The following is a 71,929-nucleotide window of genomic DNA, read 5'->3' on the forward strand; positions in this document are numbered from 1 at the left end:
ACATAAAAGCGCTGGAAAAATATAATTATCAAAAGTAGTAAAACATTACAGTTTAAGAACACAGAGAGATGCTCTGGTAATGAAAGGAAGATAAAACTTGGCAATAAACCATCCCATTGAGACCACGAGGCAAAAGCATTACGTGCGAGTACATTAAACACAGGCACGGTTAAAAACTAAAATACTTCATTACAGGCAAGCAGATTTTAGCAAGTTAATTAAAAGGTGTAAATGTAATAATATGTACATTACAGCCAGGCGAGTCAATTAGTAATCATGATCGCGAGGGATATTTCCGTATCATTTTTAAGCACAGGAGATAACATTTATAACCAAGAAACATATCGAGGGACATCGAGGCGATGTATAAAGTGCAACCCTTCTTGGTGCCTGTTAAAATTAATTTGACGTAAAATAGGGCATAAAAACGAGATCTTAAAGTGCAGCACAGGTTGCAATCCCCAGGTTGAGTCTAATGCACTTTCATAATAGTGTTCCAATATAGACGATCCTGTAGGGGAGGGGCAATTCCCACCTCTTCCATCAGCTCCCAAAGTTTCCTCCTCTCTGTTAGGTCAAAGGCAGAGGAGAGGTCCATAAAGTCCATATGAAGGGCCCCCACCCCCCAGCCTTGACGTATTTTCCTAAGATCAGAGACAGGTTCAGTGCTTGTTCGACAGCGCCGAGGCCAGGCCGGACCCAAACTGGACCTCAGGAAGAAGAGAACATGTCATTCAACCCGCCATGAGTGTTTTTATATGTGAGGTCACGAGCAGAGCATGCTGGGAGCGGATCTACACTATACAAATGTTGAAGTGTTAGAGAACTAAAGAATACATGATTATATTTCCACAACACTGTCCCAGATTGCAATGTGTTTTCCTCCATTATATATATATATATATATGTTTGAACCTCGCCGCCTGCACCAGCTTGTGGCCGCTCCTCTCATATTGGGACGTTTGCTGCAAAAATATATATGTAGGTATGTATGTATGTATGTATGTATGTATGTATGTATGTATGTATGTACACACACATATATATATATATATGTATTTCTTGATAAACCTTCTCTATAGTATCAGCAATATACTTTAAAGGAACAGATTATTTCAGAGTGCATTAAAAATGACCTTACAATACGCTTAACATTTAAAATGTGATTTATAATGACACACAATGTTGCATAAAACACATTTTAAATATAAAGCATACTGTGCCCAACAAAAACCCACAACTCATGCAAACCATGAATACTAACCAGATCCCACTCAGGAGGTCTACATTTTTCTGAAGAGTATTAATAGCAATTAATGGATCAAGTAATATAAAAATACATAGCGAGTTACAACTGCTCTATGATCCCTGATTGCCACATGGGTTGGTATACTTGAAATAATGAGATTGACTGGATTTGCCAATGTTATTGATTTGTGGCCAGACTCCGATAACCCTGTCCCTTCGTTGTCTGCTGTCTCTCTGCTTCACACCCCTCTTCTATGCGCGGCTGTCACTCTTTCTGCCTCAGAACCTGAGGGATTTTAAACATCCCCAGAACAGGGCGTCCAGTGACCCCCCTCCTCCCCCTCCCTTCCCCTTCCCTCCCCCCCTCCCTTGCCCTCCCCCCCCTCCCCTCCCCTCCCCTCCCCCCTCCCCTCCCCCCTCCCCTCCCCTCCCCCTCCCCTCTCCCTTCCCCTCCCCCTCCCCTCTCCCTTCCCCTCCCCTCCCCGTGTTACCTTTCTTGTTCTCCCCACCCCTGCAGCTCTCCAGAGAGGGGTGTTATCAATAAATACAAGTGAGGCTCTCTGCCTGTCACTCTATGTACATCAGCAGTGACCAGGACGGTAGCATGGCCGAGCGGTCTAAGGCGCTGGATTAAGGCTCCAGTCTCCCCGGAGGCGTGGGTTCGAATCCCACCGCTGCCAGATGTGCTTTTCTTTCAGTGACGGATCGCACCCCCCCCCCTTAACAAACAGAAAGCAGAAGCGGTCCCGCCACTGCTCATTCCAGGGCTCCACACAGGGTATTTGCTGTTCGTGACTATATCCGAATTATATTGATACACTTTGTGGAGCAGCTAGTATTCTATATATATTCCATATATTTCACATATTTAGCAAAGCTGCCGATCAGCCAGCAAGAACAAGCTTGGAGGCTTTATACAGCCAGTTGGAAAACAGGACACCGATCAACGAGTTTATAATAGCAATTATAACAAAAGGAAATTCTCTTTAAAGGTCTCACTACATTTTTTGCCACATAAGTATGGTTTTGTAGCATCTGACACATCATCTGCTGCCTAATCTGCAGATTAAGCCAAACTAATTTGTTTCTAACTCACATGGATCAAAAGTTATGAAAAAATGCGGTGACACAAGTTCATGTGCAGAGAAAGGTCCTTCCAAAGGTTAAATGGTCATCTTTTGATTTCTGATTACTGCACTTGGGTGATAAACTGATACTAATACGAGGAAATCTTTGCCAGACAGTGTGCTATCTGTACAAATGAAAAAATGATGTCGTTAAATTACAACAAATGCTATGCATTATACTGCATTATTTAACTTTCATTGCTGCATAATTTAGTCAACCTGGCCGCATAAATGTGTCCTCCCCTGCCGCATAATTCCAGTGGCACTGAGTTTATTTCTGAAATTGTTGCTTCCAAACCGGGAACGAAGCAAAGATCTTTAGATCTTGAGTTTAACTCTTTCCCAATGACAGCCCCTGGGGGAAGTAGGGTCGCAGACCGGTCTTACCCCGGGGTGTTCGCACGAGAGGTAAAGGACAGGCTTTGGGGGTTAGAGGAGGGGTTAAGGGGTGGGATTGGGGTGGGGATATAAGGTGCGGGGAGGAGGGCTCTTCCTCTTCCTGCACCTAGCACCATTGGGGAGGGTTAAGTTAATTTTAGAGGAGCGTTGGTAGTTTTTTAGGCCCAAGGGTTTTTTTTTCAAAACTATTTTTTATTTTGGCATCAGATAAAGTAATCACATATATTACAAAGAAGTAAAAGTATAAGTCGATCAGAATATCAGTTTCTGAGCATTTATAGAGCAAGAAAAGAAGCCACTCAGGTCTGTAAATGGCAGCCCCTAACATTATTAACATCTGTGTCCTATACCGCATAGAAAACCTCTAATCATGCCCAACAAGCCCCTCCATGTACGTCACATCTGATGTAACAACATTCCTGTCCTGTGATATATCTCTATATGGTTTCAACATCTGCAGGTGGAGGTGGTTCTAATAGGAGACCCCTAAAATCCACCCATCGTTTCCATATTTTAAAGTGCTTCTGCGGGTACCCCCGCACTTTAAAAATAGGCTGTTCCTGGCCCGTACACCAGTCGAGGCCAGCCCTCCAAGCGCCTAACTTAAGTGAGGCCGGATCTTTCCATGTCCCTGCTATATCCCTTTTTGCTAGGGTAAACCCCAAGAATAGCAGGTGTCTTTTGTAGACGTTTCCCCCAATGTCGTCTGTGATATGCAATAGAGGCCCGAAGGAGCAGTGAGACTTAGCGGGGGCCCACTTCCCAGGCAAAGCCAGAGCAATGGCTTCCATCGTGTGTTCATCAAGGCGGGCGGATGTCTCTGTCTGTGACACGAGTAAAAAATATTTATGTGTCTGAAATTACAGCCAAATTTAATAGTTTGGTTAGTTCAGAACAATCACTATATCAGTCATGACTGATTTAGTGATTGTTCTGAATATTTTTTACTCGTGTCATAGGGATCTACTATTACATTTTTTTTTATAGATACTCTGAAGCCACTTTTATCTTTAATTTCACTGCACGCCTACTCACACAACCCGCTCTGCAGTCTTCTGGCGTCGCAGCACACCAAAGAGGCACTCTGCCTCTTTGGTGGGGCCCGATGATGAAGCATGACACTGACCAGGTCGGTGTGTGAGGGCTTTCTTACCTACCTAAGTTGGGCCAGGTAACCTCCTGTTTTTGTGTTGCTCCTTCTCTGTTGTTGTTGAGACAACTGACCTCTCTTCTTTTGTTTATACATGATAACCGGGGACTAAGAGGGTGTCCTTGAATCTCCCTGCCTCTCCTTTTGTTGTTTTGATTATATCTTCACATCAGCTACCCGAATAACCTAACCAGATGATGAAGAAAGGTGAGGGACTATACTTACCTTACCTACCTGCATACCCAGCCTCCTGAAATCAGAGACGGCCTGGCAACACTTTTAGGGTCCTGATGAAAACCGCCTGACCCACATGGGCAACGCAGGCTGAAACATGTCGACCGACCGTTCACCAGGTGCTTTAGACAAATAAAGAATCTAAATGAGCATTGATCACCTCTTCTTTTTAACTATATCCCTATCCTGTAACATGAAAGAAAACCAACACAGGAGAAGAAATATTTGAAATGTTCTATTCTCTCACCAGAACGCACCTTCCCTACACACGACTGGTGCACTAGACAGTCGCCCTCCTGGTGGAGGGTAATGGAACACTTGGAGAACGGGATTCTCAGTTGCTAAGACCCAATGATGGAGCTTCTTGAGTGCCTAGATGAAGAGTATTTCCATAATTAATCTTAGAATTTACTACCACATTTACTACCAAGCATATTATATCGTTTTACTCCCTGGCTGTTATTCTTGGGGCAGCCCCCACCTCTGTGCTCCAGTTATATCCTATCTTTCACTGTTCGCCTAAGTTTCCACAATCGCACCCTTCTGTACCCAGACCCCCCTACTCCCCCCCTCAGCATTTGCCCCTGACCCAGTTGGCTTCTTCTGCTCCCTGAATGAGCCCATGTGTCTAAAGATGCCCCATGTTCTGTCAATGGCCCATGCTCTCCATGCCACTGGAATCAAGCTATCCTGGCTGATGAGGGCGGCAAGCCCGAAACCGGTCCTAGCATGCTTGTTTCCAGTCCTGGGAGGACCTGGCTTGGCAGTTCGGGCTGGACTGTTTCCATGTGGCACAGGGTCAAGACTGATTTCCATATGGCTGTGTTCAAACTGGAATGGCATGGTGAGCAAAAAATCAATGGATTTAGGCCCAGACCGGGGTGAATGTATGACATTTGCTAGACCTGGCATCATTGGCATGAGGCTTCCTTCCATTTTTACTGATTGCCTCCTCTGTTTTTTCATATCTTTTGCCGGTTATATGCTTTGGGCACTGTGCCACTGCTATTCAGTGCCACAGTGCAAGGGCTCCCTCTGTTAAATTGATGTACTAATTAATGATTCCATGATTGGGTTATCTGATTTACTTGTCAGACCTTAGTACAGTGCACCATGTGTGCCCATGTGTGCCCATGTGTGCCCAGGGCTTGTAAATCAAATGCTGCTGGTGGGCTTGAGGCACTGGTTGTGCCACCCACAGAAGCAGCCTGTAAAGTGTGTCTCAGGCATGCCATTGCAAGGCCTGTGCGCAGTCTCTGTTGGAAACACATGTTAGAACACAGCCAGATCAATTGATATGTGTCACCACGTATAACTCCTCGTCTAATGACGTCAAGAAAATAATCAACAAAAAATGGCCCATCCTGGCATCAAACAAACTCACTTATGAGAAACTGATGTTCTCGTTTAAGAAAAACACAAGCTTGAGGGATTCTCTGGTGCATACTGAGACACAGACACCCACAACCACGAATCAACTGACACTTTAGAACACTCCATCAGTCAAGAGACATTACCCCTGCAGGTCTTGTGTAGTTTGCCCCTTTAAAGAACACTCAAAAAATCTGTATCTAGGCTTAAACTCGCCTTGGGAACAAAGATCACACACTACCTGCAATTCCGAAGCAGTGATTGATTGATAACAACGTTTATTTAGACAATATTCTATAAACCATGCATAGAACAATGGATCACAAATAGTGGTAAAATATTTAAAATCACAATTCATTTTACACATTTACAACACTTGTAAAACCATAAAACATAAAATTGGGATACTCTATAATTTTAAACTCTCCCACTCTCCTTTGTTTTCTCCATTACATATTCTCTAGTCGCTTTCAGAAATTTCCCCAACGCAATTGTAATATCCAAAAATGACAATTCTGTAGGGAGGTCGAAGGCGTCGGCACGAGAGGTCACCTCATATTTTAAAAAAATTGGACGTAAGAAAACTTTCCGAATTGCTAAAATCCATGTACAGTCAAACAGTATATGTAAAATATCATTTCTTACTCCTAGACCACATTTACAAGTACCGTCCGGTTGGATCGGAGCCACTCTTGTTTTTCTTTCAATGTTCCATGGATTTAGGCCCACCCGAACCTTCAAGATTTCATGTCTTAACCATCTACTGGGCAGTAAGTCCAGGTATGGGAACCGGACCTCCTTTTCCCATTCATTCTTTACCCAATTCACCGATTTTTTTAGCCTCATATAGTCCATGTCTTGTGATCTGGAGTATTCAAGCCCTTGGTCTCTAAGCATTTTTTTTAGTACTGACTATATTCAACAAAGGTGGGGAGAGGCTCAATTTCAAGTGCGCGGCTACCTTCTGGAGGGTTTTTTTCCCGTCTCGCGCCCAGCGCAAGCTGCTTACTCGAATTTTCTCTCTACACCAAATTGAAAACTTCTCATCACCACCAGGCTCCTGTCGGTTCCAAAATCTTATTAAGGACGTTTGAGGCTTTACATCCCATGATGTCAATCCCACCTCCATTCTAATAGCTTGAATCATGGAGCTATTTGGTAAGGACAACAACATTTTCAGAATTTTACCTTCTTCCCGGTCCCACCCTCTTTTACCACTCAGGTAAAGCACCTCCGCTCCATAGAGCACTTGTGGGGGGGATCATAACTTCAAAAGCCTTAAAAGCGGTCTGTGTGACATATCACCATAATCTTTATTACATTTTTTCAGACCACAGACCGATGAATAAGCCTTTGCCGTTTGTGCCTCCAAGTGGGTATTCCACTTTAATGAGCTATTAAACCAAAGGCCTAAGTATTTATATTCACCTACTACGTCTAATTTATCCTGTCCTAAAAACCAATTAAAATTGTTTACCCTCTTTCCAAAACATAGGATCTTTGTTTTCTCCATATTCACGGTTTTAGAGCTTTTTATCACAGTACTTTTTTAACACATTTAGTTTCCTTTGGAGGCCTATTTCAGTTTGATCCAAGATCACAAGGTCATCAGCGTATAAGAGACATGACACTTTATTGCTATTCATTCAGGGCTCGCACTTTTTTCAACTTCTAAGGCCGCTGGGAGGTCTGCCAAGAAGATTGAAAAAAAGCAAGTGTGCCAAAACGCACCCTTGTCTCAAACCGTTCTTTACTGGAATTTTATGGGTTATCGAGCCCCCTATGTCTCTAATGACCTGGGCCCAATTGCCACTATGTAATTCTTTTAAGAGGTTTAATATACCCTGTGGCATTCCATAGTTTTCTGGTACTTCCCAAAGGCTATTTCGGTCCACTGTGTCAAACGCCGCCCGGAAATCGACGAAACAGCAAAATAATTTGTCGTTTTGTTCCATCGATTTCCTGGCCAATGCCCACAGTGCAAAACAATGATCTATTGTGGAGTGGCCTTCTTTGAAGCCACCTTGTTCGACCGGAATGATAGATCTGTGTTCCACCCAAGCTTTTAGCTTACTAAGGATGATTTTAGAGAAAAAAAATTCTCCTATATCCAATAGGTTGATTAGCCTATAATTCTTCGGGGCATGTACATCCCCTTTCTTATGTAGCGGTCTTATTATGGCTCCCTTCCAGTTTGGGGGCATAATCCCTTGGTCTAAAATTAAAGCAAACATTTTCGCGTAGAATTCCGCCCACCAAGTCTGGTTTGAATTTAATATCAGGGCTGGTAAATTATCTGGGCCTGCAGCTCTGGTTAGATTCAGTGTCCTTATTCTCCTAAGGACATTTGTTGTTGAACATTCTTGTTTTAGATCCTCTACTAGGCCTCGCCAGTCCCCAGGTGCCTCATTTCCAGTCCCGCTCCCAGGGGCGTATAATTGCTGTATATACTCTGCCCACGCCCCCTCTTCCACTACGCAAATCATCGGAGCAACCGAAGGTCCCGTTGCTGGCTGGATTAGCTTCCAGAACTGCCGTGTATTCTTGGCTTCGATTGCTTCCAATAATTTGCCCCAACACTTTTCTTTATAGGTCCTTTTAGCATTGCGGATTATGGCGATATATTCCCTCTTTATTTTTGCTAGGTTTTCTGCCCTAGCTTGCACAAATCTTTTCTGTAGGCTACGTTCTTCTCGCCTAACTTCTCTTTTCTTTAGTAAGCAATCCTGGTTAAACGAAGTTCCTCGCTTTGCTTGTGACCTTCCATTGTTCTTGTTGGCGCTTACATCATACCTTAATTCTACACTTATGCTTTTCACTACTTGACTTATTTTCTCAACATACCAAGGTAAATTTTGGCCGCACAAGTGACCTACTTGCACCTTTTGTTGCAGACTAGTTAACCTCTCGATATATTTTTCAGATAACCGAGTGGTTATCCGCTTTGAATAGTCCATCTCTTGAGGAATAACTATATCACATGCTAAATGTTGGGCGATTACAAGCTCTAATTTTAACATTTTATGGTCACTACATTCCGCGGGGGTCAATCCTAAAATCTTTTATCAACTCAAAATTCCAAACCAACATAAAAATATAATCTATCGGGCAATTTTGAGTCCCATATTTAAAAGTTTTCTTTGCGGGACAATCCTGCGTTGTCCTCCCATTTAAACAAAATTACTTTTTGTCGCTAAGAAGTTGCCCAAATTGGCCGCATCAGTCGGTATTTTAATTTCCAGAAATTCAGCTTTTTTTACTTCACAAGCCTCTAGAATTTCTGTATACCACTGATCAGACAATTTTGGGTTTAATTTGTGATTAAAATCTCCCAATAACAACATCAAATCATTTCCATACTTATGACACAGTGTATCCATATCATTCCTAAATTATAGCAATTCGTCCCCATATACCTTCCGTGAACTCCACTGCATATACACATTTAGGATCAGCATATTTTCATATTTTTTATCAGCAAATGATGTTTGTATTCTACAAGCCAGGAGCCACTTAGACGTCACGGTTATCTGTAAAACCGTAGTTAATAAACATGTTGAAATCAAAGTCAGCAGGCCACCGGCTGGACGGCCAGAGGTAGAGTTTTCTGCTGGACGGTACATTTGTTTAATCCCTTCCACTACCGGGGGTTCTCCACAGAGCCAGGTCTCTTGTTTACAAATGATTTCACACTTTTTTGTAAGTTCTTTCAGAGCTTCCTGTTTTACTTGGGTACCCATCCCATTTATATTCCAAGATACCATATATGTGCTCCGTGGCTGCCCTCTTACCTATTCTACATCGCTTAGGGGATCATTTATTACAGATTCCTCACTATAGCTTTGTGAGGGGCCTGCCGGGCTTTCGATATTATTCCAATTTTTCCAAGACTCCACTAGGTCTGAATTATTTATCACTATGTTGAAGTTTTCCCGCCCTTGTTTCATTTCTCTTCCTGGTAGCTTCACTTGTCTCTTACCTAGCCCTGCATGGTACTTTAAGAAAGATCTCTGCTGAGGCACCATCAGGCCTTGTACTAACTCTTCTTTAGGCACTAATCTAATCCCCTCTTTTTGGATCTCCTGCTCTGCATTTATTATTGCAGTTAAGGCCAGAGCAGAATAGAACTGTACCTTAGTAACCTCCTTACCATCACCATTTACGTGGAATCCCACCTGTTTCATGTCTTCTGTGCCTATGCTTTTTAGATTTGGGCAGTGCGCAAATATGTTAAGAAGGTGGGACCTATTTAGATAAGTGCTGTTTTTTGCTTTTTTCCCACCCCTTCCCAATTTTACGTGTTCAAAGTAGAGTGAATTGTTCCCTTTATCCATCTCTTCTCCAGACTTGGCCTCCCCCTGATGTGGTTCTATGTTAATTCTGCGGCCCTCCTCCAGGCTGCTTTCCCAGTATACCTTCTTTTTAGCTGGGACCTTCCGGGCGGGTGCACTCGCTTGCTATGGGGCCACCTGTCTTATATTTTTTATCACCTTTTCCTGGTGGGTTTGTTTCTTACAACTGCTTTCCTCTTTTGCAAGCCTCGCGCCCCAATTCTCTGATCTTGTTCTTATTAATCTGGAATCTCTCACCATTTTATGAGGCTGGGACTTAGGATCTTGTACTACTGCTTCTGTTAACTCATACCTTTCTTCATAATTTTTTGTCGCTCTTTTGCTCATCTTTCCTTTCACACCCATTCTTACCACTCTTACTCTTTTTGATAGGCCATAGTTCCTAAGTTCGCCTCTTCTTTTAACCAGCATTGGCCATATTTATACATAGACTTGCTTTTCCCCCGAAAGGGCTATATCAACTTGACTTGCTGATGGGGGGTTAGTCATTCCACCTTCCTCTTCCCCTTCCCTCCCTTGACCCGTAACCACCGGATCTACAACGGGTCTTAACATTGAGGGCATTTGATCCCTAATACCATGTAATTCTCCCTCAATTTTAGACACGTGTATTTTTGGGCTTTTCAGAATATCATGTTTTAGCATTGTTACTTCTAACAGTCCTTGTAACGATTTTTGCACCATTAACATCAGTTCCAAGATTGAAGATGCTGGAGTTTCTGACGACTCCAAGTTTATCTCAGAGTGCTGGTTTTCGCCAGTTATGTCGCCATTTTTGTCCAGACCTACAAGGTCATTGCTTCTTGTTAATACCAGCTTTTCTGATCCATCAAGACTTCCGTCTGGGTTTGGGGTTCTCTCATCACTGTGCCTCGAGCCCAGGCTAACTACCTCCTCCGGCGTCTGTCGTAATAATCGCAGAGAAGAAGAAAGTCGGGTTGACATTATTGTCCCCTTTTGGCCTAGCAGAGACTGTACCGATCGGTCGACCAGGTTTATTGAATCTACCAAACAGTCATCAAAGATCAAAGACGTGCCCCCATTCCATGAAACCTCCTCTTCTTCTGTAGCCATAGCTTTAGCCGGTGAAAAAAACATTTTAAAGTGCTTTCCCACGAATTCTTTGATTGTATGGGATGCTACACTCCCCTTACTTCCTCCCTGTTGGGCTTCTTTGGGAGTTTTCTCTTTATTCTTTTGAGAACGTTTAGTTTTTTCCTTGACCCCCAATGATGTCAAGCTCTCTTGGGCATCTTGTCTATTTTCGCTGTTGGGCTTTGCTTTCCTTATTGTTCCTAAAGTGCTTTTATTTTTCCGTGGGGCCATTTTAGTCCTTAAGCACTTTCCCTCAAGTGCTTCAAATTAAAAACAATTTAGTTTAATTAAACTTAAATATTAATACAAAAATTGCTTCCACTTACCTCTGTTGTGCCTTGTACTTGCGCTCGTGCCCCATGCCCTTCTCAATTTCTCCTTGGAAGTTGTTTATCCTGGCTTGAGTGGATTGTTTTGCCAATTAGTCCAAGTTTCCTACCTCCACACCCTCAGCTTTAACTCACATGAGGGTTCATAGGGATTAACGAGGGTATAACCAAAAGGGATTACTCCTTTTACTGCTTTGGTCCAGAAGTCTACTCACTTAACCTCCTCTTATCCCGCCACAGCTTCCACCAGCTTCCTCTATCCCCACTCTACCTCCGCAATACAGTTAGAACTTAGGCGGGGGAGGGAGGGAGGTTTTCCAACTTACACGCTCGCTGGACTGTGGCCGGTTTTATGGCTGTTTATTCAGTTTATTTGGCTTTTCAGGTCCCGGTTCTGCCACACATAGCAACTCAACTTTAGCCCAGGTCGCCAGGGCTCTATGCTCCGCGAGGGCGAGGACGCTGCCTGGACACACGACTCCCACAGGTGCCGGTCACCTCGCTCCTCTCGATAGGAATACTTTAAAGATTTTGTTCACTCGGCGTTTGGCACACGCTGAAATTCGCAGCAGCCCACCGCAGGTCTGCTCCAGCAGCCGGCTTCTCCTTGCACTACTCACGCTCGCGCTCCTCGCGCTCTAGCACGTCACGTCACGTCGGGGTCACGGGTCACGGCAATACGGTAGTACGGCAACAACAGAGGTCCGACAAGGGAAATGCTCTTACCAGAGTCAATAAGCAGTGGTCTATTTAATCAAGTGTCCGTGTAATCTGATGTATGTCGGAATGACTGTCCGCAAAGTTAAGATCTGCATTAGCGAGCACAGAAGCACGATACGTCGTGCAATAACAGCTACTAAACTCACTGCACATTACAAAGATGAAGGACACAAAGACACAGAAATTAAATGGACTGTAATTGAGAAGGTCAAAGGCACAGGAAACCTGCAGCATAGACTACTTGAACGAGAACAGCGGTGGGTGTATGGTTTGAAGATCCATGAAGTGGGTCTGAATGACTGCATTCCTTGGAGTCAACTAAATAGATAATAACTCTTCACTCACAAGTGGCTCTCGGCCCTCACCTACTGATGACCCTCCATCCACAATGGCTGGGACACATCTTTATACACCATAATCTGGACTCTGCGTCTTATGAGAATGGTAAAATCCCTAGATGAGATATCTTCAAATATGTACCAAGTTCCCCTTTACACCACTGTACATATACACATATATACCAGCTACTGTTCAGTATATGGCAGGTACTTTTCACTGGCTACACACACTAGAAAATGTCTTTGACATCAGCACTCACCAGAGAAACGGAAGTGCATTCTCCTCCCATATCTGGAACTTCCCAAAATTACTTTGAGTACTCAGTAGAAATATGTATATGAATGTATGGCCTGGGCTCATGTATTTCGGTGCCCACATGTACAAAAAGATAAACAATTTTTTCCATCTAACGATAACTGTTTATATATATATATATATATATATATATATATATATATACACATCCCAAAACCACCACGTGACGAAATATAGTTGCAAGCCTAGCAACTCAATACTTCAACCCCCATGATCCTTTACTCAGCTCACGCCACGTTCCATCCATGTGATGACATCACACGGTGGGTGGTGCTGTCAATCAACCGCGACTTCCCGCTCTACACGGAAGTACAAATATGCCGGTCCCCAACTACCACTTGCACAAGCCAGGGACCGGAACCAAGCAGGTTAGCAGGCAGAGCCGGACTCTAGATGAAGTAAGTACTTGCTGAGGGCAATAGGATGCAGGGTTACAGTAATTCCCCCTTCACTTAGCGCCTCATTTTGAGAGGCTTTGCTTCAAGTCATTTCTTGACACTAGGCTCTGACACTGCTTCTTTCTCCCACATGGGCACACTATAGGGTTTGACTACAGAGCTACCCCTAAAGGCCACACGGTCCCCTGAGGTACGGTGACTCTCCCAAATTTGAGTAAGATTATATGTCAGTCTGTTTGTACATATGATTGAGAGCACGAGCACAAAGGCAGTTCTGTAACTGCTATTTTTAAAACTTCGATATGGACACAGAATGATTGATGAATGAGATTGAATTACAGTGATTTATAGTTTGACAAGATGCATAGTCTGGCATGCAGTTAGTGTCAGTATGCGAGCAAAATCGCCACCACACGAAATTCTGTCACATAGCAATTACATGTACAGATAAAGAGGCGAGTGGCACATGTTTGGAAGAGATTGAACACTACTATGTTGCACAGTTAATGGGCACTAGGGTGTGTGAGGGTAACTAAACAAAAAGGAACTGCTTCCTTGCTCACCTGACGGTGAAGTGACACACCTTTCCTCACACTTCATTATTCACGGCCACCCATTTAAGTGCTTCTTGATTGACCACCACATGGTCAGTTGAGGTAATTTGTCATGGCTTTATGCAGTCTGTGACTGCCATGTCGACTTGGCAAGTGCACCTACTTGCCAGTCTCTAAACCTTCCCTTTTCTTCATATCAGACACCCCTAAGGTAGGCCCAAAGGCAGGGAGCATTGTAAGTATAAGGTAGGACATGCCCTGGTGTCTGTGGCATGTCCTAATAGTGAATTACAGCCATTTTCATTTTTCACTATTGCAAGGCTACCTGTACTCCATAGGCCAGAATGGGCAGTTAGAATATTATATCTTATAACCCAAATGACTCAGGGAATATGGTAGAAATCCACATCTGGGGGGTCATTAGGATGGCAGGTGGACTTTGCCCGCCCGCCATCCTGTCGGGGATTGGGACCACCCGCCATAAGGGCGGGGGTCCCGTGGGTGGTATTAGGATGCGGCCGCCACAAGGGTGGCCGCAACCTGCATGTATAACATTGTGGCGGGCGGTGCTCTCTGCACCGCCCGCCACAATGTTATAAATGCATGTATGCATTTACATACACAATGCGGCAGGCACCGTGCGGTGCCTACTCCATTGTATATGCAAATGCAGGGGGGTACCACAGGTACCCCCCGTGTGCACCCCCACCCCTCCTTCACTTTGGGGGCCCGCAGGGGCCCCCCAAATTGAAGACCGCATGCCTTTCCAGGCACTGTGAAATGCCCATCATAATATGGCTGGCGTTGTCTGATAGACACCGCCACCATATTATTCCTTTTCCGCCCTGGCCGCAAGGCGACCGGGGCGGAAAAGCGGTGGACGGTCTTTCCGTCCGCAGAGGTCCCCCCGCCATACTAATATGGCGGGGGGGAAACGAGTGAGGATGTAGGGCGGATTGCCCCCGCCAGGCTGGCGGTGGCTACCGCCAGCCTGGCGGTGGCAATCCGCCCGACATCCTAATGGGCCCCTTAGTTTATGTTTATGTTTATGTTTTATTTACTTCTTAAGCGCGACTGTCACCCCAAGGGTATCCTGGCGCTGAGACTGCAATTGTCCTGCTAGCAAGCTATAACTACCTAAGTTTTGGGAAATAGAAAGGTTTTAAGATTCTTTCTAAAAGAGGTAAGATCCTGAACTCAGAATGATAAAATATATCTTTTAGTAAAGTCGGTTTTAACATTCTGTGTTTGAAAATACTACTTTTAGAAAGTAGGTATTTTCTTGTCTAACTATCCAAAGCCTACCTCTGCTGGGTTGTGTATTCCTTCTCTGGAGTTTGAATGACAGGGCTGGGGGATTCAAAGAGACAGAATGAGTAAGCCCAGTGGTGAATAGGGAGAACTGCATCTAGATGGCAGGGAGGAGTTTCACCTGGGACCTGAATAGGGCTGGGCCTTCCCTCCACAATGCTGGCTCCACCTCCTGGGGTGTGGCTGATGTCTCTGCCCCGCACTGTGAAAGAAGAGAAGGAATCATGTCAACAAAGTGCTCCAGGGCTGTGCTTTCCCTCCACAATGCTGGCTCCACCTCCTGTGGGGCGTCTGATGTTCCTGCCCTGCACTGTGAAAATCCTGTAAACAAAGTGCTCAAGAACTGGTTTGGACTAGGCAGAGGCCTTTCCGTCTTCAAAGAACAAAGAGAAAAGTAGTATAAATATTGGGACTCAGACCCAAGGACTTTAGATCACTTCTGGGAACAAGTCTAACCTTTTGCCAAGGAGAAGAACCAAGGATGCTGCAGGAGTTTGGCCGGCCCCTCTGCCAGTGTGCTGTTTGCTGGGTTGGCCTGCAGTAGTTTCTTTATTGCCAAAGAAAAGGAGAAGGAACTTTTTAAGGTCTTTTCATCATCTTACAGAATGTTCTCCAAGGGCTTGAACTTGTGCTGCCTCCTGCTGAAGTCGCAGGGACAAAAGACTCCATCTCCAGCTCCCCTCTGAATTTCCTTGCTGGGAATTCTATCTGCTGAAGCCTGCGTGTTGATGGGAGCTGGATGCGCGATGCAACGAGAAGAAGCGTGTCGACGCCGCAGCTGTAAACGTTGCATCGCCGGAGAAGCGTACCGCTGCCGCATCTCCCAGGAAGCGAGTCTTCATCAAAGCTGTCTGCTGTCGCATCACCGGAGAAGCGTGACGCCATTGAGAGGGTCGCCATCACTTCGCCTGAGAAGCGTGTCGCAGGGTCTGTGGCAGCTCCAAAGTACAGAGTCATCGCAAGGCTTCCAGGGCATCTACGCATCGCTGTCGCATCGTCACATCAAGGGCACCATCTTCTCGCATTGCACCAGGATTGTCCATCGCATCGAGGTGCCATCTTGCACATCGCAACCGGGCCGCCGACCGAGAACCTACACATCACTCCCTCTTCGGTAAGGATCACGACGCATCCCCTACTCTGCGCAAGCATTGAGGCGCGACGCATCATCTCCACCGGAGCACGGAACCGATGCATCTCCCCTTTTGTGAGCCTTTTGTTCATTTTTGCATTACGCATCCAGGTGCGTTTGTGAGAACTGTGTCGCATTGCTCACCAACTTGAACTAAGCAACTTTTACCATCTTTAAGTCAATCTTAAGTATAGTATTGTGGATTTTTGTCGTTTGTGGTCTTGTGTTAAGTCTATGTAAAGAATACTTATTTTTTATAAAACCTGTGTTGTGTGCATCTATAGTGTTTTCACTGTATTACTGTGTATATTCACAAATGCTTAACACACTGCCTCTGAGATAAACCTGTCTGCTCCTGCCCAGCTACCAAGGGGGTGAGCAGGGGTTATTTAGGAGTGTAATCCCTGTATCCTGGCTTAGAAGTAAGGGTCCCTATTTGGACAAAGGTGAATAACATTGCCAACTAGAGACCCCCAGTTCTAACAACATTGTTCTGCATTCTATCCATCAACTGTTGTTTTCGCACTTTTCTTTGCACCAGCAAGGTACCCGAGGCAGAGGTTCCTCCAGATGCTGGCACTGGGGATGGCCCTGAGTCTACACTGGGGTGAGCATTAATGCCAGAATGCAAATAAAAACAAATAACATAAGAGACCCGCACAAGGAGACAGGACACTTGGCAGCCCTGCTTTAAATTCCCCACGTGCTGTGCCACTCTTTGTTAAAATGCCACTATCGTGACTGGCCGCCTTGAGATGTCCCGACACATGACACTTAGGTAAGAAGACCCCTATGACCAGACACTCCAGACGCCTCCTGCTCACCCTCCAGGCACAGACCTCCACGCACGAGGTGCTAGAGTACACACAACCATTGACAATAATTGGGGGTCAAGTTACCCTAATTTCAGTTTCTGCATATTTATTTTATTGTATTATTTAAAATAAACCTTTGCCGATTGGTCCATTTTTTTTTAAAACTCTTTGACCTTTTGCTGTCCCTTTATCTCATTCTGAGATTGTTAAATGCATGCTTGTGTCTGTTTTCAGTCACAATCTTCCATTGAGCTACACTAGTCACATGCAAAGCTAATTCTAGAAAGGGGCTGGCTCTGCTGAGGCAGTGATCTTTGAACCCAGGGCTGGGTGTTATCGGTCTGTGGCAGCCCTCCTAAAACCGAAGAGATCTCCCTCCAGATGTACCCACAGGATGCTGTTCCCAACACCTAATGGACCATCCAAACCCCTCAGCTATTGAAAAATGCCATCACATATCACAACCATCAATCCCCAACTGGGAACCATCAAACACTAACAGAGGAAAGAGTCACAGATTTGAAGAGAAGCAGTAATAAGGCAGATTTACTCTTTTCACACAAGACATATTCTCTTAGGCAGATACTCGCTGCTGCTTCTTGTCGACCCCAAGCAAAAACACTGATTAACAAAACCAGGACTGTGACCTTCACCTAAACACATGCAATGACGTGAAGGTCATGACCCAGTACCCCACCACCAGCACTCTGACACTTTTAAGGCATAGAAATATCCCCTCACTTCTGAAGACAACGCCATACTCAATAGTGACAGTGAAACCCTCATCTGACCGCACCCAGACCCTGTACCCCGTAACCAACACCATCCCAACCCATCCCATCATCCCACCAACCCACCAACACCAACCCACCAACACCAACCCACCGCACCATCCCACCACACCATCCCACCAACTCACCATCCTATCACACCATCCCACAAACCCACCCACTCACCATCCCATCATCCCACAAACCCACCAACTCAACATCCCATCCTCCCACCAACCCACCAACTCACCACCCCATCATCCCACCAACCCACCAACCCACCAACCCACCAACCCACCAACACCAACCGCACCATCCCACCACAGCATCCCACCAACTCACCCTCCTACCACACCATCCCACAAACCCACCAACTCACCATCCCATCATCCCACAAACCCACCAACTCACCATCCCATCATACCACCAACCCACCAACTCAGCATCTTACCACACCATCCCACCAACCCACCAACTCACCATCCCATCAACCCACCAACCCACCAACCCACCAACCCACCAACTCACCATACCATCATCCCACCAACTCACCATCCCATCATCCCACGACCCACCAACTCACCATCCCATCATCCCACTGACCCACCAACTCACCATCCCATCATCCCACCAACCCACCAACTCACTATCCCATCATCCCACCGACCCACCAACTCACCATCCCATCATCCCACCAACCAACGAACTCACAATCCCATCATCCCACCAACCCACCAACTCACCATCCCATCCTCCCACCAACCCACCAACTCACCATACCATCATCCCACCGACCCACCAACTCACCATCCCATCATCCCACCAACCCACCAACTCACCATCCCATCATCCCACCAACCCACTAACTGACCACCCCATCATCCCACCGACCCACCAACTCATCATCCCATCATCCCATCAACCCACCAACTCACCATCCCATCATCCCACCGACTCACCAACTCACCATCCCATCATCCCACCAACCCACCAACTCACCATACCATCATCCCACCGACCCACCATCCCATCATACCACAAAGCCACTAACTCACCACCCATCATATCACCAACCCACCAACTCACCATCCTACCACACAACCCCACCAACCCAACAACTCACCATCTCATCATTCCAACAACCCACCAACCCAGCAACCCACCATCCCATCATCCCACCAACCCACCATCCCATCATCCCACCAACCCACCAACCCACCATCCCATCATCCCACCAACCCACTAACTCACCATCCCACCAACCCACCAACTCACCATCCCATCATCCCACAGACCCACCAACTCACCATCCCATCATCCCACCAACCCACCAACTCACCATCCCATCATCCCACCGACCCACCAACCCACCTCCCCACCAACCCTTCATCCCACCAACCCACCAACTCAACACCCTACCACACCATCCGACCATCCCACAGACTCACCGCATCACCCCACCATCCCACAGACCCACTGCACCATCCCATCAACCCACCGCCCGACTAGTCCACTCAGACCTCAGGGTCTAGAACCAGACACTGCAGGACGAGTCATAACCCCATTAGTCTGGGTCACAACCTGACACTGCCCTCCCCCCACTCCCCCAACCCAACAGAGGACAGGCTGTCGTTGCTGACCTAACGTATAGTGCCTCTTGCAGCTTTAACTACTCGAGGCGCTAAGGCAGACCCACTGTCAGAGATCCTGCTGCTCACAGCCCCACCCTTCCCGGGGGTGGGGGGGTCTTTATGACGCGTCACAAACAGCCCCCTCCTTGAGGCCTCGTGCCACCCCCAAAAAACACACACGGGTCTTGTAATAATGTGTGCAGTCTAGTTGCTAGTGGGCGAAGTTAGGGGGACACAAGAAGAGGAGGAGCGGCGACAGGAAAGGGTCAGTTAGTGTAGGGACGGGGAACAGTAAAGAAGTACATTAAAGAGCTCGTGAGCATTGAATACTGTGTAGCGTCATTATTGGTAGCACGACGCTACAGCTGGAGACGAGGGTGGGATGGTGCGGTCTGTCACCTCCTGAACCCTGACGACGAGCGACCCGTCCCAGACAGCACACCGTGAAAGTCGCCGTCGCGAGATGTGTGCTGTGCAGGAGACCACCTCCGAGAGTATACGGCCAGCGGTAAGCGCTCGATGCTCCGCGATCAGCTGGTCGCGTGGAGCCCAAGCGGGAGAAGCCCAGCTAGTGAAGCGCTGTTGAGCGCTAGAATCGCCCCGTCGGAATTGCGCGGTCAAGCGCTGGGTCCGGGTGCCCACCCCGGATGCATGAGGTCGCATAGGGTGGCTGAGGAAACGAAGATCGGGAAACCACCCCTATCTTACCTGACGCTCTGAGGTCCAGGGAGCGTGTGGAGGTGCTGCTTGCTGCGGGGACCGGCTGCCGGTGAGTGCCGGTTGAAGCGTGAGCCTGAAGGAGTGAATGAGCCCAAATCTCGTGGGAAACGAGATTTCCATAGCGGCGGCCATTTTGAAGTCAGGCGGTGAGCCCCAGTCCCTATTAAAAGCATAGGGCGGCCATTTTGAAGTCAAGCAATAGACATTTGAGCAGCAAGCACAAGCACATGCCAGAGAAGAAACAGAAAACAAGCACAAGCAAAGGCAACAGCAAAAGGAAACAAGCACAAGCAAATGCAAAGGAGAAACTGAAAACAAGCAAAGGCAACAGCAAAAGAAAACAAACACAAGCAAATGCAATTGATGAAATAAGACAGTGATAACAACAAGGTAAAGAAGCACGAGCAGAGGCAGCGGGACCAAGACATAAATCAAAGATGACGACATCACCGAGTCGGAACGCTGCGGGCATGGCGGCGACCGCGCCAAACACAACCGGTGTTTCATATCTACGCCCCCCAGAACCACTGGCCCTGATAGCTGGAGGAGGCATGGGCCTCAGATGGCAGGAGTGGTTCGAGGACTTTGAGGATTTTATGAAAGGATCAAAGGTCACGGATGATGAGGAAAAGTTAATTGCATTACGCAATCTAGTTGGGAAAGAAGTCAGTAAGTTAATCAAGGAACTGCCGACTACAGAAACAGGATCATATGTTAAGGTGCGAGATGCCTTAAATAAAAAGTTCTTACATAAAAGAAATACGGATTATGAAAGGTACATGTTCCACCAAGCCCGGCAAGAAAAGGAGGAATTGATGAGTGCTTTTATAATGAGACTACAACGACTGTCTCGGTATTGTGAGTTTGATACGTTTTTCACGGAGGATGCCATAAGATTGCGAATAATTGACGGTTGCCAATCGGAGACGCTCAGAAGGCGGCTATTACGGAAAAGTCATGACCTTGATGAGATTGAAGAGATGACCCGGGTACATGACCAAGCAGAAGACCATGCGAGAAGAATGGAGACGGACGTGGTGAGAGGCGGGAACAAGCATATAAGCTAGCAAGCAAGCTAACAACACTCGCCGACACTCTCGAGATCAATGGCGGACATCTAGGCAGTCCTCCCGCCAACACTACACAGGGCGCAGATGCCATGAGTCTGGCCGTGGAGACAAGAAACGAGATCGCCCACGAAAGTGTTATCGGTGCGGATACGACTTTCCGCACACAGAGTCGTGTCTGGCACTTGGTCAGCAGTGTCGAAAATGTGGAAGAGAAAATCACTTTGAGGCCATGTGTGGAGAATATCGTAAAGAAAGGATGAAAGAGACAACGAGATCATCTCGCCCTGACACAAGGCTGCATCATGCGAAGGCAGTCCAAGATCGGCCAGAGTTATCCTCTGTTTCCTCACACTCCAGCAGAGAATCTCGCAAGTCACAATGGGTGAGAAGATCTCCATCTAGAGAATCCAGATCAGCATCTCTGGAATCGGTGTACACGAAGGAGTATGCTAGCATGGTAGCTGATCCAGACCAAATAAAAAAATACCCCAGATTAGACATATGTGTGGGAACCCATGCGACCAAGTTTGTACTGGACAGTGGGGCATCGCTGAACTATATCCCTGTAACTGAATACAACAAAATTAAGCCGCCACCCACCTTGAGGCCGGCCTATGTTAGAGTGTTCACGTGGATGTTGAAGAAACCCCTCCCATGCCTGGGAAAATTCGCGACTACGCTCAAGCACAAAACCACCTCTGTGCCGACCTATATCCACGTAATTGAAGGCCCGGAAGCTGACTGTCTCCTTAGTCTGCCCACTACGGAGCATCTTCGGTTGGTCGAGATTTTGTACAGGGTAAGCGATGATCCAGACATTATACACAAGTTCCCTAAACTGTTCACCGGACTTGGGAAAATGAACAAATGCCAGATCCGGTTACACATTAAAGAACAAATACGTCCTGTGGCACAACATCACAGGCGAGTGCCCTTCCACCTTCAACAAGCTGTGGAGGATGAAATTCAGGAGCTATTGCGAACGGACATTATCGAGGGGACAGAAGGTCCAACACCATGGGTTTCACCGGTGGTCATCGTGCCAAAGAAGGACACACCCGAAAAGGTGCACCTGTGTGTGGATATGAGGCTTCCCAACACTGCCATCGAAAGGGAGCGTCATCCAGGACCTCATATAAGTGACATGATTTCATCTCTGAATGGCGCAAGAATCTTTTCCAAATTAGACTTAAATAAAGGATATCACTAGTTGGAACTGCATGAGAAGTCGCGCTATATAACAACGTTTGCCACTCATCTAGGGCTGTTCCGATACAAACGGCTTAGTTTTGGAATGTCATCTGCTGCTGAGATTTTTCAAGAAGCCATCCGCCAGACCATACATCACATACCAAACACACTAAATTATAGTGATGACATTCTAGTATACAGTTCTAATGTTCAGGAACACGACAATGCATTAGACCGGGTGTGCCATGCTCTCCTGGAGACCAACCTTACCCTCAACAAAGACAAGTGTGAATTCCATCAGTCCACTCTTAAATGCTTTGGACATGTGTTCTGTGGGGGCGGGATGAAGCCTGATCCTGAAAAGGTGATAGCCCTATACGATACCAAAAGTCCACAAGACGTGAGTGACATTCGATTGTTCCTGGGCATGGCAAGTTATTGTGCTCGGTACATAAAGGTACGCCACCATCATTCTCCCGTTACGTGCTCTCACCAAACAAGGGCAGCCATTCATCTGGACTCCCCAATGTGAGCGGGCGTTCCAGGAAATCAAACGAGCCGTTGAGTCAGCGGACAACTTGGCACATTTCAGTCCCAAAAGAAACACTGAGATCACCGTTGATGCTAGTCCGGTGGGACTGGGTGCAATACAGGCCCAATTTGACAACGAGACAGACCAGAGGCACATCGTGGCCTATGCCAGCCGAAGTTTATCGGACACTGAGAAGGTCTATTCCCAACCTGAAAAAGAAAGCCTTGCTGTTGTGTGGGCCTGTGAGCATTTTCACATTTTTATATATGGCAAGCATTTCACGCTGGTGACCGACCATCAATCACTAGTTACCATTTTCAGAAATCCCAGAGCCAAAATGCCACTTCAAATTGAGCGCTGAGGTTTGCGTCTACAATAGTGCACAAACCAGGAAAATCAGCGAATCCGGCTGATTACATGTCGAGACACCCTCAAGCATCACAGGTCTCACGTCCATCTGTAGCAGAAGAGTACATACACTTCGTAGTGGACCAAGCCAGGCCACCGGCGGTTCCCTTGGAGGCAATATGTGAAGCCACAGCAAAGGATGACATCCTTCAAAAGGTGATGCGCCGATTGTGGACCAATCGATGGCGCCATGACAACGAGGAAGAAGGGTGCGATCCACACATGCGTCAAGAGATGCAGGCTTTTAGGCATGTGAGTGAGGAACTATCTGCCACCTCAGAGGGGCTCCTACTGAGGGATCAACGGATTGTCATCCCTATGCAGCTCCGCCAGGGCGTCATCAATCTAGCCCATGAGGGCCACCGCGGAGTGGTCGCTACAAAAAGAGCGCTCAGAGAGCGAGTATAGTTCCCGCTGCTTGACCAAATGGTGGAACTCACTCTAAAGGATTGCCCCCAGTGCCAACTGGTCAATCAAGGAGATCCTCCAGCTCCACTACAGATGTCAAAGCTACCCAGTGGTGTGTGGCAAGCGCTCGCCTTGGATTTTTATGGACCCCTTCAGTCGGGCAAATATGTCCTAGTGATAATGGATGAGTACTCCAGATTTCCGATAGCACAGTTTGTATCATCTACCAGTGCCACCAGCACCATTGCTGTGCTGGATGAAGTGTTTTCGCCCTGGGGCGTTCCTAAGGAACTCAAGACGGATAATGGACCCCCTTTTAATGGACATGAGTTTGGAGAATTTGCGAAGCACCTAAATTTCAGGCACTGCAAAATCACTCCTCTGTGGCCTCAGGCCAATGGAATGGTAGAGAGATTCATGGCAACATTAAAGAAAACATTCCAGCAGGCTACCATTGACAAAAAGGACTTTCAAGTGGCTCTCATTGAAGTTCTGAGAGCATATCGAACAACACCCCATGCCACTACGGGGAAATGTCCTGCCACGCTCATGTTAGGACGACCGATCAGAACATGGATACCTACGTGGGAAGGGGCCCAGCGACCGGTGTCGCCCACAAGTGCACATAAGGAAATAGTGGTGGCTGACCGTGAGCACAAGAACAAAATGAAGTCCTACGCTGACACTCGGAGGAGAGCCAGATCTCCATCCCTTCATGAAGGTCAAGCAGGAACAACAGAAAAAGACAGATTGCAAGTTCAGAGCCGAACCTTTAATGATCACTCAACAGAAGGGTAAAATGATAACAGCTGAGTTGGAGAATAAGAGAATCACTAGGAATGTCTCGCATTTTCAACGGTGCACTCCGGCTGTGAAGGATGCCCTTAACAAGACGCCTGAACGACTGAGTATGGAGAGATCTGGCAGTGCAGCTGCAGTAAAGAGACTTGAGACTCCAGCAGAAGCTGAATCTGAAGAGGGAGGTTTGGTCCTGTGACCCAGACGAAATATTCAACGACCTGTGCGGCTGATCGAAGAACTATAACCAAGTCAGACTTTTGTTTCATCATTTTGTTAACAAAGGGGTAGATGTAATAATGTGTGCAGTCTAGTTGTTAGTGGGCGGAGTTAGGGGGACACAGGAAGAGAAGGAGCGGCGTCAGGAAAGGGTCAGTTAGTGTAGGGACGGGGAACAGTAAAGAAGTACATTAAAGAGCTCGTGAGCATTGAATACTGTGTAGCGTCATTATGGGTAGCACGACGCTACAGGTCTGTCGGTCAAACTCTTTATTGGGTCAGAATATGAACATAAAAGCACTGGAAAAATATAATTATCACTTGTACATAACACAATTTCAGTCCAGCATGAAAATGAATTGCCATTGTAACAAAAATAGTTTAAAACATTACAGTTTAAGAACACAGAAAGATGCTCGGGTAATGAAAGGGAGATAAAACTTGGCAATAAACCATCCCATGCTGCCTTCGAGGCAAAAGCATTCAATGTGAGTACATTAAACCGGCATTGTTAAATACTAAAATACTTCAGTACAGACAAGCAGTTTTTAGCAAGTTAATTAAAAGGTGTAAATGTTATATTATGTACATTACAGTCAGGCGAGCGTCAATTAATAATCAAGATCGCGAGGCATATTTCCTCATCAGTTTTAAGTCACAGAAGATAACATTCATAACCAAGAAACATATTGAGTGTCATCGAGGCGATGTAAAAAGTGCAACCCTTCTTGGAGTCTGTTTAAATTGATTTGACGCAAAATAAGGCATAAAAACGAGATCTTAAAGTGCAGCACATGTGTGAAAATGCATAAAGTGCTTCGTAGATTGGGTAGAGGCCGCATCACATGGGCGGCACTGAAGAGAGGCAAAGCAAGCACCTGTCTGGGGAAAGGCAACAAAACGTGGAATGCACTCACTCTTCACCGAGTAAGATAAAATCTTATCCCGGGGTTCTCTATCCAAGACAGGTGCGGTTCCATACCTGGGAGGTTGGAATTGGCACAGATTGGAGAATAGAAACCATGTCAAGGGTCTTAACATTCTTGCTTTCCCCCTGTGTGCAGGAACCTTTGTTTTACCAACTCCTTAGGGTGGGGTCAATCCTGCCTGGGTATTGAAAGGTGACTCAGACCCAGATCTCGAAGGGTCTTAGCTTATGCCAGCCAGGGAACAGCTGACATATTCCTCAGGTTAAGGCAGACCTCTAAAACCTTACGGGAGACGCTCGTCTCAGGAGTACCCCACACTCTTATCCACAATAGGACGGGAGCCAGACTTGCATCATCCTACAGATACCCTAAACCCATTTCATGCTGTGAGATGAAACTTGACCTGGTTTTGGGAAGTGCCAAGCGCCGGTACCTTCTCCTGCTCATCCCCCTGCCCCTGCCCCATATGTGCCGGTGGAGAGACATTTGCTCCTACATAACATGGGCATCTCTTTAAGTGGCTTGTGGCTTCACTTTTTCGTAAAACTAAAACTCGATTCCCAAGATGCAGCCATCTTCTGAGTCCTCTGGGTGATGAACCTTCCCAAGTCAAGTTGGCAGCGAACAAAATGCCCAAACAGTTAAAACTAGATATCCTGGTGATAGGGGCCTGCCCAATAAATACAATTTTAGAGCAGGTGTTTTGTGGTCTGCAGGTCAGAATAAAGGATTTAGTTTTGGTTAACCTTTAGGTTTAAACCCCTCATAAAATCATATAAACCATCTATAAGGCCTGTAGCCCACTGGATGTGTGCGCAGTAAACACTGCGTGGTCCGCGTAAAAAAATTTATGGTGACCTATTTTGGGTACATCTTTAGCGCAGGAAATAAAAACCAAATCTTGACGTATTTTCCTAAGGTCAGAGACAGGTTAAGTGCTTGTTCGACAGCGCCGAGGCCAGGCCTAACCCAAACTGGACTTCAGAAAGGAGCGAACATGTCATTCAACCTGCCATGAGTGTTTTTATAAATGAGGTCACAAGCAGAGCATGCTGGGAGCAGATTCACACATAAACAAATGTTGAAGTGTTAGAGGACTAAATAATACATGATTATATTTCCACAACACTGTCCCAGATTGCAATGTGTTTTCCTCCTTTATATATTTATATATTTCTTGATAAACATTCTCTATAGTGTCAACAATATACTTTAAAGGAACAGAGTCTTTCAGAGTGCTTTTTAGGTCTCGGCTAGAAACGCGCAAAGCGCGTTCTCGCCAGAGAACTATAGCTGTCGGCTCAGCCGACAACGAGGGGCAATATGAGCTGGCCACGCGCAGCATTTTCCAATAGGATTAGGTCGCGCGCGTGAGCTTCTGCATTAGAATGCATGGGCCAAAGAATCGAATCGCGACGCGCGCCTCGTGAACAGTTCACGTGACTGACTTTGGAATGCAGGGGGAGTCTGCAGAGGGGTGCGCAGCACTGATAAACAGGCTGGCTGCAGGCTTTCAGGCGCCGATATGTGGCGCGGATCGGCAGATCTCTGAGGTTTGGACGGCGGCGGTGCCCGGGCAGTCCGGAGATGTCTGACCAGAGAGGCCTCACTGGGGAGCAGATGTGAACGACGATAGGGCTCCGCTGTGCGGAGCTACTGCTGAGAGGTGCCGTGGTACTTATGGCTCAAAGGGCCCGAGGTGAGGAGAGGAGGGACGAGAGGCACTGGATCCCTGCTTTGGTGTGCGGGTTGACGGACAGAGGGGGCACGGGGCCTTACTGCGTCTGGGTGCCTTGTTGCTTGCTTGTGTCGGTCCGTGTGCCGTCTCCACCCCCCCCGACTGGATTGGACTTAGCGCTGGGCGTCTGGTGGCTGTGTCAGAGGGTGCAGCAGGCGATGGTGTGTCTAGCACGGAGGGGCCTGAAGAACGGTATCTGTTGTGGACCCCCCCCAGCCATTGGTTGCTTGAGCCCTCTTGGGAGACTGTGGCTCATCTTCCGGCGAGGAGTTGTGGGTGGCAGAAGAGGGACCGGGGATCTAGGTCCGTATATCAGCAGACCGTGGGAGCCCTGCAGGAGGAGGGAGAGTGAGGCCTTGCTATCTCCTTCCCAGTGGCTCTGGTGGCCCCGGTGGTTATATGCCTCCCCCGCCTGGCTGTGAGATTGCCCCCCGTAGAGTGAGCGGCCTTGACAGAGGTCCCCGCGTGGAGTGCTTTGCTCGCAGTGGTGGAGCTCACAGAACTGTAGCGGTGCTGGGCGCCCCTTCCTCCCGGTGTGGGTGCTATCGGGCCCTGTGCTGTAGGACCAGGGTTGCGGTGACCTGCGCTGCGGGTGACCTGCCCTCAGCCCGTGTATCGGCGGGAGGTGCTTGGTTCTTCAGGGCTGTGCTTCGCCTGCGAGCCTGCGGGTGAGGGCTGTTGGGGCCTGCTGCCCTGACTGGTGCCTGGGGGCCTTTGGGTGTGAAAGGGGGCGGCAGGTAGCAAAGCACGGACGCCTGTCCTTTGAGATAGCTGCTCAGTCCGTGTTTCGATGGACGGCGATGTTATCCCCTAGTGTGGATATTAAGTAGGCCCTGCCACGTGGCCGCGGCCTGGGGTGCTGTGGGAAGCTGGGGTTCCATCTTCGGCTCGCACTTCGACAGGCGGCGTTTCCTTACTGTGGCCTGTGTCTCGCCTTGACTAGACGCTGACGGGGAGAGTAATCCTAGGGCCTCCTGCCCTGTGTGGAGCCTGGAGATCAGCTTGTCTTAGGGAGTGGCGCAAGGCGGCAGGTGTCGAGGTCCGTGGACCGGCAGACTGCAGAGTGGGGTGGCATAGCAGTGGAGCCCGGTGACAACAAGGAGGGCCCCACTAAGAGTGCAGTGGGAGCGATCTAGAGCTGAGGCATCCCCCCCCAACATCATAATTGTAAAAGGCAATGCCTTTTAATTAATGTTTTAAAAACCAACACATAAATAAAAGACATCGCCATTTACAATGCCAATGGCTCAAACTCTAACAACTGCGAGACCTATTGCATTGCAAATGCATGTTTAATTTCTTTACAATACGCTTAGCATTTAAAATGTGATTTATAATGACTCACGTTGTTGCATAAAACACATTTTAAATATTAGCAGGCAATACCCCAACAAAAACCCACAATTCATGCAAACCATGAATACTAAATAGATCCCACTCGGGTGCTCTAAATCCTTCTAAAGAGTATTAATAGCAATTAATGGATCAAGTAATATAAAAAATACATAGCGAGTTACTCGTGCAATATGGCCTTTCATTGCCACATGGATTGGTATTCTTTAGACTGGATTCTTTGGACTGGATTTGCCAATGTTATTAATGTGTAGCCAGACTCGCTGTCCCTTCGTTGTCTGCTGTCTCTCTGCTTCACACCCCTCTTCTATGCGCGGCTGTCACTCTTGGTGCCTCAGAACCTGAGTTTTTTTTTTATTTCAATAATTTTTATTATCAAATTTTTCATATATACATACAGTACAGTGATATCATTGCCTTGCGGGTTCCGTAAGGGTTACAACGGGCATGGCGGTCCAAATGGAAACATCCCCCAGAACAGGGCATCCAGTGCCCCTCCCCCCTGTTATCTTTCTTGTTCTCCCCACCCCTGCAGCTCTCCAGAGAGGGGTGTTATCAATAAATACAAGTGAGGCTCTCTGCCTGTCACTCTATGTACATCAGCAGTGACCAGGACGGTAGCATGGCCGAGCGGTCTAAGGCGCTGGATTAAGGCTCCAGTCTCCCCGGAGGCGTGGGTTCGAATCCCACCGCTGCCAGATGTGCTTTTCTTTCAGTGACGGATCGCACCCCCCCCTTAAGAAACAGAAAGCAGAAGCGGTCCCGCCACTGCTCATTCCAGGGCTCCACACAGGGTATTTGCTGTTCGTGACTATATCCGAATTATATTGATACACTTTGTGGAGCAGCTAGTATTCTATATATATTCCATATATTACACATATTTAGCAAAGCTGCCGATCAGCCAGCAAGAACAAGCTTGGAGGCTTTATACAGCCAGTTGGAAAACAGGACACCGATCAACGAGTTTATAATAGCAATTATAACAAAAGGAAATTCTCTTTAAAGGTCTCACTACATTTGGTTGGATGGTTTTGTCGCATCATCCGCATCATCTGCTGCCTAATCGGTAGATTTTACCAAACTAATTTGTTTCTAACTCACATGGATCAAAAGTTATGAAAAAATGCGGTGACACAAGTTCATGTGCAGAGAAAGGTCCTTCCAAAGGTTAAATGGTCATCTTTTGATTTCTGATTACTGCACTTGGGTGATAAACTGATACTAATACGAGGAAATCTTTGCCAGACAGTGTGCTATCTGTACAAATGAAAAAATGATGTCGTTAAATTACAACAAATGCTATGCATTATACTGCATTATTTAACTTTCATTGCTGCATAATTTAGTCAACCTGGCCGCATAAATGTGTCCTCCCCTGCCGCATAATTCCAGTGGCACTGAGTTTATTTCTGAAATTGTTGCTTCCAAACCGGGAACGAAGCAAAGATCTTTAGATCTTGAGTTTAACTCTTTCCCAATGACAGTCTCTGGGGGAAGTAGGGTCGCAGACCGGTCTTACCCCGGGGTGTTCGCACGAGAGGTAAAGGACAGGCTTTGGGGGTTAGAGGAGGGGTTAAGGGGTGGGATTGGGGTGGGGATATAAGGTGCGGGGAGGAGGGCTCTTCCTCTTCCTGCACCTAGCACCATTGGGGAGGGTTAAGCAGGGCTTTAAGTGGGATGAAAAAACTGGGGGGTCTCTCAAGGGGCGTGGCCAATGTAATTAAGGGCGTGCCTTAAAACACGTAAGCTAAAAGTTTGTGCTTAGCATAGTGTGCCGCCCCACTGGTATTTTGTTGTTTCTGTCTTTAAATCCAGATATACGATACAACAAGTAACATCATACTTACAACAAATCAGGACTATTGGCTTTGTCAATGGTTATTAGTTGCATAAGATAAATAAGCAGCAACTGTGGCTTTTATATAATATTGAAAAAGCTTCAACATAAAGCCCTGGTGACACCACGACAATGTTGCTGCTCCTTAGTTTTGAAAAGAGAAGAGAAATCCAGAGAGAAACTGACTCTCTATAAAGATTTCTCTTCCCCTATAACGCACGAAAAAAGAAGGAACGCCTGTGCCAGGGCACAAAACTGAGCCCGATAGAGACCCATTTCGAGGCCTCCGTAAAAAAACTGCCGGTGCTCAGACCAGGTAAGACCCAGCCCACTTAAAGCCCTGGGGTTAAGTTAATTTTAGAGGAGCGTTGGTAGTTTTTTTAGGCCCAAGGTTTTTTTTTTCAAAACTCTTTTTTATTGAGGCATCAGAAAAAGTAATCACATATATTACAAAGAAGTAAAAGTATAAGTCAATCAGTATATCAGTTTCTGAGCATTTATAGAGCAAGAAAAGAAGGCACTCAGGTCTGTAAACGACAGCCCTTAACATTATTTACATCTGTGTCCCATAGCAGGCGCGCAACACCCATTGGGCTCACGGGGCTTCACCCCCCCCCAGTCGTGTGTGTCAGCCCGGGCTGACACAGCTTCGTGGGCTGGCGACCGTCTAATTGCAGCCGCACCCGAGTACTTAAACGGTCTTTAAAAGACCATTTACTTGAAAATTAGGCTTTTGTTGTGTTTTCACCCCTCTGTCTATGGTTGGAAGAATTAGCCCCCCAACAAAATATTTTTCAGCCCCCCTGAAATTTGGCTCTAGTTGCCCGCCTGTCCTATACTGCATAGAAAACCTCTGATCATGCCCAATAAGCCCCTCCATGTACGTCACATCTGCTGTAACAACATTCCTGTCCTGTGATATATCTCTATATGGTTTCAACATCTGCAGGTGGAGGTGGTTCTAATAGGAGACCCCTAAAATCCGCCCATCGTTTCCATATTTTAAAGTGCTTCTGCGGGTACCCCCCAACTTTAAAAATAGGCTGTTCCTGGACCGTACACCAGTCGAGGCCAGCCCTCCAAGCGCCTAACTTAAGTGAGGCCGGATCTTTCCATGTCCCTGCTATATCCCTTTTTGCTAGGGTAAACCCCAAGAATAGCAGGCGTCTTTTGTAGACGTTTCCCCCAATTTCGTCTGTGATATGCAACAGAGGCCCGAATGATTTTGATACCCAATCTGCCGATTGGGGTAGATAAGTGGGCAGTGAGACTTAGCGGGGGCCCCCTTACCAGGCAAAGCCAGAGCAATGGCTTCCATCGTGTGTTCATCAATGAGGGCGGATGTCTCTGTCTCTGTCTGTGGCTGTGGCTCTCAGCTGCATGCCCTGTGGGTGTTTTATGCTTCTGTTAGCATGGGCCCCTCTTGCACGGTTTAACTCTGTGTTATAAGGTTGTAGACTCTGATCTGAAGTGATAAGTATCGCCCTGCCAAGAGTGTTAGGGCCATGCTAGGCCCTCTGCTACAGTCCAGAGTTTGCTTTTCAATAATTCTGGGCACTTTGGTCTTGTTTACTTCATTGGAAAGCTGGGACTTCAAGCCTCAGAATTAAAAGGAAAAAACCTGGACTTGAGCAGCTCATGCCGCATGGACCTGGACACTCGCAGCCATGTTCACATTCTAGTTGCCGGGGGTGATTTACCTTCTTGAGCTGATTATACTGTCCCAATGACCCTTCAAGTAACCAATGGCTGCACCTGACTGATCCAAACAACTTTTTGGATACGTCCATCTTTATTTATGTCAAAAGCTTTTGCCAATGATTCATCTAGCTATATATACATTAAGTCTTCAATCATTCACTCTTCCACTCACTCACTCATCAGTCTATCCATTCACCCAACCACTGACGCGGCCTCACATGCATCCATTCACCCACACAACAAAAAAAGGAACGGGGGTGGTAGGTCGGGCGGGGAGGGGGTGAGGGGATGGGGACGAGGGATAAATAAAAAATCAAATTATACTAACCTCCTCACTGCGTCCACCCTCGCTGTGTCGTCCTCGTTGGGTCCCTCCTCCTACAGTCTGGAACACAGATCAGAAAGCACCCAGGCTAAGGCTCCCTTGAGCAAATCACAATGCTGCAATGCACCGTTGTGATTGGTTTGAGCACCGTGGATCGGCGCTCAGACGGGGACAGGGAGCCTGGGCATGTTCTCCAGCCAGGCTGTAATGCACCCTGGGTGGAGAACATGCTAGATCGGGCCGGCCAAACATTCATGCGCCCTTAGAGGGTGAAAAACATTCGTCCCCTCCCAGGCTCTGTCAGCAGAGCAGCTCCACCCCGCTCTACCTGGTAAAGCTGACGTGCCCGCAACAGAAAAAAATTAAATGATAATAACTTTCAGTTATTATCATTATATTTTTCCAAACGCTGCTGAAAAGCAGAGGGGCGGCGCTCGAGTCGCCACTAAGAAGCACATACTCTTGCGCGCCAATGCTTGTTTTTCCTCTTTGTGTTCATTGCTTCAGAGCCAGAGATCTCAAAGGCAGGGTACCTCCTGGTAGACTGTCATTGACCGACTGCAGGCATTAAACAGCCCGCCCCGATGCCCCCACTTACAGCTCTCTCACAAACACACATACATGTAACATATATGTGTGGATTATTGGGTGTACACTCCTTACAATTTCAGCACTTTGAGGTCATAGCCACTTTCAACAGCGGTGGGGATTAAAATCTCCACAGAAAAACACTGCCCATGAATGCATCTGTAGAACCAATCTAGCTTGTCCCACTCGTATGGACTCTAAAGAGTCACCGGAGTGAAGACCCATACATCAAGTGAGTTTCCGTAGTGTAGTGGTTATCACGTTTGTCTCACACGCGAAAGGTCCCCGGTTCGAAACCGGGCAGAAACAACTTTAACTTGTCATTGTGACAATCCGAGATATATTTATTTCATTATTAATACCATTTTATTACTATAGCTAGTGTTTGAATCTACGTAATCTATCATTGCAAAGTCAGCCGAGCTCAGAGTTGTAAAGTCTGTGTCTAGCCGTGACCACAAGACAGTACTTTTGCAGACAGTATGTTAACTAAAGTTGGTTAGAATATGTTACATTTGTTTATGTTTACTGACTTCAAATATTAAAGGTGGTGATGATAAAATTAATCATAGGTAATAAACACCAGGTCCCAAGAGCAGGCTTTTAAAGTAAAATATGGTCAGAATAGACGTAACTGAGGTACCCCCGTTGTCGTGGGTAGGTGCACTTTTTCACGAAAAGTGAACCAGAATACAAAATTTTCCAGCTATCGCGACAAGAATTTTAGATTCTATTAAGGACACAGAGGCGAGGATTATGCTTACTCAATTTCTTTACTGCAAACACAGCAGCCAATAAAGTAAAACTACACATTGTAAAAAACAACAATACCCATGAGGCTTTGAACCACGCCTCCATTATCACAGCCAATCACTGCATCTTATGGTATACAAAGTAGAGAGACACCAAACTGGCTTCCTCTTTCTTTGCGCGAACTCAGTCCATAAGAACGAACCAAAACCAAAGTCTTAAACTCTCAACGGTTCCTTTATGAATTCTCAACGGAGAATAAATCCACAGCAGACAAAGACATCTGCTTCAAGCATGAGGGCGATGCATTTCCATCCGGAGTGACCCGTTAATTCTTGCTGGAATCATTTCCTAGATCAGAAACAAGGTTGAGAAAGGGAACCCACAACTTCACTTCTCAAAGGGTGGGCACATGTAAGTCTTATAAATATAAACTTTAACAACTTAACAGTTGAATAAAACTGTCCTAACGGGTGGGATAATCCTCGCCTCCTTGTCCTTAACAGGATCTAAAATTCTTGTCGCGATAGCTAGAAAATTTTGTATTCTAAAGCAGGACTGGAGGATTCTGATTATGCTGGTTCAAAGCTCATCAATCACAACATCAGAAACATGAGAAATAGGTTTATAATAGAAAACTTTAAACATAGAATCTGAAGACCAGTCAGATGCCTTGACGATGACTTCCAAACGCGATCCTAACAAATAGGCTTTGGAGGCCATAGCCCCTCTTGTAGAGTGGGCACGTGATAAAAGCTCTTAAGCAGGTTAAGTTGAAAGAGCAGATTTATTGGTACAACCATCAACAGCAATCCACAGCAACTGACAGTTTTAAGAATATCAACATTCTAACAATGATGTAAGGAACACAGTGTTCCATTAAAGGGAAAGCAACCATAACACATCCCCTAACCAAAATAAAAAGAAAAGAAAAGAATGTAAGAACAAACAGCATTAAAAGAAACTATGTAAAAGTAATGAGTTAAGACAGAACATAATCCTTAAACTTCCTATGAGCTTGTCTTGTCCTAGGAACAAGTCTTGAACCGCCAAGAACATTTTCTTGGCCATGACCAGAAGAAGTGCAGGCATGACTGGAATTATCAACAGGCCCAGAAGCACTATTGGAAAGATTTTTAAAGTCTGTGCACTTTGCCAATCTAGACATGTTCCAAGTGCACCCATTATCTAAAGTCACAACATTTTTCTTAATAGCAGTAATGATGAAAGGACCACTGAAATTAGAAGTACTAATCCACATTTAAATAATTAGCAGCATCTGTGGGGAATGGTGCTATAATGAATCCAAAAGAGTTGCAGTACCTGTAGAGTATCCACGTGCAGCAGTTGGTTTAAAATCCCAAATTCGTCCAAACCAAGTCCAAAACAGAATTTCAATTGTAGGGGAATTGATGGTTGTAAGAGCTTGTCCCCAATCAATCCCATCCTCGTCGCCAGTGATAAAAGCTCTTAAGCAGGTTAAGTTGAAAGAGCAGATTTATTGGTACAACCATCAACAGCAATCCACAGCAACTGACAGTATTAAGAATATCAACATTCTAACAAGGATGTAAGGAACACTGTGTTCCATTAAAGGGAAAGCAACCATAACAGCACCATAAACAGAAATATCAATACCTGCCTCCGACATCACCAAACAAACCCACCTATCTAAGGTAGCAGCAGAGACTGGCTTGAATGGCTTCTGGACAGAAATTAACAATTGACCCAATGGATCAGATCTATGTGCAATAGTACGTTCTTCATAACATTTCAGGCATTGTAAAACACATAACTTGTTATTGTGAGGAAAAGAAGGATACTCCAGCAAACGTGACATGGTCTTTGTCCGTCTCGTGATCACAAAAGAGACACCCTGTGGAGAAAATATCCTACCAGCCAGATCCAATGCACGAACATCGGACACCCTCCGGCAGGATGGAAGCAACATGGTAAGTTTGGCAGAAAGTTGCTTCAGAGACAGATAAGCGTTATCTGGCCAGGATTCCAGAAGTGAAAGAACCTTTGAAACATCCCACAGAGTCGAATACCTGGTACGAGGAGGGTTAGCAACCCGAACACCCTTAAGAAGTTTACAAACCAGGGGATGCATCCCCACAAGCTTACCATCAATATGATCATGACCTGCAGAAATAGCCAATCTGAAATTATTAATTGATCTGTAAGCAAGGCCTGATTCCGCGCATTCTGACAGGAAGTTTAAAATCTCGGTCACATCTGATCCCAAGGGATCCACCTGCCGTTGAAGGCACTAACCCATCCATCTCTTCCAAGAAGCTGAATATCGCTTTCGGGTGGAAGGAGCCCAAGCCTGTTGCATAAAATTGGCATCTGCCTGTGAAAGGCCTGCAATGCTCTCATGTCTCCTGAGAGCGTCCACACCATCAGCGTTAGCTGGCTCTGCAGGACCAGTGGGTGGGCCGAATCCACTGGGTCCTGGAGAAGTGTCTGGAACACAGGAAGTTGGAACGGAAGATCCACAGATAACTCCAATAGTGTAATAGTGTGGGAAACCACGACTGAGTGTTCCACAACGGTGTAACCAACACTACTGTAGCCCTCTGTTGACGGACAAAGGCCACCACCCTCGGGATCGGAGCAAACGGAGGGAAGGCAAAGTTCCTCTGATGCCCCCAATGCTGAATGAACACGTCTGTTCCCATAGCCATCAGATCCGGTTTCGAACTGAAGAACAGGGGAAGTAGGGCATTGAGGCGAGAGGCGAACCGGTCTATCTGGCATGGGCCTTGCATATCCATGATCTGGGCAAAAAGAGAGGGGTGAAGCTTCCAATCGCTGTAAACCCTGAGGAATCTGGAATTCTAGTCCGCTACTTGATTGAGCTTCCCCGGAAGGTACTCCGCCACAACAGAGATCTTGCGATCCAGGCAGAAATGCCAGAATTCCTTCACTATGTTGACTAGCATACGGGATCTCGTCCCTCCTAGGCGATTGATACATCTCAACGCTGAGGCATTGTCCATCCGAAGAAGGATGCAACAATTGCTCTTCAGGGGTGAGATAGACCTGATGGCAAAGGACACTGCCAGTAACTCTAGACAATTTATGTGCAACTTTAGTTCTTCTGCGGACCACCGTCCTCCTGTGGTAAATTCGTCACAGCGAGTGCCCCAGCCCCATTGGCTGGCGTCGGATTCGACAACCACGTCCAGGGCGGCGCCGAAGATTGCTCGGACGTTCCAGGCCGTGTTGTGTTCCAACCACCAATGATGCTCCTCTTGAGTTTCCTGGGATAAGGGTATGAGATGATCGTAGTGGAACCTCTTTTGAATATAAAAGATTTTGAGCCTTTGAAGGGCCTTGTAGTGCAAGGGGCCTGGAAAAATGGCCTCGATCGATGAGGCCAGAAGGCCCACCATTCTTGCCAGAACTCTCAGGGAAATCATTTGCTTGGACAAGGTGGATCTGATCTCCCTCTTTATAGACCTGATCTTGGTGGCTGGAAGGAGAAGTTGGGCAGAAACCGAGTCTATCAGAAAACCCAGAAACTCCATCTGCTGACTCTGTACCATCAATGAATTCTTGGTGTTGATCACAAAACCCAGATTCTGTAACAGGGACATCGTTCACTCCAAGTGTGTGAGGAGGAGATTCCGATCCTGCGCCAGAATTAACATGTCGTCTAAGTACAGAATGAGGCGCACCCCCATTTCCCGGAGACGGGAATCAACTGGCTTCAGGAGTTTGGTGAAGACCCACCGGGCCGGCGAGAGACCAAAGGGGAGAGTGCGATACAGGTACCACTGACCTATCTATTGAAACTGCAAGAATTTTTATGTGAGGGGCAAACTGGAACTGTAAGGTAGGCATCCTTCAAGTCCAGCAGGACCATCCAGTCCCCCTCCAGAAGGAGATCTCTTAAAAGATGGATGCCCTCCATCTTGAAATGCCGATAGACCACATAAGGATTGAAATCTCATAAGTTCAATACCAGGCGTTGGCCTCCGCCCTTCTTTTGAACCAGAAAGACGTAGCTGCAAAATCCATCGGGGATGAAGGGTCCCAAGGCAATAGCCTGTTTGGCCAAAAGTTCTTCCAGTTCTGAGTCTATAAAATTCTTTTCTAGAAATGAAAAAAGGAGAGGGCGAGGGGGAAACACCTGGCGGGGAAAATCCAACAGCTCTATTTGGTACCCCTGTACGGTCTGAATGATCCAAACATCTGAAGTGAGCTTCTGCCAATTGACTACAAAATGTAACAACCTGCCCCCTAGGGGGATCAGTGGACATACAGTACTTACCAGAGTACTGGGCGTTGAAATTCTTATATCCATGGTTGACACCCCGGTTAAGCAACCTCTGTAGCCGCGCGATCTGGAGGGATAGAAACCCGCCTACTCGGGTTCCTGGGTATAACCTCTGCCACGCCTGGGGCCGTATCCTCTTTGAGGACTAGTGTTCGAGAAACGGCCGGTCAAGCATCCTCTGCCACGCCTGGCCCTCCCAGAGACCTGATGTAACACTCTCTTCAATGAAGCTTGAGACTAGTCAAGATAAGCAAACATGCTTACAAACTTGGCAATATCTTTCACGAATTTGTCTCCGAAAAGCTGGCCCTCTGCCAAGGGGCCCAGTTCAGCCGAGGCCAACTCCACCAACTGTGGATCAATCCTGAGCAGGACGGATTTCCGTTGTAAAGAAGCTAAGGCGCAATTAGCGTTTCCCAGCATGCAAATTGCCTTTTGTGTCCAACCAGCCAGAACCTCGGGATGCATAGCAGCTTTAGTCTCCTGAGCTTGGAGGGCAAATTCAAGAATCTTCGCTAAAGGGCCTGAAAGGTCGAGGGCCTTATCTTGGCACGCCCAGAGGGCACAATAAATCCCCTTCTTAGGGTCTTTTTTATACTTCTTTAAGAAGGTGGTCATCGAAGCATCTATATCGGGGGTGAGAGCCACCTTGTGGGCCATGTCTGGTTGTGGGTATTCAGACTTCAGGCGCTCCCTAACCTTTTTGTCAAAACCTTTATGCAGGTGGGTCTGCAAATACTCAGCCACCGCAGGGGGGTGAACCCAGTCTGAGGACCTAGGGTGAACTATGTCTGAGGGGTCGAACAATAGTTTCTTGTCAATAATGTCCTCCACGGACTCTTCTTCATAGTACTCATCATCGCCCTGCTCATCACACGCAGCAACCTCCTCTTAATAACAGTCGTAGTCTGCCATACTCAGTAATAGAATATAAATATTCCAATCAAAATCCCCAGAGGGAAGGTCAATTATCAGCCCAGAATAAGGGCGTCTGTTGGGAGTAGTGCCGGGCACAGGAGCCACTAACAACAATACCAAAGACACTCAAAGTCAATACAGTCCCATTGTAGGACTAATGGAGGTAGAAAAAAACCCTATCTCAATTAGCAATAGGGGCACCAAAAATTGTGGCTTCCAGGAGCCTTGGTAACTCAGGGGTTAATGCCTGCCACAAGCGTAGGGATAAATAGCCAAAAAACGCTGCCTCTTCTGCACCAACAAAGACCCAATTAGCACCTGGCCCGCTGCGTGAAGCCCCTGTTCAGCTCGGGCAGAGCGTCGGTAATGACACTTGATCGGGGCTGCGTGCGCATGCGCACAGAGACGCGCGCGAGCCCTGGAGACGCATGCTGGGTGCCCGCGAAGGCCCCGACGTGCGCTCCACTCTCTGCTGGGGGGCCAAACACCTTCGGATCGTAGACCACGATCGAAGCAGACAGCGCCGCCGGCAGCAAGATTGGGGGCACTAGGGACAAGGAAAGCACAACACGCGCTGAAAAAGGGGACAAATGAGGCGGAGCGGGCTCAAAGGAGCCACGCTCCGATATCAGAGATCTAACAGACGCGCAGGAAGCAAGACGCGCGGTAATCACCAAACAGTCCCCACAAGGTAGGGAACACTCTGAAACCGTAAATATATATACAGGAAGTCCAATATAAAAATCAAATATCAAATATACCACAAAGACTATTGAAAACAGCAATAGTGCAAGTATACAAAATAGAGAGGCACTTATCTGGGCTGCGGAGCAGCAAAGAAAGAGGAAGCCAGTTTGGTGTCTCTCTACATTGTATACTTTAAGATGCAGTGATTGGCTGTGATAATGGAGGCGTGGTTTAAAGCCTCATGGGTATTGTTGTTTTTTACAATGTGTAGTTTTACTTTATTGGCTGCTGTGTTTGCAGTAAAGAAATTGAGTAAGCATAATTAGAAGCCTCCGGTCCTGCTATAGAATTTTGGAAACATGAAACTACTAAAGACCGTAACATTTTGGAACGAGAAAGAATATATGGTAATATTAAATGTATAAAAAGAGACAAGGTAGGAAAAAAACAGAGTACTCATATAACAATTTAATTTACCTTAGGAAGTTACCAAGTTTCTGTAAATAAACAAATATATAGAACAGAAATCATTAAAAACACAGTAAGAAATGTTGTTTATTAGGTACAACACTTTTTCAGATTTCAAACGTGTACATGAGAGATGTGAGTTTCCTTAGAGTAAAAGCATCTGGTCTCAAAGAGATTTGAACTCGGATCAAAGTCCTGTGTGCTGATTGTTACTCCGTGTGTAACCTTACTTCTCGAAAGAGTAATGGTTCTCCTTTTATAAGACTTTTACTGTGCATGCACTACTTTCTGCTGTGACTTTTTCATGTATATTCCCCAAGCCCCTTCGATAGTTGGAGACATTGAACATTTCATTTTATGTCTGAAATTAAGTGAAGGGTGCAGCTGGAAGGAGTCCTGAGGGCTGAGAAGCATGAGTCAGAGGAAGGACTGTCCTACAGTAAATAGAAGGATAAAAGACTGTCTATGCTAAAGGCAATAGTGCTGATTTTTACCTGGTGACAATTTGCTTTTCCTGCCTCAGTGATAATCACCGAACAATTACACTCAGTAGGGGCTGCAGCAAACGCTTCTGTTACACAAGAAAACAAGCACTGGCAAAGCCAATAGGTTTTACTTATGCAATTTTTTTGTATTTTTTTTAACATTTTGCATAGCGCTTCTTTAAAGTGAAAAAGGTGCTATGTCATGACCAGTGTTGACCGTGGCATAGCATTTTTTTCTTCTCAGCAGTGTTGCAGAGCAGCCTGTGATGCTTGCTGTGCAACATGTAAAAACAAGCATTTGCAATGCAATCGGTCTCGCATTTGTGAAAGTTTGAGTTGTTAGCGCTGTAAATGACAACGTTTTTTCCTTTTTTTTTTGTTTGCAGTGGAGTAATAATATGTGCATAGTGCTATTGCCAAAAGTATGACCTCACGGTGCTGGAGAACCAGAAAATGGGAACTAGGTTATGAGAGAGAAATTTAAAAAAAATAGGGAAGAAGTTGCTGTGAAGGGTCGGGGATATAATGCATGACAGGAGAGAGTATAACTCCAGAACAGGATATGTGCATGAGAGACAGAGAGAGCGAAAGAGGCTTTAAATAGAAGTGTGTGAGTGACAGGGAGAAAGGAATGGATAGAGAAGAATTGGGTAGGGGAGAAGGAATAGGAGAGGGCAAAATTAGAAGGCAGTTGCGAGTTTGTGAGAAAGAGACTAGTCATGTCCTGCACTGTGATGTCACTTACTTACTGCCAACCTAGGTTAGTCCCCCCCACTTCTTTTTTTTAGGACTTGTGCCCTGGCACTGAGCGACAATTTACTGAAGTGTATTAAAATTGTGTAATATTGACATTGTCTGGGGAAGAAACTGTGAATATGAGTTGCAAAAGCTACTGTCAGAAGTGGGATTCGAACCCACGCCTCAAGAGGAGACTGCGACCTGAACGCAGCGCCTTAGACCGCTCGGCCATCCTGACATGTTCCAGGCTCTTCTGTGGCTCACTTTCCAGCCCACGTAAGGACAGCTGCTCACACAGTTTATTGTAGGTTCATGACTTCTGTCTTTACAGTTACAAAACTTCCCGTCCAGGGGGTTGGTGGGTTCAGAGATGTTATTAAAGATGCCTCAGGACCCTGGGTACAAGGAGCTTCTACACTCTCGGCTCGGGTCGGCACTGGACACAGATCCATAATGTACTACCCCACAACCTCTGGATAGTGTCTGTAAAAGGCGTCTTTGGTTTCTGCGGGTAAAAAAGATGTTTCTTTGCAGCGTTACTGGAGGTGTCACTGTAGAGGGGAATTGTAAAAGTCACAAAACATCCCTCAAAGTAAGATTGTGCTTTATACTCAGCGGCTGCAGCTCAGTCCAGGCTCAGAGCGGGGTTCAGGGCCGCACAGTTGTGGGGTGCGGTGGTGGGTGCGGTTCATCCCCACAGCTGCTGCACACAGTGGCGGCCTCCACTCTCTGCCGTTGTCAATCACATACACTGAAAAGAGCTCTGAAGAGTTATATACCTCGTGACTCTTCAGTCCTGGTTACTCGTTCAAGCTCTGACGGGGGCTGAGCCCCCCCCCCCCCTTCACTGTAGTTTCTGCTACAATAATTTCGAGGCTGGACTACGGAAATGCGCTCTATTTAGGCCTTCCGAAGACCCTGATCAACAGATTGCAGGTGGTCCTAAATGACGCTGCACAACTTATTTTCAGGCTCCCAAGAAGATCCCACGCCTCTCCGTTGCTACAGAGCCTCCATTGGCTGCCTATTAGGCAAAGGTCTGACTTCAAAAGCCTATGTACAGCCCATAAGGCAATTTATGGGCAAGCACCTGCCTATATTAAGGAACGGCTGGAGGTGTACAAACCTGAACGAAGACTTAGGTCTTCAGATGCACAGTTGCTGGTTTGCCCCCGGTTCAGATTGGCCACAAAAGGCGGAAGATCTTTCTCTGTTTTGATACCTAAAATCTGGAACAAACTACCCGAACCCCTCTGTAAAGAAGGTAACCTTTTTCCTTTTAGGAAAACCCTAAAAACAATTCTATTTAGGGAGGCGTTGAGCTCAGTCTAGCTATTCTGGTATTCTCTTCATCCTGCCAAATAAGTGGCTGTGCCTTTCGGTCATAAGCGCCTTGAGACCTGCCGGTGAGTTGGCGCTATATAAACCGGAAGTAACAATAACAATAACTCCGCGCCCCCAGAGCTCAGGCCTCGCCCCCCTTCACTCCGCTCCCCCAGAGCTCAGGCCTCGCCCCCCCTTCACTCCGCACCCCCAGAGCTCAGGCCTCAGCCCCCCTTCACTCCGCACCCCCCAGAGCTCAGGCCTCGGCCCCCCTTTGCTCCGCGCCCCCCAGGGCTCAGGCCTCGGCCCCCCTTCACTCTGCGCCCCCAGAGCTCAGACCTCACCCCCCCTTCACTCCGCACCCCCAGAGCTCAGGCCTCACCCCCTTCACTCCGCGTCCCCCAGAACTCAGGCCTCGGCCCCCCTTCACTCTGTGCCCCCTGGGCTCAGGCCTCGGCCCCCCTTCACTCTGCGCCCCCAGAGCTCAGGCCTCGGCCCCCCTTCACTCCGTGCCCCCAGAGCTCAGGCCTCGGCCCTCCCTTCACTCCACGCCCCCAGAGCTCAGGCCTCGCCCCCCCTTCACTCCACACCCCCAGAGCTCAGGCCTCGCCCCCCCTTCACTCCGCACCCCCAGTGCTCAGGCCTCGCCCCCCCTTCACTCCGCGACCCCCAGACCTCAGGCCTCGGCCCCCCCTTCACTTAGTGCACCCAGGGCTCAGGCCTCGGCCCCCCCTTCACTCTGCGCCCCCCAGAGCTCAGGCCTCGGCCCCCCTTCACTCCGCGCCCCCCAGAGCTCAAGCCTCGGCCTCCCCTTCACTCCGCACCCCCCAGAGCTCAGGGCTCGACCCCCCTTCACTCCGTGCCCCCAGAGCTCAGGCCTCGGCCCCCCCTTCACTCCGCTCCCCCCAGAGCTCAAGCCTCGGCCTCCCCTTCACTCCGCACCCCCAGAGCTGAGACCTCGGCCCCCCCTTCACTCCGCGCCCCCAGAGCTCAGGCCTCGCCCCACTTCACTTCACACCCCCCCGAGCTCAGGCCTCGCCCCCCCTTCACTCCGCTCCCCCAGAGCTCAGGCCTCGGCCCCCCCTTCATTCCGCGCCCCCAGGGCTCAGGCCTCGGCCCCCCCTTCACTCCGCGCCCCCAGAGCTCAGGCCTCGGCCCCCCCTTCACTCCGCGCCCCCCAGAGCTCAGGCCTCGGACCCCCCCTTCACTCCGCCCCCCCCCCAGAGCTCAGGCCTCGGCCCCCCTTCACTCCGCGCCCCCCAGAGCTCAAGCCTCGGCCTCCCCTTCACTCCGCACCCCCCAGAGCTGAGGCCTCGGCTCCCTCGGGGGATTCACAGCTAAGGAGACAAGATCCAGAGACCCCTGGAGCCGAGCTCTGCCCCCCCGCAGCAGAGGCTCAGCCCGGGCTCGGGGCTTGTGGCGCCCGGATCTCGGCTGAGCAGCCTCAGTGCGCTGGAAGCATGAAGGGTCAGTCAGCCCCACACTCCCAGCATGCACCTGTCCCCGGTTGACTCAGAACCCAGTTGTCTCCGAAACTGTGCATTGCACAAGTCACAGCGGAAAGATACCTTGATCATAAAAAGTCAGAATACAAATCTTTTTTTACGAGGGAATGGGGCTAAGTAAATGCTCTGCTGCAGCGGGACAGGAGCAGACAAAGATCACAAAGGGAGACTGAAATGAAAGGAACTCTAACCAAATTAGGAAATCATTTCCGAAGCCGCCTTAAGCGGTACAATCAGGACTTTTTTTTTTTTTATTTCAAAAGTTTTTATTGAATAGAATATAAAAGTTTCGCATATACATTGTATACATTGTATTTCTTGGGCTTCACATGTGTGTTGCTCGGTGGTAGCAAGCAAGAGAGAGAGAAGAAAAGAAGAAAGAGAGAGAAGGGGGGGGGGTTATCGTTTCAGATATTCGTCTAGGGCTGCCCACATGTCCTCTTTGGCTGTGTGGTTCGCCGCCTTGTGTTTGGCGGTGATGTTGTCTGCTGCTCGGAGGAATGTTACCCAGTTGAACCAGCGCTTGAAAGTGGCTTTGCTGGAGTTCTTCCAGTACCCCAGAATGTTTTTAACAGCTGCCGCTAGGAGCATGTCTACCAAATCTCGTATTTCTTTGGATTGGAGTTGTGGCTCTAGGAAGCCGGTGATTATCCCTGCAAGCCCTCTTTGTATCTGGCAGCCCGTGATCGAGTCTATTAGGTTGTATACCTTGCTCCAGAACGCTTTGACTTTGGGGCATTCGTATAACATGTGGGCCAGGTCTCCCCTTGCTTTGTGGCAGTTCCAGCACTCACTGTTATCGGTAGCACCTACTCTCTCTAGTTTCGCCGGTGTCCAGTGTAGTCTGTGTAGTATCCCGAATTTTGTTTGTGCTAGCTGTGGTGTGATCTTGTTTTTGGACGCTGATGTCCATAGTCTGGCCTTCTCTTCTTCACTCAGTGGTCTGCGGATGGTTTCTTCCCAGAACGCTATCGTTTTGTCATTAAGGGTGGTGGTGCGTGGTGTGAATATTTTGTAGATCTGCGCTGTTTGGTGACCTGTCGCGTTAAGGTTCTGTGCGTATTGTAAGATGGTTGGTTTGTGTTTGGAAAGGTTTGCCTTGGTGATGGCTGCTTTGATTCTTAGGAACTCGTAGAATTCCTTGTCTGGTAGGCCCATTGTGTGCTGGATCATCTTGTAGGTGAGTGGGTTGCTTCCTGCCTCTAGTTGTGCCGGTGTGGTTATGCCTCTGCTTAGCCATTCTTTGCTGCCTAGCGTTTTCCCTTTGTATGTGATTTTGGAGTTGTACCATAATGACTCCCATTTGGTGCCTCTGATGCCTACTTCTAGCTCTTTATCTAATCTCAGTAGGGCTATTTTTGTGTTCCGTATTATTGAGTTTTTGGCTTCTGGGTGTTTGTTTGCCGTGAGGGCCATTATTGGGTCAGCCCCTCCTAAAATGCTTCTTTCTAGCTCGAGCCATACTGGCACATAATCTGGTGTTGGCGCTAACCAGTGTAGCCCTTGTTTGGCAAGGCATGCCGACTGGAAGACCTTATAGTTTGTGAGGTTCAGTCCCCCTTGTTCTTTTTTCAGCCTGAGTTTTGCTAGACTTATTCTAGGTTTTTTACCCCCCCATAGGAACAAGTTAATGGCCTTGTCGATTTGTTTGTGGAAGTCTGTCGTTAGTGATAGCGGTAGCATGGACAGCAAGTAGTTGAGCATTGGGGTGATCATCATCTTAACTGTCTCAACTCTCCCCCACCAGCTGACGAATTTGGGTCCCCATGTGTCTAGCTTCGTTTTGATCTTTTTCAGCATTGCTTCCTCGTTGTGCTCTAGTGTTGATCTAAGGTCTTTCCCGAAGAGGAGTCCCAGATATTTTAGGGGCTTTGTTTGCCACGCCAGGCCTGATTTGCCTAGTACTGCTCTGGTAGTGTGGCAATTCATTGGCTTGCATTCTGACTTGTCCCTGTTGAGTTTATACCCTGAGACGTTTGCATATTCCTCTATTGTTTGTACCAGTGCCTCGATTGACTCCCGCGGATTGCTTGTGGTGATCAGTATGTCGTCCGCATAGGCAGCGAGTTTGAAGGCATGACCTTCCACTTCCACACCTGCGATCTGTGTGTTAGTTCTGATCATGTGGAGAAGGGGTTCTATTGCCAGCAGGAATAGTCCTGGCGACAGGGGGCATCCTTGTCTTGTCCCTCTGCTTAGGGTGAATGTTTCTGATGTAGCTGCGTTCACCACAACACGAGCTCGGGGGTTTTTGTATAAGGACATTACCATTCCTCTATATTTGTCTCCAAACCCGAATTTGCGCATGCATTCATTTAGGAATGGCCATGAGACTCTGTCGAAGGCTTTTTCTGCGTCTAGCGCAATCATTACTGCCTTCTCTGTGCTATTCGCCGTGCGGTTTATTAAGTGGCAGAGCAGTCTTGTGTTGTCCTGTGAGAGCCTGTTTCTCAGGTATCCCACTTGTGTTTTGTGTATGAGGGTGGGTAGGTGTGCGTTTATTCTGGCTGCCATTACTTTTGCGTAGATTTTACAGTCTACGTTTATTAGGGATATTGGCCTGTAGTTTTGTGGGAATTGTGGGTCTTTCCCTTCTTTGGGGATGACAATAATGTTTGCCTCTGCCATTGAGTCTGTCATGCTTCCTTTCTCTGCGCATCCCCGGAATACTCTCACTAATATTTCCTTAAGCTGCATTTGGAACTTTTTGTAAAAGGTCACTGTAAATCCGTCCGGTCCTGGGGCTTTGTTGGGTTTGAGTGTGTCTATGGCCCTCCCTACCTCTTCTTTTGTTATGTTCTGGTCTAGCGCTTCACTTTGTTCGCGGCTTAGTTTGGGTAGGTCAAGTTTCTCGAGAAGGTTGGCCCCCCCATCCGCCTTTAGTGCTGTGTCTGCGGTGTAGAGGTCCTTGTAAAACCTCCTGAAGGTTTCGAGGATTTGTTTGTTCCCTGTGTGCGTTATTTTGTCTGTGTCTGTGATCGCCGCGACTGAGTGTTGTCTCTGTTTGGCTTTTAGGTACCCTGCAAGTGCCCTTCCGGCTTTGTTGGCTGAGCATAAGTTTATGGATTTGTATTTGTTTATCCATGTCGTTGCTCTTTCGCTTAATACACTGTTGAGTTCATACTTCTTCTTCGTTAGAGCCGTGAGTGTGTTCCTGTCTAGTGTGTTTACGATGTGGTTGTTCTCTAGCTCCTTTATCTGCTCTTCCAGTTCTTTAATGTGTTTGTTCCTTTTTTTGTTCATTCTTGCCTTGATACTTATAAGTTTCCCCCTTATTGTGGCTTTGAGCGCGTCCCACAGCGTCCCCTCCTCTGTGTCTTTTGTATCATTGAATAGGAGATACTCTCTGATCGCCTCCTCAATCTCTTCGATGTTGGTGGGGTCCTCAAGTATATCGCTATTGAGACGCCACCCCCTGCTTGGTAGCTCATTGTGTTTCCCGCTAATGGAGAGGGAGATGTGGGCATGGTCTGAGACTGTTATCAATCCTATTTCCGTTCTGTCCGTCAAGTGTGTGTGTGAGCTTGACATGAGGATATAGTCTATTCTGCTGTATGAGTTGTGTGGTGTTGAATAGAATGTGTACTCCCTGGCGCTAGGGTGTTGTAGTCTCCATGGGTCCGCTAGCGCGAGCTTGGTGCAGAGGTTTTTGAGTATGTTCTGTTCTTGTGTGGCGTGGCTCGGTCTGTGTGGGTGCCTGTCTGTGGCATTGTCCATTGCCTCGTTCATGTCACCTGCCATTATCACCAGTTCTCCCAGTGGTAGCCTGCTTAGCTCGCTTTCTACCTCCTCCCAGAACTTTTTTTTTGAGGCATTTGGCCCATAGATGTTCGCTATGTGCATTACTTCCTCTCCTCTTTTGATGCTTGTGACTAGTCTCCTGCCCTCCGTGTCTGCTGTACTGCCCAGAGTCTTGAATTTCCCCTTCTTGCTTATAATGGTAATCACCCCTCCTTTCTTGTTGATTGCTGGTGAGCAAGCTATTTGGCTTATCCAGTTTGCCTTAAGTTTGTTAGCGTCCTCTGAGGTTACTCTAGTCTCTTGGAGCACGTACACGTCTGCTTTGAGCCTGTTCAGGTAGTCTAGTGTTTTCCGTCGCTTGACGGGGTGGTTGAGGCCTTTGACGTTCAGTGACACAATCTTGATGTCAGATGTGATCTGTGCTAGGCCTTGGGTGTTGTGAGTAGTCATGGTGACCTTATGGAATAGCTGTTCTCAGGGTTGTGACCTTTGTGTGATCTCTGCCTACGGTGTTGCCTCACCATCCACCTCCCGTCTACGGGCCCCCCCCGGGGTCTGTGCTGGGATAGGGAAGTATGTGTCAATAGGTGACGGGGAAGTAAGAAAAAAGAAAAAAGTACATAGCCCCACCAATCAAGGATTGTCCGCGCTGCCCCCCCTACCTCCCGCCTTTCCCCCCCTCCCCACCCCCCCTCCCCCCTCCCCCCTGTCAAAGTACTGTAAACGTGCGACAGCAGCGGTTCACCGCCCTCCGCCCCCCCGGATGATTAGATCTTCCCCCCCGCATCCTTCATTGTCAAGCGCTGATAAAGGATATCTTGTAGTCTCTGTACCCAGTCTGGCTCAAAGTTCAAAGTTCTGGGTGTCGTTGTTGGTCTTGGTTAGGTCTCGTGCCCATTCCTGGGCTGACTCTCCTTTGTCTTAGCTTAGTTCTGTCTTCCTTTATCTTGAGGTAGGTGTGTTTATTTTGATTGAGGTAGCAATGTTCGATTTGGTAAATGTCTTGTCAGCCCGGTTCCTTGACTGTGACCTAGCCACGTCCTGCTGTGCCATTGTCGCCTGTCTCCGAGCCGTCTGAGGATGCTCTCCTTTTTGCCGTTCCCGGACTTCTTTGTTCCATCTCCTCTTGGTCTGGTTCTCGTAGGTATTTGCGTAGCTCTGCCGGGTCGTCAAAGGTTCGTGTGCCCTTCCTGTCTGTTATCCTCATTCTTGCTGGGCCTACGAAGCTACAGGTTATCCTGGCTCTCTTCATTGCCTCCCTTAGTGCTAGGAACGCCTTCCTCGTCTCTACTGTGCTCTTAGAGAAGTCCTGTGTGATGACAATCTTTTTGCCCTTCCAGTTGAGGGGTTGGCCTTTACGTGCGAGGGCAAAAATGGCTTCAGTGTGGTTGGCTCTCAGCGGTTTGCAGATAATTGTTCTCGGGCCCTTCATGTGTGGCTGTCTTATGGCAGGCACTCTGTAAGCTTTATCAATTTCGAATATTCTTTCGAAGTTTAGCCCGGTCAGCTTGGGTATTAAAACTTCGAGTAGTGCCGCGCATGAGCCTGCTTCTTCCTCTTCTCCTTCCGGTATGCCCAGGAGTCTGATGTTCCCTTTCCTGTTTTTGTCTTCTTGTTCTGCTAGCGTTCTTTGTAGGTCGCTGGATATCTTTGAAATGTACCGAACGTCCTTTTCCATGGTCACCGATTTGTCCTCTATATCGCTGATTCTTCTCTCAGTTTCGCCAACTCTGCCTGCTATTTTACTTTGGTCGGCACGTATTGCTGTGAGCTCTAGTTGCACATTGTCCATGGAGATCTTTGTGGCCTTTGCCAAGTCGTTGGCTTCTGTTATTTTCTTTAGGAGCAGGTCCATCGCTGTCTCCGTGCTCTGTAGTGTTTTCAACTTGATTGGTGACTCTTGATTCGTTTTGATTTTTTTGATTTCGTTGGTAGTCATCCCGCCCACCCCTTTTACCCTTTGATGTGCGTGCGGCCGCCCCTTCTTGTGCTGATCTGCTTGTTGTGTCTTCTGTTTGGGGCTGGGTTTGGCGTGGGTCCCGGCTTCCTCTGTCTTTGCTGTGTTTCCAAACGAGAACCTACTGGGCCACTTTATTGTCCTTGTTCTAGTTCGCCCTTCCGCCAGGGCTGCTGCCGCGTAGTTGCTATCGCCCCCTTCGCTTCAATATATCTTGGTGGCCGCCCTGAATTCGCTTCGCTCACCCAGGGTACCAGTGGGTGCCGGTTTTAAGCGGTTGTTGCTTCTGCTACACCCTCCTTCGTTTCTGTCTCCGCTCTTGTCTGTGTGGTACCTCCACTCCCAAGATGGCCGCCGTAGATGGTCTGTGCCTTGGTGACTGTGGGCTAAGGATCCGCGACTGCTGTGTGCGCTTCCCTTGGCTGTACTTGTAGGGTTCCGCCAATGCACTCTGCCTGGTACTCCTACTCCTCGCGGTTGCTCCAAGCGCTCTGCACCCGTGCGCACTGCACCCGTACGTGCTATACTTGCGCTCGAACTTTCATCCTTGGTTCCCCGCCCCTCATAAGATGGCCGCCGTTTCAAGGAAGGCTCTTTTAGGTGTTTGTGGGTTTCTGTGCTGGATTGTTACTTGGTACTGTGCCTACGCCTGTTTCCTTTGGCCTCTCTTTGGCCCTGCTTCGCACTCTGCTTGCGTGCGCTCTGCCTCGGCGCCTGTTCCGTTCCTGCCCCTCCCAAGATGGCCGCCGTTTACACTACCTTCTCATTTAGGTGTTGTGGGCTTCTGTGCTGGATATTACTTCGTACTATGCCTGCGTCTGTTTCCTTGGCTTCTATTTGGCTTCTGTTTGGCCCTTGCTCCGCGCTCTGCTTACGCACGCTGTACCTCGGAGCCAGCTTCGGTTTCTGCCCCTCCCAAGATGGCCGCCGGCGCCTCTCTCAGACGACTGCTCGCTCGCTCGCTCTTTCTCTGCCGCTTCGCTCAGCGTTGCCGCTTATCCCCTTCGAGGAGAGAAAGGACGCCGCGGCTTACTTGCTGGGCTCCCCGGTTCCCCTCTTGAGCGGCGCTCACGGACCGTCGCTGTTGTTTGTTGTCGTTCGGGCACCCAAGATGGCCGCCCCTCTTGTGACTTCCCCTGCTCCTTAGTCTCCTTTTCTGATCCTTTCTCGGTCCGACTCCGTCGGTCGTCTTTCGGGCACCACACCTTGCGTTTCAGCTTCCCCGTGTCAGCGCTGCCTCGACCAGGCTTGCTATCGGTGTAGCTGTTGCTGTGGCGCTGTTGCCAGGTTTTATGGCTCCACCATCTTGGACAGTCACCCTCGACCTCCAGCCTTGTGGGATTCAGGCTATTTCTGCTTCAGGCGCTATACTTCAGATACTCTCGCCTGCCTCTTCTGCTGTGCTGTGTGTTCCTACACACCTCCTGCCGCTTTGTGCGGGAGTTCGATCCGTTTCGCCGCTTTTTTCGCTGGTTTTTTGCCCGGGGTCACGGAGCTCGCGAACTTAGGCAACCGCCTGCGCTGCCATCCAAGCCACGCCCCCCACAATCAGGACTTTTGATGATGTGAGAACACTGCTCTGCGCTCATGTGGAATTTGTTAATGGGGCCCCCACACACCGTTCATGTGAGTTTCCGTAGTGTAGTGGTTATCACGTTCGCCTCACACGCGAAAGGTCCCCGGTTCGAAACCGGGCGGGAACACTTTTGACTTGCCATTGTGACAATCAGAGACACTTTTAATTAATTTAATAATGCCATTTTATTACTATGGCTAGACTTTGAATCTAAGTGATCTATCATTGCAAAGTCCGCGGAGCTCAGCGTTCTTCTAAGATGTCGTGTGTCTAGCCATAACCACAAGACAGTACTTTTGTACTCAGTGTATTACCTAAAGTTGGTCATATTATGTTACATTTGTTTATGTTTACTGACTTCAAATTTTAAAAGTGATGTTGATAAAATTAAAAATAGCAAATGAATATTCATGGGGAAATGCTTTTAAAGTAAATTATGGTCAGAAAACACATAAATGCAGCAGCCCCGTTGCCCTACCCCTGGGCAGGTGCACTATTCTCACAAAGAGAGAACGAGAATTTTGGATAAATGTAACAAAAGGCCGTGATATTTCGGAACGAGAAAGATCATGCCAATAATAAGTGTATAAAAGGAGACAAGGAAGTGAAAAACAGAGTCCTCACATAATAATATTTAATGAAATAGCAACGTACCAAGTTTCAGTAAACAAACAAATATATCGAACATAAATCATTAAAAACTCGGTAAGAAATGTTGTTTATTAAGAACAACACTTTTAAGATTTCAAACTTATACATGAGAGATTTGAGTTTCTTTAGAGTAAAAGCATCTGGTCCAATCAAGATTTTAGATCAGATCAAAGTCCACAGTGCTGACTGTTACACCATGTAACCTTGGATCTGGGGAGAAGAATGGATTTGCTTTTCTTTCACAAAACATTTACTATAAATGCACTACTTTCATCAATTGGCTTATAACTTCGATCTCGCTGGGTGTCTCAATACATTGTTGGTGATTATATCTTCACATCAGCTACCCGAATAACCTAACCAGATGATGAAGAAAGGTGAACGACTATATTTACTTACCTACCTACCTGCATACCCAGCCTCCTGAAATCAGAGACGGCCTGGCAACACTTATTCGGTCCTGATGAAAGCCGCCTGGCCAACCTGGACAACGCAGGCTGAAACATGTCGACCGAACTTTCACCAGGTAATTTAGACAAATAAAGAATCCAAATGAGCAATGATCACCACTTCTTTTGAACTATATCCCTTTCCTGTAACATTAAAGAAAACCAACACAGGAGAAGAGATATTTTAAATTTTCTATTCTCTCACCAGATCGCACCTTCCCTACTCACGACTGGTACACTAGACAGTCGCCCTCCGGGTGGAGGGTAATGGAACAACTGGAGAACGGGACTCACAGGTGCTAAGACCCAATGATGGGGCTTCTTGAGTGCCTAGATGAAGAGTATTTCCATAATTATTCAGAGAATTTACTACCACATTTACTACCACCCGTACTTTTTTGTTTTACTCCCTGACTGTTATTCCTGGAGCAGCCCCCACCTCTGTGCTCCAGTTATATCATATCATTCACTGTTCGCCTAAGTTTCCACAATCGCCCCCTTCTGTTCCCAGACCCCCGTCAGAATTTGCCCCTGACCCAGTTGGCATCTTCTGCTCACCGAATGAGCCCATGTGTCTAAAGATGTCCCTATGTTCTTTCAATGGTCCCAGATACTTGCTCCTTCCTCGACCCCGGTAACCTGCCCACACCCCATCCACCAACAGCTGCTCTCTCTAGCTGCCCCCAGAGGTTCACCCACCTATGTCCCCAGATGACTCCCCTCACCATCTATGCTTATTAAAAGTGCCCCAGGGCTCTGCGCCCGCCTCGTATCACTTTATCAGGCCTTCTCGCTCCCAGCGCTACTTCTGCCTACTGCCAGCAATTGCCCCTTCCTCGACCCTGGTAACCTGCCCACACCCCACCCACCAGCAGCTGCTCTCACTATTTTCCCCCAGATGCTCACCCCCCAATGCCCCCAGATGACTCCCCTCACCATCTATGCTTATTACAAGTGCCCCAGGGCTCTGCGCCCGCCCCGTATCACTCTATTAGGCCTTCTCGCTCCCAGTGCTACTTCTGCCTACTGCCAGCAATTGCCCCTTCCATAACACTCTGAAGATGCCCTTTTCTTTGCACCAAAGCGATACCAAAGGGGATGATGGATGGAGCGTTTGAGAAAATCAAACACTCACCCCCAGTCAACTGATCTGGGTTTAATCCATCACCATTCTTTAGCTCACTCCACCACTCCAGTTCAGACATGGCCATATGCAAATCAGTCGGACCCTTGTTTCCAGTCCAGGGAGGACCTGGCTTTGCAGTTCGGGCTGGACTGTTCCCAATGGGCGCAGAGTCAAGACTGATTTGCATATGGCTGGGTTCCAACTGGAATGGCATGGTGAGCAAAAAAACGATGGATTTAGGCCCAGATCTCTGTACTGCGGTGAATGTATGACATTGTTCTGCATTCTGTCCATCAACTGTGGTTTTTGCACTTTTCTCTGCCCCAGCAGGTTACCCGAGCAGAGGTTCCTCCAGATGCTGGCACTGGTGATGGCCCTGAGTCTACACTGGGGTGAGCATTAATGCCAGAATGCAAATAAAAACAAAGTACATAGAGACTCACACAAGAGACAGGTCACTTGACAGCTATGCTTTCAGTTATCCACGTGCTGCGCCACTCTTTGTTACAATGCCACTATCGTGACTTGCGGCCTTGAGATGTCGCCGACACATGACACTTGGGTAAGAAGACACCAAAGGCACTCCTGACGCCCCCCTGCTCCTCTCGAGGCAGAGACCGCCACCCTCGAGGTGCTCCCGCAAGAGTAGACTCAACCAGTGACAATAATTGGGGGCAAAGTTACCCTCATTTCAGTTTTCGCATATTTATTTTATTGCATTATTTAAAATAAACCTATACCGATTGTTCCATTTTTATCAGAAACTCTTTGATCTTCTGCTGTCCCTTTTTCACATTCTGAGATTGTTAAATGTTTGTTTGTGTCTGTGTTAATCACAATCTTCCATTGAGCTGCACTCGTCACATGCAAAGCTAATTCTGGAAAGGGGCTGGCCCTGCTGAGGCACTGAGCCTTGAACCCAGGGCTGGCCCTGCTAAGGCACTGAGCCTTGAACCCAGGGCTGGCCCTGCTGAGGCACTGAGCCTTGAACCCAGGGCTGGCCCTGCTGAGGCAGTGACCCTTGAACCCGGGGCTGGCCCTGATGAGGCAGTGACCCTTGAACCCAGGACTGGCCCTCCTGAGGCAGTGACCCTTGAACCCAGGGCTGGCCCTGCTGAGGCAGTGACCCTTGAAACCCAGGGCTGGCCCTGCTGAGGCAGGGCCCCTTGAACCCAGGGCTGGCCCTGCTGGGGCAGTGACCCTTCAACCCAGGGCTTGCCCTGCTGAGGCAGTGACCCTTGAAACCCAGGGCTGGCCCTGCTGAGGCAGTGACCCTTGAACCCAGGGCTGGCCCTGCTGAGGCAGTGACCCTTGAGCCCAGGGCTGGCCCTGCTGAGGCAGTGACCCTTTTACCCAGGGCTGGCCCTGCTGAGGCAGTGACCCTTGAACCCAGGGCTGGTCCTGCTGAGGTAGTGACCCTTGAACCCAGGGCTGGTCCTGCTGAGGCAGTGACCCTTGAACCCGGGGCTGGTCCTCCTGAGGCAGTGACCCTTGAACCCAGGGCTGGCCCTCCTGAGGCAGTGAACCTTGAACCCAGGGCTGCCCCTGCTGAGGCAGTGACCCTTGAACCCAGGGCTGGCCCTGCTGAGGCAGTGACCCTTGAACCCGGGGCTGGTCCCCCTGAGGCAGTGACCCTTGAACCCAGGGATTGCCCTGCTGAGGCAGTGACCCTTGAACCCAGGGCTGGCCCTGCTGGGGCAGTGACCTTTGAAACCAGGGCTGGCCCTGCTGGGGCAGTGACCCTTGAACCCAGGGCTGGCCCTGGTGAGGCAGTGACCCTTGAACCCAGGGCTGGCCCTGGTGAGGCAGTGACCCTTGATCCCAGGGATGGCCCTCCTGAGGCAGTGACCTTGAACCCAGGCCTGGCCCTGGTGAGGCAGTGACCCTTGAACCCAGGGCTGGCCCTGCTGAGGCAGTGACCCTTGATCCCAGGGATGGCCCTCCTGAGGCAGTGACCTTGAACCCAGGGCTGGCCCTGCTGAGGCAGGGACCCTTGAACCCAGGGCTGGTCCTGCTTAGGCAGTGACCCTTGAAACCCAGGGCTGGCCCTGCTGAGGCAGTGACCCTTGAACCCAGGGCTGGCCCTGCTGAGGCACTGACCCTTGAAACCCAGGGCTGGCCCTTCTGAGGCAGTGACCCCGGCTCCGGCGGCAGGCTAGCCCAGCACCATGTGACTCTGGACAATAGCTCGCTTAATCTTCCCGACGGCCCCCAGCGCCTAGAGACCCTTACGGGTGATTGTGCGCTTTACAAATGTGGACTTTACCTTTACTTTACCCTTGAACCCAGGGCTGGCCCTGCTGGGGCAGTGACCCTTGAACCCAGGGCTAGCCCTGCTGAGGCACTGACCCTTGAAACCCAGGGCTGGCCCTTCTGAGGCAGTGACCCTTGAACCCAGGGCTTGCCCTGCTGGGGCAGTGACCCTTGAACCCAGGGCTGGCCCTGCTGAGGCAGTGACCCTTGAACCCAGGGCTGGCCCTGCTGGGGCAGTGACCCTTGAACCCAGGGCTGGCCCTGCTGAGGCAGTGACCCTTGAACCCAGGGCTGGCCCTGCTGGGGCAGTGACCCTTGAACCCAGGGCTGGCCCTGCTGGGGCAGTGACCCTTGAACCCAGGGCTGGTCCTGCTGAGGCAGTGACCCTTGAACCCAGGGCTGGCCCTGCTGAGGCAGTGACCCTTGAACCCGGGGCTGGTCCTCCTGAGGCAGTGACCCTTGAAACCAGGGCTGGCTCTCAGTGAACCTTGAACCCAGGGCTGGCCCTGCTGAGGCAGTGACCCTTGAACCCAGGGCTGGCCCTGCTGAGGCAGTGACCCTTGAACCCGGGGCTGGTCCTCCTGAGGCAGTGACCCTTGAACCCAGGGATTGCCCTGCTGAGGCAGTGACCCTTGAACCCAGAGCTGGCCCTGCTGGGGCAGTGACCCTTGAACCCAGGGCTGGCCCTGCTGGGGCAGTGACCCTTGAACCCAGGGCGGGCCCTGGTGAGGCAGTGACCCTTGAACCCAGGGCTGGCCCTGCTGAGGCAGTGACCCTTGATCCCAGGGATGGCCCTCCTGAGGCAGTGACCTTGAACCCAGGGCTGGCCCTGCTGAGGCAGGGACCCTTGAACCCAGGGCTGGACCTGCTGAGCCAGTGACCCTTGAAACCCAGGGCTGGCCCTGCTGAGGCAGTGACCCTTGAACCCAGGGCTGGCCCTGCTGAGGCACTGACCCTTGAAACCCAGGGCTGGCCCTTCTGAGGCAGTGACCCTTGAACCCAGGGCTGGCCCTGCTGGGGCAGTGACCCTTGAACCCAGGGCTGGCCCTGCTGAGGCACTGACCCTTGAAACCCAGGGCTGGCCCTTCTGAGGCAGTGACCCTTGAACCCAGGGCTTGCCCTGCTGGGGCAGTGACCCTTGAACCCAGGGCTGGCCCTGCTGAGGCAGTGACCCTTGAACCCAGGGCTGGCCCTGCTGGGGCAGTGACCCTTGAACCCAGGGCTGGCCCTGCTGAGGCAGTGACCCTTGAACCCAGGGCTGGCCCTGCTGGGGCAGTGACCCTTGAACCCAGGGCTGGCCCTGCTGAGGCAGTGACCCTAGAACCCAGGGCTGGCCCTGCTGGGGCAGTGACCCTTGAACCCAGGGCTGGCCCTGCTGGGGCAGTGACCCTTGAACCAGGGGCTGGTCCTGCCGGGGCAGTGACCACTAGTCCACTTAGACCTCTGGGTCTAGAACCAGACACTTTAGGACGAGTCTAAACCCCATTAGTCTGGGTCACAACCTAAAGCTACCCCCCACCCTAACAGAGAACAGGCTGTCGTTGCTGACGTAACGTACAGTGCCTCCCGCAGCATTAACTCCTCGAGGCACTAAGGCAGACCTACTGTCAGAGCTCCTGCTGCTCACAGCCCCACCCTTCCCGGGGGCCTTCATGACATCATTAACAGCCCCCTCCTTGAGGCCTCGTGCCACGCCCAAAAAACACACACGTGTCTGTCAGTCAAACTCTTTATTGGGTCAGAATATGAATATGGGGGGGGCGCACAAATCAATTACCTGCAGCTGCGTGAGGCCGGGCTTGGCTCCGCTGAGCGTTGTTGGCCGGGCTGGGCTCCGCCATTCCTGTTTTCCTTGCTGTGGGTGCTTCCGGCCGGGCTTGGCTCCGCCGGGGGACTTGAGGAACCACAACCCCCAGCAGCCCCATCGCGGCAAGGATGCCGCCGCCCTCACGACCAGGAAGCGCCGGAAGGCGCATAAAGGAGAACACGCCTCCTCGTCCCGCGGGACGCGCGCGGGCGAGCGCCGGGCTAAGCCCGGGCAAAGGGCGGGCCCTCTGTGGCCCTCAGAGGCCTGAGGAGACTGGACTGGGCCAGGACCCTTACAATGCCCCTAATGGACCTTTAATGTGCCAGGAGCATGTAAGACATTTGATTACTTTTCCATTCTTTTAAATGTTGATCGTTACAATAGTGAGTGTTTAGTCTGAAGGGTACCTGTTTGGAAGTTTTAATATCATCTGTGCTCATTATGTCGAAAACTAAAAATGATAAGGTGTTGGTGGGTCCTGCTACTCTGGATAATTTCCTGGTTAGGAAAGTAAGTCAGATTAATAATGACAGACGTGCATCGCTGGGGAAAGGCAATGTGGTAGGGGAAACATTAATAGAAAACTCCCCTATTAGTTTGACACAAGATTGTGCAATTAACACGAGTGATGTCATTTCTATTGACCCTCCGGCGCCCATTTCTGTGAGTGTGGAGGTTCATTCTGACCCACAGGTGCTGTCAAGTTCTGATACTGGTGTGCTGAATCAGACCTATCCTGAAACCAGGGCCATGAGAAGCTGTAGAACACTGTCTCAAAGGGTGAATGGGAAACAAGATAAGTAAAAAAAAAAGGATGGTAAGGCAATTATCAGCCCTGCAATACCAACCCCTTTTGTATTCACGGGCACTAATAACGATGGTAACGGAAATGGTGTAAATATAACTCCTGATTTCCTAGCTTCGCTTATAAAAAACTTAGAAGTTTCCTTAACAACAAAAATGGAGGAGCTTATTAAACCATTAACCAATAAGATAGATAACCTAGCCAAGAAAGTGACAAGGCTGGGCGGTCTGTTATCATTACAGAAAAATGTCACATCTAGTGGAAATGTACACTCTGGGGGGAAAGGGAGAGAAATTGCCGATGTTAATGATATACGTAATAAGACGAGGGGGAATGTTGCTGTAGCGGTGGCATTAGGGTCTGAAACTTCTATTCGTCCGGATATCCCTGTGGCAGCGGCTCCGCCGCAACAACCATCTACAAAGCAACAAAGCAGTAGAGCTCCCAGACCCCCGAGGTACAATCGCTATCTTAATTTACCACCAGACTGTGCCCCGTGTGTGGCAGTACAGACTAATGTGCCCCCTTGCGGCACCCATCCCGCATCTCCTTTTGGCGAATCTCAATCCTCTCTGAAAAATAAAACCGTGTCATGGCTCAACAAAAACTGTGGGTTCCCTGTCTCATATTCGGATCAAATTATGTCAGTAAGACGAGTAAACTGGGTAGGGCCGTCTAAAGAGACTGGGTCAGGGGACTGTATAGTCGTAAATTTCAAACACCCCCAGCATGTGGCAACTATTCTTTTGAGAGCTTCTGCATTGGTATATAGTATGAACAGTATTTGTGTACGCCCCCTGGGTTACTTTTATGCGCACTTGTGTAAACCTCCACCACAACAGAGTTTAACCAGGTTGGGGCTTGAACCTTATACTCCTGTGCAAGAGTCCCAATTTCTTTATAATGTCTCTAATCCCTGTGGGTCAGGTGGGCCCACTGAAACTTATAACAAGAGTCCGAGTGCCGGTTACCATCAATACGGGCCGAACTTAAACATACAGAACAGGTACGAAGTGTTATCCGGTCTTGAGCAGTGTGATTGACTGGGGGCACCTGGGGCTCAGGAGACCAGGGCTTCAGGTGAATCTATAAATTCTGTTAACCCGGTGGGTAAAATGTCAGGATATCTTGCTGTCTCTTGGAATATTGCTGGTCTTGGGGCCAAAATGTCTGATGTAAATTGGGTTACCTACATCAAGCAATTCTCTATTATCTGTTTGCAAGAGACCTGGGAGCTGGGCTGCAACCTCTTCTTAGAAGGGTATAAGGCCTTCTTTGTGCCAGCCTCGCCATCATTGCGGGGAAGGCCCAAGGGGGGTCTTGTAATCTTTGTCTCCATATTAATGCCATGTGAAGTACGGAGAATTGAAGCACAACACACAGGGGTTATGGGCCTAACTCTATCTGGAGGTAATGTCCTTGTGGGCCTGGTGAATTTTTATAATGCTGCTTTTGATAGTGCGGGTAGGAATCATATTCATGTACTTAATTCTTTTGTCTCTAATTTTATGAAAAATGTGGGCCAAAACCTCATGATTATGGGGGATTTTAATTTGCATCTTTGTATAGGTCCATTGCACAAGTGCTTATCAGAAATGATCTGTGCTCGTGCGGATTGTCTGCATATGGAGCACACTAATGAGGGGGAAATGTGCAATGACCTACTGAATGACCTTGACCTCTCTTTGGCTATGTCATTAAAGGACCCTTCATATCGTTTTGATACCCCTACCTTTAAGGGGCACGGAAGGGGTACCTTCATAGACCATATACTTGTCTCGAGGACGATGCAAACTTTTTTAGATTCCTTTTGCATCCTTCCTAGTGAATTTAGTGACCATAACCCTGTAACAATCTGTTTGAACTGTCCTTGGGTAAAAAAAGGTTATAAGAGTACTGATCAAGGAAGACTGGGCACAACAGATGGGAGGAGGCGGTTAAAATGGTCAATGGTCTCTGCGGATATACTCTATAAGAACATCTCTGAAGGGTGTGCAGAGGACATTAACGTTTGTATTAATGGGGGGGGTGAACCTAAACTGGTTCTAGAGGCTTATCAAAATATTTCGGAGAAGGTGTCAGCGTTTCTATCAGTTCCTCATAAAACCCAGGCTAAAGTAGAGATGGTTTAGTCATGACTGCACCGTAGCTGCTCGCAAACTGAGGCTTGCCCTGTCAGCTTCCCTGAGGAATCAGGAGGTTGTAAAATTCTGCAGAAAGGAATATAAGGCCATCAATATTGCTCGTAAGGAGCTATTGAAGAAAGAGGCCTGGGAGGAACTGCTGGACCCCTCTACCTTAAATAGCAGCACCAAATTCTGGGCTCTGGTTAAAAAACCTTTTCTGACCGAGGACCCTGGAGATGGAATTGTCTGCTGTATAACCAAAGAGGAATGGGAAGGTCATTTTAAAAGTTTGTACTATTCTGAAATTCCTGGATCCATGGCTGTTGCCCCCTATGATAGGGACAACCCTATTATTTTTGACAAAAGTGAGATCTTGGCAGCCATAATGGGCCTCACTGCTAATAAAGCGCCAGGTCCTGACGGAATACCACCGGATCTTTACAAATCTGATCCAGTTTTTTGGGCTCCCATTCTGGTTGCTGTATTTAATGCTGCGGCCACAGTGGGTTGTCCGGAAACGTGGGGCTTATCAACTATAGTCCCAGTTTTTAAGAAGGGAGATAGGGGAAGTGCACTTTGTTATCGACCTATATCCCTAATTGATTCAATGGTTAAGATTATGGGGAGAGTTATACTTCAACGCTTAATAAGCTGGTCGAATGAAAACAACATCTTGTCGATTTCTCAATATGGCTTCTGTGAGGGGCGCTCTACCATAACTCAGTGTCTCAACTTGTTTCTTATTCTGAATAAATATACTGTTGTACAGAAGGGAACAATTCACCTTGCCTTCATGGATCTGTCCTCAGCCTTTGACTGTGTCAACAGAGGGAGGTTATGGCTGACCATGAAGGATAAGGGAATAGATGGGGGGATTGTGGAGTTCCTAGTGGATCTGCACAATGACACCAGAGCCAACGTGAGGTTCTCATCGACTGGGGAAACTACGGGTTGTTTTTCTATTAATAAAGGTGTACGTCAGGGGTGCATCATGGCCCCTTTTCTTTTTAATTTTTATATAAATGACCTAGAGGCTGAATTACAAGAGGTAAAATCTGATTGCCCTAGAGCTGGTGCCAGGGGTATTCCTTTGCTTTTATATGCCGACAATGCGGTTTTAATTTCACGAACAGAATTAGGTCTTCAGGCACTTTTGAATGCTTTTAATAATTTTATGTCTGATAGGGACCTTATGGTCAACAATTCTAAATCCTTTATAATGCATGTTGGCCGTCAATCTAAAAAGAAGTTCAATTTTAAATTGAATGATGTTCTCATACCCATCACCCAGACGTTTTCCTACTTGGGTGTTTTATTCGATACGAAGCTTTGTTGGGCCCCACATTTGGCCAAGAAGAAGGGGGAAATGTCTAGGGTAAATGCCTCCATCTTCAATTTTGCCTCTAAATTGGGGAAAAAGCCAAATGTGGCTATGATGAAATTATACACCGCTAAATCCATAGCCACTGCAGTATACGGAAGTGAGATATGGGGCTACACAAATGGCGAACAACTACAAATAGTTGAAAATAACTTTTTAAAGCGCCTGTTGTGTGTCCCTGGTAGCACACCGAATTTAGCTGTTCGTGAAGAACTAGGCTGTCTGCATTTATCCGACATTGTTGGATTGAAACCACTGTTGTGCTGGGTAAAATTATGGCTAAGTGATGAAATTCCTTTAACCCACCTGATAGTGGAAGATCTTGTATCGCTCGATCATGCAATGTGTGTACCCTGGCTTAAATATTTGAAGTCCCAATTTTTGAAGCTTGGCCGCCTGAATTTGTTTGATAACCCGAGGGATATAGTTAAGGGTGATGTTGTAGCAATTAAGAGAGCCTTTTTCTTGAATCGTAATGCTCTAAGAGATGAAGTTGAGCTCCAGAAAACTAATGTTAGAAAGTATATCATGTTGAGAACTTGTGATTCTATGGAAATGTATCTAACATGCTCCTTCACCCCCCATGAGAAATTTTTGCTGACTCAGTTCAGGTTTAACATCTTTCATCATCTTTTAATTAGACCTAAGTCGGACATTTTTAAGAAACCAGCAGCTCCCTGTGGCTGCGACGGGAAGTCTCCACAGGATATGCTGCGTTTTATATTTTTATGTACATTCTATGAATATCCCCGTAGGCGGTATCTGGTTACTCTTTTAAAGAAATAAAATTTTAATCAAATCAGACCCGCCCTTATGTACTTACAGCTGCTGCACTCTGACAGTGTCCTCCAGGTGTTAGAATTTTTAAAATTAACTATGAGACTGAGAAAATGTTTGGATGAATAACTGTGCATTAACTGCAGCCCAAAGCACTATTGCACTTTTTCTGTATATGGACTCTACTTGCACTTTTTCTTGTACTGATTTTGTCTATGCACTCTTTTTAAGAAATATTTGTGTTGTATGTAATCTAGATTGACTTTGTGATTATTGTGATGTTTTTATCATGAATTGTTTAATGTGTGTACTTTTATGGATTGCAATATATCCGAAATAAAGTCAATTTGAATTGAATTGAATATGAACATAAAAGCACTGGAAAAATATAATTATCACTTGTACATAACACAATTTCAGTCCAGCATGAAAATTATTTGCCATTGTAACAGTTAAAAACATTACAGTTTAAGAACACAGAAAGATGCTCTGGTAATGAAAGGGAGATACAACTTGGCAATAAACCACCCCATGCTGCCCGCGAGGAAGAAGCAGTACATGTGGGAACAATAATTACAGGCACGGTTAAAAACTAAAATACTCCATTACAGACAGGCAGTTTTAGCCAGTTGATTAAAATATATAAATATTGAAATATGTACTTTACAGTCAGGCGAGCGTCAATTAATCATCAAGATCGCGAGGGATATTTCCTTATCCGTTTTAAGCACAGGAGATAACATTTATAACCAAGAAACATGTTGAGGAACAGCTAGGCGATGTACATCGTGCAACCCTTCTTGGGGTCTGTTTAAATTGATTTGACGTAAAATAGGGCATAAAAACGAGTTCTTAAAGTGCAGTACAGTTCGCAAAAATGCATAAAGTGCTTCGTAGAGTGGGTAGAGGCCGCATCACATGGACAGCACGGAAGAGAGGCAAAGCAAGCACCTGTCTGGGGAGAGGCAACAAAAAGTGGAATGCACTCACTCTTCACCGAGTGAGAAACAATCTTAGGCCGGGGTTCTCTATCGAAGACAGATACAGCTCTATACCTGGGGAGGTTGGAATTAGCACAGATTGGAGAATAGAAACCATGTCAAGGGTCTTTAACATACTTGCCTTCTTCCTGTGTGCAGGAACCTTTGTTTTACCAACTCCTTAGGGTGGGGGTCAGTACTGCCTGGGTATTGAAAGGAGACTCAGACCCAGATCTCGAAGGCATCAGATGATGCGGAAGATGCGACAAAACCATCCAACCAACATGTGGTTAAAAAGGTAGTGAGACCTTTGAAGAGAATTGTCTTGTGTTATAATTGCTAGTATAAACTCGGTGATCGGTGTCCTGTTTTCCAACTGGCTGGATAAAGCCTCCAAGCTTCTATTCATAAATATGTGAAATATATGGAATATATATATAGAATACTAGCTGCCTCACAAAGTATATGAATATAATTCGGATATAGTCACGGACAGCAAATACCCTGTGTGGAGCCCTGGAATGAGCAGTTGCGGGAACTCTTCTACTTTGAGTTTGTAAAGGAGGACTCGATCCGTCACTGAAAGAAAAACACATCTGGCAGCGGTGGGATTCGAACCCACGCCTCCGGGGAGACTGGAGCCTTAATCCAGCGCCTTAGACCGCTCGGCCACGCTACCGTCCTGTTCACCGCCCCTCAGCTGTGTGTCTGATGTACATAGAGTGACAGGCAGGGAGCCACACTTGTATTCATTGATAACACCCCTCTCTGGAGAGCTGTGTGGCAGCGCTCTAGTGTTCCGTGAGCGGAACAGGAACCACGTCACAGGATGTGGTAGGCGGGACACTTAGTTTTCTCTGGCGCTCACCGCCAGAGGTAGCCAGCCCCGGCGCTCCGGTTAATAAACCTGAAATTTAATATACCACTGCGTCTGTGCTTCATTACAGTGGCGACGAGTCGGGATAAGCACGCGACCCCAGTATTTGCACGCATTACGCGTGAGAAGCAGAACGGAGCGCGGCAGAGGAGCCGGCAAGGCGGGAAGAAGCGCGAAAATCGGCGCTAGGACAGCCACGAGCCAGGAGGGGGCCCCACAGCTGTCCTTAAGCCCAGTAAAGGCCACAGCACGGGTAAATGACGCCCCAGGTGAAGGAGAGCACAGCAAGACAGAGGAAGACACCTGAGGGAAACTAACAAGGCAACCAGCCCTATTACATCACGGTAAGCCCTCACAGGCGCCCCAGCAACAGAGAATAGGGGTGCACGCTGGCGGAGACTGCAGGCACATCGACTGCGAAGGCAGGAAGCAGCTCAGAGGCGGAATCTCTCACCACAGAGGGTGGACCAGGAGAGGACAGTGAGTGTGAGAACAGAGAGGACGAGGGAGGAGATCAAAGCGCCCCAGGGAGTCCATCCAGGAAAACTGTTGTCACACCTAAGACCAGGAGGAAGGCTCCAACCATGGCGAGTCAGAGCACGTCTCTCACCCAACTCGTCCCATTCCTCACGAAAAGCGGAGAACCGGAAAGAAAATGGGAAGACTGGAAGAGGTACTTCCTTAACTATCTGGAAGCGCTAGAAGAGGAAGGCGAGACCGCGTTCACGAGTCTGAGGAAAAAGAAGATCCTTCTCCATAACTTAGGTCCAGAAGGGCTCAGGATCTATGACACCATTGTGAAAGGAGAAAGAGCCGCAGCGGACACGGAGGTGTTTGATCACGCCATTGAAGACTTGGACGCACATTACAGGCCTGTAGTGTGTGTCGCCATCGACAGATTTAACTTCTTTCAGAGGAAACAGAAGAGCGGAGAGTCTGTGGACGAATACGTCGTAGCACTGAGGAAATTAGCAGTCACGTGCAAATTTGGGGGACTGCATGATGAATTCATCAGGGATCAAATTATTATGCATACCTCCAGTACCCACATACAAGAGAAATTGTGGGTGAATGGCGACGCTCCACTCAAGGAGATCTGGGCGATGGTCAAAAAAAGCCGAGCTATCGAAAAGGTGTGCCCAGGCGGCGAAGAGGGACGCCCAGGAATCGCAAGCAGTGTGTAGAGTAATGGCGCCAAACAGAAACGACCGTTGGAAGCAAAATGAGACGCGGAAGACCCAGGGAGGAAACAGAGCTGACTTCTCCACTAAATCACAGACGGACAGCAAGACACACAGAAAGGAAAGAAACCAGTGTTACAGGTGTGGTAGCAGTAGCCACATGGGAAACGACAAGGTGTGCCCCGCCTTCAAGGCCAGGTGTTCCTACTGCAACATCTTTGGACACTACGAGAAAGTGTGTCGCAGAAAACCGAAGAATGCCGTAGTGCGCTTGGTAGACCATGATCAGAGAGAAGATTCCAGTGATCAGGACGACAAAGGTGAAGAGGAAGAATTCCTGTACATTGATGTCCAAGTTCTAGAGATGGACGGTTCCAACACAGACAGGCCTCGTCTCGACATGCACATAGGGGGCATACCCTTGGAGATGATCGCGGACAGCGGAGCGCCCATCTCAATCGTCCAGAGGCAGGTATGGGAAGACAACTTTGCAGCGAGGATCAAAGAAACACTCCTACCCATGGATGTGAGACCAGTAACGTACACTGGACAGAAGATCCCCATGTTGGGCTACTGCCCGCTCTTATTTGAATTCAGAGGTCGTCATGCGCAGTGCAAGCTGTACGTAGCGGAGAGAGGGCCGTCTGTTCTGAGTTGGAAGGATCAAGGAGCATTGGGGATCCAGCTCAACCCTGGTGGCATAGAGAAAATCCTACTCATGGACATGGCGGTCAGGGAAGACGTGCAGTTGTGGAGGAAAACATATCCCAAAGTATTCAACGGGCAAATTGGCGAGCTGGGCAAGTACACGCACCTCATCAAACTGAAGGAAGGGGCGGTACCAGTAGTGCACAGAGTGAGGAACATTCCGTTCCGCAGCAGAGAGGCAGTACAAATAGAGCTGGACAGGTTGGAAAAGGAGGGAGTCATCAGGGCGATAGAGAGCGCGGAGTGGCTGTCTCCCCTGGTTGTAGCCCAAAAGCCCAACGGCAAGGTACGTCTCTGCGTGGACCTAAGGGAGTTAAACAAAAACATTGTCGTAGACAGATTCCCCTTGCCGCGCATCAGTGAAATGCTGGCGAAAACAAAGGACGTCACATGGTTTTCCACAGTGGACCTCTCGTCGGCCTATCATCAGGTTAAGCTTCATCCGTCGTGCACCCACCTCACGTCGTTTATCACACCCTTCGGGTGCTATGAGTTCGTGAGGATGCCCTTCGGCTTAGCTTCTGCCGCGGCCGTGTTCCAGAAAATCATGCATAAACTCCTAAAAGACCTTAAGGATGTCCTCTTCTTCCAGGATGACATACTGGTAATGGGGAAGTCGAGGCAGGATCATAACGTGAAACTTCACAAGGTGCTGCAGAAACTGCAAGACAGTGGATTGACTGCCGAGTGGACGAAATGCAATTTGGGAGTGCAGTCGGTCACATACCTCGGCCATGAGGTGAGTGGACAAGGCATAACTCCGAAGAAAACAAACATGAGAGCCATCATGGAAGTGCCCACACCGGAAAGGAAGGAAGATGTTCGGTCATTCCTAGGGATGGCCGAGTATTACAGCAAATTCATCCCTCATTTCGCAACAAAGACACACTACATACGACAACTGCTCAAGGAAAAGAACAGGTTTCAGTGGGGTAAAGAGGAGCAAGAAGAGTTCGACTCACTCAAGCGAGAAATGGGTACGGCCATTCCCCTCAAGGGATTTGACCCCGAAGCTGAGTCTATTCTCACCACAGACGCCAGTGACCGAGGCCTAGGAGCGGTACTAATGCAGAGAGAGGAGTCGGGAGAGATGTTGACCGTCAGCTTCGCCTCCCGCTCGTTGTCGCCCAATGAGGAGAAGTTCAGTGTGGTGGAGAAGGAGATGCTGGCGGTGGTCTGGGCGGTGGAAAAATTCAGGCAATACTTGTGGGGTGCCAAGTTTCTCGTAAAAACCGATCACAAGCCTTTAGTTCGTGTCCTGACATCAAGTGGACATGACCATGCCATGCCCAGGATCGCCAAGATGACCCTACGGCTATTGGACTTTGTCTATGAAGTCGAGCACATTCCAGGGCCACAGAACAAAGTGGCCGACTTCCTAAGTAGGGCAGCTGCCATGGAAGAGGCAAAGAATGAAGAAAGGCAAGAGTGGGAAGGATACGTGGTTGCCACCATCCAGGACACTGAAGAGGTAATAAGCGCCCAGGACTGGGAAGAAGCATACCGAGAAGACACAGACTTGGAGGCCGTAAAAGGATATGTCGTTCATGGCTGGCCCGAGAAGAGACACTTGAAGGAGGAACTGAAGAGATACTGGGAGGTCCGAGAGGAACTGTCTTTGGCTGAAAACCCAATGTTCTTACTCAGAGGGGACAAGGTGATTCCGCCCAGGAACATTCTGGAACGGTTGATGTCCATACTGCATGAAGGGCACCAGGGCATCACAAAAACGAAAGCCTTGGCCAGACAAGCCTACTGGTGGCCAGCCATCGACGCGCAGGTAGAAAGACATGTGCGCTCGTGCGAGTCTTGCGCAAAATCGGACAAGGCCCAGAGCATGCTGAGACCCCCGCTGGGAAGGTTTCCGATTCCAGATGGCCCGTGGGAGATGTTGTCAGTGGACATAATGGGACCAGTCTTGAACAAGGAGGGCACTCAAAAGTACGTGGTGGTCGCCGTAGATAGGTATTCCAAGTGGCCCGAGCTACAAGTCTTGGAGAGAGTGGATACTGAGGCAGTGATAAAGTTCTTGCGTACCACCTTTATCAGCGAAGGCATTCCGAGGATCATCACCTGCGACAATGGACCCCAGTTCACTTCAGAAAAGTGGAAGGCCTTCACCAACAGAAACGGAATTGAAGTGAAGCACACCCCGATCTACCACCCGGCGGGTAACGGCCAGGTGGAACGCTTTAATCGTGTGATTATGGGCACCATACAGGCAGCCATTGAGGATGGCAAGGATTGGGAAATGGAGCTGGAGAAGATGATTTGGGCATACCGAATCACACCGGGTAGCACAGGCTACAGCCCCTTCAAGATCTTAAGAGGCAGAGAGGCCTTCACCAAAGACAATGCAGCATGGAGGAAGTTGATTGTCCAGAGTAAATGGTCACCGGCGGTGGTAAGGAAAAATCTGGAGAGAGCCCAGGATGTCTACACGGCACACTACAACAGAAGAAGGAACACTCAAAGTACAGAACTGGACAAAGGTGATTGGGTGAGGGTGAAGCTAGCCATCATGAAGAAGAAAGGAGAGAGCAAGTTTTCACCTCCCCTCAAGGTGGTGGAGCCTTATGCCAGATCAGCTCTCCTGAGCGATGGAAAGATTTGGTCCATGGACAGAATGGCCAAATGCAGCAAGATACTGAAATGGGAAGACAAGGCGGAAGAAGGAACGGAGAATGTCGCAGAGGATGGAGAAAGTGTAAGTGGAGAAAGGCAAGAGGAATATGTGAACGGAACGGAAGGACTAACAACAGCAGAGGAAGAAAGAGTGAGTAGAGAGACGGAAGGAAAGAACAGAGACATAGAAGAGTGTGAGAAGAAGGCCAAGGATGGGGAAGCAGAAGGTGCGAGAGAGAGAAGGGAACAAGAGACTACAGGAGGAGAGAGAAAGATTGAGAGAGTGGAAACTCGAGCAGGGCGGAGAATCAAGGTACCGGAGAGATTCAAGGATTATGAAATGGACTGGAAGTAAGACTTTTAAAAATTTGTTTATTGTGCATAAAGGGGGGAGATGTGGCAGCGCTCTAGTGTTCCGTGAGCGGAACAGGAACCACGTCACAGGATGTGGTAGGCGGGACACTTAGTTTTCTCTGGCGCTCACCGCCAGAGGTAGCCAGCCCCGGCGCTCCGGTTAATAAACCTGAAATTTAATATACCACTGCGTCTGTGCTTCATTACAAGCTGTAGCGGTGGAGAGAACAAGAAAGATAACAGGGGGGAGGGGAGGGGAGGGGGCATTCCTTGCAGCGCCCGGGGTGAGGAAGAGTCCACAGGTGGGAATGAGGTGAGGAAGCAGGGGGGACACGAGGGAGGGAGGGCGGGAAAAGAAGAATGAAAGGGGAGAGGGACAGGAGGACGAGGCAAAAACAGCCAGAAAAGAATGTGCGAGGTGCGGAGGAAATTATAAATACCAAGGAAGGACAAAAGACATCTGCCGAAACCCGGGATCGAACCAGGGACCTTTAGATCTTCAGTCTAACGCTCTCCCAACTGAGCTATTTCGGCGCCTGGGAAGGTATCATAGTGCGCCACTAAAAAATGACAGGTCGGTGCATTGTTACCGTGAGGTACTGATCGACATTGTAGGTGTTAATTAAACCCACACTTTGCAGCCACGTGAACTCCCCCCATAAACACGAGGAGGCAGGTGCGGACAGAGAAGGGGGGGGCGGGGGTTTGAAGATATCATTAAACCAGGGCAAATGCACCTGCGGCCTCAACCTGGCCCACACCTGAACCTATTGTAAATTCATTGTTCATTGTCTGTCTCTGGATTTCACGCACGCATTCCCTCGGTTAGAGTTTATTACATTGAGCTGCAGAAGTTGAGGATGAGGCTTGGGCAATACAGAACAGTATTTATTCACAGTTACAAAAGTCGAACTTAAGCAGAAATTGCAAGGATTGGACCGTGAGACCAGGAAGCAAAGAGAATAGGCTAATACCTCAGCTGCAGCCCACGCATTCATTCCTTCATATCATAACTTGCAGTTCTATCTCAGCTTCTTTTTTTAAGTTTGAGTTTATTAAAATATATGAAATACAAAGGAAGAAATCATGGGATCGGGGGACCATGAAGAAACAGGAAAATGAAAAGAACAATCAAAGGAGAGGCAATCAAATATCATCAAAAAGAGGGGAGGGAGAAAAAGAGGAATCATAACATTGGATAAAAAGCAAAGCAATAAAACAAGCATTATCTTAAAAATATGAAAAGTAAGCAGAAAAAAGAAAACAGAAATCTCACAAATCAGTATTCGAACAAGGAACTACATACTTCAGGGTGGTTTGCGGACCTCGAGAGAATGAGCATCAAAGGTAATGGAAGAGGGGGAGGTGGAGGAGAGGCAGTCAGACAATGGAAGCCAGAGAAGGTCTCTTTTAATGGCCAGCGAGATAGGGGAGACAAAGTTAGTATCTAGTCTGTGATGAAAACAGATTGCATTCCACCACGACTTAAAGGAAATGGAGGAGGCCTGCTTCCAGTTAGAAGTGATGTGGTGAAAGGCAACAGCCAGAAAGAGATCCATGAGATGGTAGTGAGAGCGTCCTTGGGGAAGTGCTGGAGATAGGGAGCCCAGAAAAACGTGAGTAGGTGAGAAGGGAGTGGAGAAATGGAAAATCTTTTGAAGATGTAACCAAACCAGATGCCAAAAATGGAGAGTGGAGGGGCATTCGAAAAGCATATGAAAAAGAGTTGCTACAGGGTATGGGCAAGACCAGCAAGTGGAAGGGGTATTTGCTGAGAAAGAAGATAGCGTTGTGGGAGTAAAGAGAGAACGATTATAGAGAAAGAAAAGAGTTTGGGTTGTGTTGGCAGCTCTAGAAGTTTTATGTATCTTAGTCCATATTTTGTCCCAAAGGGCAATAGGCCAAACTGAGGAAAAGTCCTGCTCCCAGGCCAATTCGACCTTCGTCTTGGTTCTGTCTATGGAAACTTGAAGTGAGCGGTATAGAAAGGAAGCCGAGGGGGAAGAGTCCAGAACTGAGGCGATGGAACGATGAGAAAGGGGGATGGATTGAGAATCTGGCAAAGATGCAAGGTATGAGACGAGGACGGGATAAAGAGCGTCATATTGGGATCGTGAGCTAGCAGGCAAGGAAAATTGAGATTTGAGAACTGAGAAGGGTAAAGGGACATTGTGAGAAAGTAATTGAGAGATCCATCGGATACCACGGGAATGCCAGGATTTCCAGAAGAAAGTACGGTTGTGTAACATGAGTGATTTGTTATGCCAGATAGGTTGATCATGC

General features: G+C 48.2%; 7 non-coding genes across 7 annotated transcripts; 4 read left to right on the forward strand and 3 right to left on the reverse strand.

Moving 5' to 3' along the window:
- The first annotated feature begins 1,846 nt into the window (after positions 1-1,846).
- Positions 1,847-1,928, forward strand: TRNAL-AAG (transfer RNA leucine (anticodon AAG)). The gene has a single exon. It is a non-coding gene; the product is annotated as a tRNA-Leu (tRNA).
- A 27,344-nt stretch (positions 1,929-29,272) lies between these two features.
- TRNAL-AAG (transfer RNA leucine (anticodon AAG)) lies at positions 29,273-29,354 on the forward strand. Its single transcript has one exon. It is a non-coding gene; the product is annotated as a tRNA-Leu (tRNA).
- A 3,992-nt stretch (positions 29,355-33,346) lies between these two features.
- TRNAV-CAC (transfer RNA valine (anticodon CAC)) lies at positions 33,347-33,419 on the forward strand. Its single transcript has one exon. It is a non-coding gene; the product is annotated as a tRNA-Val (tRNA).
- An 8,180-nt stretch (positions 33,420-41,599) lies between these two features.
- On the reverse strand, positions 41,600-41,682 carry TRNAL-CAG (transfer RNA leucine (anticodon CAG)). Its single transcript has one exon. It is a non-coding gene; the product is annotated as a tRNA-Leu (tRNA).
- Positions 41,683-51,600: 9,918 nt separating this feature from the next.
- On the forward strand, positions 51,601-51,673 carry TRNAV-CAC (transfer RNA valine (anticodon CAC)). Its single transcript has one exon. It is a non-coding gene; the product is annotated as a tRNA-Val (tRNA).
- Positions 51,674-64,498: 12,825 nt separating this feature from the next.
- TRNAL-AAG (transfer RNA leucine (anticodon AAG)) lies at positions 64,499-64,580 on the reverse strand. The gene has a single exon. It is a non-coding gene; the product is annotated as a tRNA-Leu (tRNA).
- Positions 64,581-70,107: 5,527 nt separating this feature from the next.
- TRNAF-GAA (transfer RNA phenylalanine (anticodon GAA)) lies at positions 70,108-70,180 on the reverse strand. The gene has a single exon. It is a non-coding gene; the product is annotated as a tRNA-Phe (tRNA).
- Positions 70,181-71,929: the final 1,749 nt, after the last annotated feature.

This window comes from Lissotriton helveticus, chromosome 1_2, assembly GCF_964261635.1.
Source record: "Lissotriton helveticus chromosome 1_2, aLisHel1.1, whole genome shotgun sequence".
In the NCBI taxonomy this organism is placed as follows: domain Eukaryota; kingdom Metazoa; phylum Chordata; class Amphibia; order Caudata; family Salamandridae; genus Lissotriton; species Lissotriton helveticus.